The sequence below is a fragment of the Magnolia sinica genome, chromosome 18 (genome assembly GCF_029962835.1).
Source record: "Magnolia sinica isolate HGM2019 chromosome 18, MsV1, whole genome shotgun sequence".
In the NCBI taxonomy this organism is placed as follows: Eukaryota; Viridiplantae; Streptophyta; class Magnoliopsida; order Magnoliales; family Magnoliaceae; genus Magnolia; species Magnolia sinica.
In genome coordinates, this window is record NC_080590.1 from 8,463,602 (window position 1) to 8,519,100 (window position 55,499).

A 55,499-nucleotide genomic window follows, 5' to 3' on the forward strand; every position below is an offset into this window, starting at 1 on the left:
ACGACTGTGGATGTAAAAATGAAAACGAAGATGGAAACGGCGGAGAAAATGGGAACAGGAAAAATAGGATTGGGAGAGGAGAGAGCAGATGCGCGAAAATAGGGAAAGGACATCTCGCTTCTCCTTTTATAGCTGTGCCACGTGGCAGAGACATTTAAGGAGGAGTCGAATCGACGATTGTTTTTACTCCCCTGCTTGACACGTGGCGCACATCGACTGATGAAAGAACCGTACTCGCCATGCGTCTAGCGCTTACAAGCCGAAAAGGCGCTCCAACGGCTGTCCACACATGCGACATCGAGTAATGAATCGACGCCTGTTGAGACGACTCAGGAAGCATTAAATGTTCCATCAAAACATCGGTCTCCAGTTCGAGTCGACCCAAAATTTTACTCCTTAGCGTTTATGCAATCAACGTAAGGAGTAAGGGGGCTTACTGTTGAGGAAAAAATATGACAAGTCCGGAGACCCGGTTATGGAATGGACCAACTCTATTGACACTGCCCGGGATTCCGAGGTAATAAGCCCGACCGAGGCAAAAGAATTAAATGCCTCAGGGAGAGACTTAACTCGGATGGTGAGGAATGAACCTCGACCGAGACTTACAAAGTCATGAGCCTTAGGCAAAATACATAAGACGCATAAAGTTGACTCGGATAACGAGGCAGCAATGTCTGAAGGGGCCGATTAAGGTCCGAACGCTAGAAGTCTTTTGATCGACTATAAAACCGGCCCATATTAGGTCGGTTACAACGTCGGCTATCAGATTAAGAAAGGATATCGGTTATAGACCGATTCTATTTCATCCGACAGAAGGCGAGAAGCCCCATACTTGCAGCCAACTGAGACTCGTTTATCACCAGGGTCGGTTAAGGCCGAGCCGAGCGAGGAAGAGACGGTGTAAACATAAATACCGTCCCAAAATCTTGTGAAAAGGATTCCCGACCCCGAAGATCTCGGGATCGGGTAGAATCCACTACTAGATTACAATAAAATCAAATCTTTGAGATATTCGGAAGAGAATCCCTATACGACGGGACCCTCCCATTCCTATAAAAATAGGAAATCTATACGATGAAATGAATGCAAAAAACTCTCTCAAAAACCTTCTCTTGCACAATCCTAGCGCTTATTTTAGCATCGGAGGTTCCCCGGCTTGAGCTAGGGTCTCCCTCGTCTCTTTCTTGCGCAGGTGGTAAGACGTGGGAAGAGGACGCAACAGTTTTTTACATCAACAATAATAATATTCATCATCTCTCTCTCTCTCTCTCTCTCTCTCTCTCTCTCTGAGACACACACACACACACACACATAAACACATGAGTTGCTGGCTTGAAAGGCTAGGGCTTGAGCCATTAAACTTGGACCAAGGGCTAAGCTCGGGCTTGAATTCTAGGCCTATTGCTAGAGCCCGACTAGCCAAGGCTAATGATGAATAGCTCAACTCAGCTCAGGTCATTTTCCTATTATATACTACATAATACACTATATTAATAACATAGATTATAGAGTTCATACACCACCGTATATAGTAATATTGTAATATGATGGATGACCATGGGCACTTATAAACTACCAAAAGTATGAGCTATACTTTAGATGTACATATTGATAAGTTTATTTAAGTCCATGAATACCATGGATAATTGAGGCATACACTTGGTTAATAAATAACACCTGTGCCTCTAGAAGCAACTCACATGATTTTGTTCCTAGTGTGCTAGTAATCTGCTACCACACGTTAAAAGTAGTATGGTTCTAAAACTCCGTGACTTGAGTCACAGCTCAACCGAGGCAATTTGACTCCAAGAGATTTTTAACTGAATTGGCATGAAACTCAGTTGTAAACAGTGACTCGATCTTGACCTGGTGTGCCTCATTGAGTTGACTCAATGACTCGAGTGGGCATTGACTCAGCATTACCATTGAGTCAATCTGATGACTCAGATAATTTGACATAACTCCAACAAAGTCACTTGCTTCAACATTGAGACGGAGAGACATCTCTATCTAGCACACCAAAAGCTTGTAAGTTCTTCATTTTTATTTTGGTGCTTTGTTTTTTCATCTTTTTACAACTAAAGGTATCACCAATGGTCTAAATAAATTATGGCCCCCGAGAGAGCGAAATGGTGCAATGATGATGATGATGATCTCATTCAACTATATAATAATTAGACATTGAGTTGAGTCTTTGAAAAGATTTGATCACAAGTGTTTGAATCAACCCAACCCAGCTGAACATTGAGTCCGAGTCTTTAGAAAGATGTATTTTGAGCGTTTGAGTTAACCTGACCCGGTTGAACATGAGTATGCTGAACTAGGGGAAGTGGCGTAGCATGTACCGGTTCCCAAAACACATACCAATTTCGATTGGGTGCTAATTGATTTAGCAAACTAATCCACCTGGTCCAGCCAATGGGCCCCACAAGAAAATCATCAGATTGGATGTTGATAACCATCCATATTTCTGCCGAAGTGCCTTCCTTTGGATGGTGGATCCGGAATATGATATAGAGAAAATGTCCAATGGTGAGGATCATTTGATTAATATGTTTTTTGGGTTGTGGTGTATATAACATGTGGCCCATCAATTCAACATTCTACAATGTATATTGATGGCAATGCTCCCTGATTGTACGGTAGAGATGCTCTCTATACTTGAGTTGGATTAATCAAATCTTTAAGAATCTCAATCTTCTGCTCGCCACCGGCAGAAAAACAGTGGTGACAACGTCAGTGATGATGTAAACCAACTTGTTTGTGGCAAGCATAGGATCAAGATTCAATCTTTAATTGCCAATGGAAACATCCAGCAACCTTCCATAAACAGTAATTATTTTTTATTTGAAAATTGATACATTACACCCACCCTGTTTGGTTAGCACTTAGCATATCCAAAATGGACAATGGGGGTAGGCAAATCCTAACTATAGTCGGCAACAGTGGCCCCATTAAATGTGGGGCGGGGAAATCCAAACCGTTGATGTGATGTATCGCACCTTGAATGGGGTTCCCAGGAAATCATTCAGATTGGAAGGTTCCCCTTTCAATTTGGGGAATATACAAAATAGACGGCTAGGATAGAGGTATAGCAACGAACTGCATTAAATGGAGAAATGGCCAAACATCAAAAGGATTAAAATCTTCCAATCTGGGTATCTCTTTGTTATCCACCCTCCATAGTGGTTCCCCATGACTTGAATGATTTGGATCAACAAGCAATGGACCCCACATGAAAAACGAATCATAGCCGTCAAGAGGCAGGCATAACCTTTGCTGCTGATGACCAGACCTGTTTAAGGCCGGATCTTCTCCAAATCTCCCCAGAGATTTTTTTTTTTTTTATTTTTTTTATTTTTAATTTTTTTTAATTTTCACTCATTCACATGCGTGTAAACGTGATTAACATGCATGGAACTTACACACGTACGTGTAAATGTTATCCAACTGTCTGTGTGGATCAAATATTATCCAATTGTCTGTGTGGGGTCCATTGTGTTTTTTTTTATGCCATCGGACCCGTCCATCAAGTGATTCCTATCACGATGATGAGATTTCCTAAAAATTTGATATCTATAATCATCAGGTAAGCCACACCATAGAAAACAATGGACATCCACCCAAAAACTTCCAAATTCTATCAAATTGATAGTTAAATCGACCTTAATTTTCGAATGGTCCAATTTTTTGCCAGGGAGACCCTTTTGGACGGTTTAGATTCCGTATAAAAACTACAGTGAGCCCCACAAGCAGAGTTGCAGAATAAGCTTTTTCTACAAACGTTTTAGAGGATTCCGCCTCAGTCATTGACTGTAGTCATAACGGGTTTTTTGTCATTACGCAGGCTCGAATTTACACGCGCTCGTGTCTCTTGGGTCTTCGGTCAAAAGTGGCCATTTGGTTATTTCAGGCCTTTTCGTCCGTCCGACTCAGGATGACGTGGATCAAGCTCAGGTGGGCAAAACTGGAAATGATCCAGGAGGGCAAAACTGGAAACAATCCCACTGACGGTAATCAATATGTGGCGGGAAAACTAGACCTTGTGTGAATTGGCTTTTGGTTGTGGGCCCCACAATGTGGAAAATCTGGGATCGCTTCAGACAATCATCTGAACTTTCGGTGTTTGGAAATGCTATCTTCTAACCTCTATATAAGACAGCAATCCTCCTACTCTGTTCTACTACACACTTCTATCTTCCTAACAAATCCTCAGCTCATTTGAATTTCCCATTTCTTGCATCCAAATTTCAAATTATAGTAGATATTGAGTAGTTTTGTATTGCAAAAGATTCCAATTTTGGAAGTTCTAACCAGTATTTTAGGATCTCCTTTCTGTTTCTTATCCAACCATTTCAGAATTTTAGAATATTTGAATGGTTTCGGCTTTCAGGTACTGCAGAAGATTCCAATTTTGGAAGTTCTAACCAGTTTTTGGCTCTTTAACTCAGTTTGACAACTGCCCATTTCAGTTTTTTTCTGGGATTTGGATGTTTTGGGCTTTTGGGCATTGCTGGAGATCCTGATTTTCAAAGTAGTAACTAGTTTTCGGTCTTCTTATTTGGTTTCAGAACTACCCGCTTCATTTTTTATTTTTATTTTTTTAAAATTTTTTTCTGAAAATTTGAGTGGTTTTAGTTTCGGGGTGTTTCCGGAATTTTAGACTTCAAATATCTAACTTGGTCTCTTCGTCTTCTTTGGACATTGGTGTTTGGGTTGGAAGCATCCCCATTTAGGACATTTGAATTAGTAAGAATGATTCTGCTGTACAATGGTTGCGTCCTATGGAAGTTCTGGGCAGTTTTGCTGAAAGTTTCCGTCGCCAAAAGTTTCTATTTCTGGATTTTCCACATTTTCAATACCTACAGTGTAGGCACTTAGCAGAAATATTCATCAATAAGATTTTAGCTTTCAGTACTTCCCTCATTTTTTCTTTTTTTTTTTTTTCTTTTTGAAGTGGAAAGTCGCCGTTTTAACAGACTTCGATAGTTTGATGAGTGAGACAATGGGTGGGATGTATTTGCCACCTGGTTTCCGGTTCCACCCAACTGATGAGGAGTTGGTGAGTTACTATTTAAAGAGGAAAGTAGATGGACTGAAGATCGAGCTCGAAGTTATTCCAGAGATCGAGTTATACAAGTTCAACCCGTGGGATTTACCTGGTATTTACTGTTTCTCCTGCTTCACTCAAATACTGCAGTGATTTTTCCTCCCATGTGCTCATGGATTGTAGTGCATTGATGTCCAAATGGACACTGATTGTAGATTGTATTGCATTCCAGACTCACATGAAATGGGTTTTTGTTATCACATCGCACCTTAGTCAGTTCTCGTATAGATTGAAAATTGGTGTTTTTATTACTATTGAAAATGTTCTTTGGTTTTGCATTTAAATCCTGTGCTTCTGATATCTTTGCTGTTACGACTCTTTTATCACCTCTGAAATCAGACATCAGGGCTGTATGTTTGCCAGTATGGTTTGTTCTTCGGGAACTAATGGAGTGTGGATTGTATTTTGGCCTTGCAGACAAGTCATTCCTTCCAAAAAGGGACATGGAATGGTTCTTTTTCTGCCCCCGTGACAGGAAGTATCCGAATGGCTCACGTACAAACAGAGCTACAGCTGCAGGCTACTGGAAAGCCACTGGGAAAGACCGACAAGTAGTTTGTAATTCCTCTGTGATCGGGTTGAGGAAGACCCTGGTTTTCTATTGTGGAAGAGCTCCTTTAGGAGATCGGTCTGATTGGGTGATGCATGAGTATCGTCTCTGTGGAGATCCTTCCCAAGGATCTTCCAATTTTCAGGTACTTATGGAGTAATGGCTCATGGTAGTTACAGAATCCTCAGAATATCTGAAAATTTCATGAATTATTCTCAAGTTTCTCCCAAATCCGTACAGTCCATAAATCATTCATGATTCACTTGTTAAGTAATAAACGAATTATGAAGAAGTGTAAAAGAACCCAAAAAATAAAGAAAATTTGTTTCTTTCCCCAAATCTCTAGATTTTTTTTTTCCCTTTCTTGATTTGTGATTGGTTTTTTCTTCTTGAAATTTTCCCCCATCCAAAAATGGTGTTTGTTTCTTAAGTTGGGAACACATTCATTTCCTTTAATGGAATGACAATAAATAAAATTTTATTTATTAAGTTGAATTCTTTTTTTCTTCAGGGTGCTTTCGTTTTGTGCCGTGTGGTAAAGAAAAATGAGCATGGACAGAAAATCGGTGATATTTACGGGGAATCCAAATCCAAGAAGGCTATATCATCTTCCATGAATGACTTCAACCAAGGAAATTTCTCAAACAAGATCTCAAGAACCTCTGGAGAAAGTCCATCTCCAGAGAGCAACCTATTCATCAAAAGCAATGATTCAACCCCCGTCACTTCCCCATCTGAAATTAGAAGGGGGGTGGAGCCAGACCCGATGGTGATAGAGATCGACGATGACCCAAACCTTTTGGCATCTAATGATCAAGTTTCAGACATATCAAAGGTATCGAGCACATATAAGAACAAGAATTAAAGAATCAACTGCTTTTTTTTAAACCTATTTATAGCACAGTGGAATTTCTGATGCTAGAAAGAAATTGTGGGCGAGTTCTGAGGATTGGCTTCCTCTAACATGGCCATTGGCCAAACAGTTTTAAATTTAAGTGAATGGCATTCTCAGATGAATTTTATTGAACACCATTTTTTTTTTCCTGATTGCAGGTTTCTGCCTTCGAATGTTTATTCCCAAACAACATTCCTAATTCAGTAACAACATCGCAACCTCGTAATCTGATGGCCTCTCCCTCACCATCCTACTTTATGGAGGAAGTTAATCTAGCTGATGATCTCAGTCGAATGGGCTTTATGCCACCTTATACAAGACCCACAACCAGCTTGGGGATGGATGAGGATGCAATGTTTCAAAGCTTTGAATGGCCAGGTTATCCTGGAAATATGAACCCACTGAGTGATGGTATGGCATTAGAATGCATTCTGCATGGTCACGTTTGGATGCACTAATGAATTGATTGCAAAGACAATAAAGTGGGCTCAGCTCCAAATTACTACTATGTTACTTCCATTTTGGATTTAGAAAAAGTATAACTGCAATGTGTAGGCTATTTCCACATTATGAATGGCATCGTAATGACAATTTGAACAGAGCAATTCAATCGAATAGCAGATCCAAATGCATCCCAAATCAGTTGAGGGACCTTTCAATGGTGATTCATCATCATAATCAATATGACCTGTCCTAGCTATTTTGTGACTCATCATCAACTTCCACTGGTGGTTACTTTAGAAAAATCTCTAAAATTCATTGGCTTCTTTAATGCAGGGTGTGAAGCATGGAACACAATGGTATCCCCTTCAATTTGTAGGCAAACCAGTGGGGATGGAAGCTTTGGAGAGCTTACTGATTTATGGCAGCAAGATGACAACTTGGTGATTGTGATGTGAAAAGTTAGTGCCCAAATAGACACCGAGAGGCTAGATTACCTGTGGAATGTCAGGACGGTGTTGTGATCATTAGTTGAGGATTTTGCACATGTTTGATCATCTAGAGCAGGATCTCTAAGACAATGCCTTTTAATGATTGCTCTTGGAGGAGAAATAAAAAATAGTATCACCTTTTTACTTATGCAAGAATAAGATCTCTGCGTCAATCTCTATTAACGATTGCGCATGGAGAAGTGCTGTTGTGAACTGCTTTGAACTCTACGTTGCTGTATAAAAATCAAACTGGCTTCATGTATAGACCTATGTACTATTGTGTTGTATTTATATGCTTTATCTATCTTTTGTGATGCATCCCTGGCTGTGAAATGTGTAATTTGTGGGATTTTGGCTTCTTGGCCAGCAGTAAATGATAGATGCATGATTGGACCGTGCGGTTTAGAGATGCCCGTTTTGTTTTTTCTTTCTTGGGTTTGTGTGGGATTGGGAATCTGTCAGAGGACTATGACTGGTCATTTGGTAGATCAGTTTGGGACTCATGATCATTGCATTTACACTTTTAACTTATGGCCATTTGATGGAAGCTAGAAGATAACATGACTTGGAAGTCCTTGAAGTGAGATACATGCTTGTTATTTGGGAAATGAATGACTGAAATGACATTGAGAAAATTCAAATACTGAAAGCACGATTTGGATTGTTGACTAATTCATATCTCATAATCAGTTTGAACATGCTGATACTACTGTTTAATCATTCTTGAAGAAATTTTGATTTTGGGTATTATAGATGGATGAAAAGACTCATGATTTGTCACTCGGTTTATACCATTACAAAATACAAACTGAGATTTTGCCTTTGCAACTGAAAAGTGATATTCGAACAACAAAAGTATTTGACAAAACTTAAGGCTTCTGTACATGTGTTTGAATTTCGGTTTTTACCTTTCTGATTCAACAAAGCTCTGTATCACCTTGTCAGATTTAAGGAATTATATGATATGCCTTTGCACAGTATACATGAGTTTTCAATTTTGTCAACTTAGACCCATGGTACAGTAATCCAAATTCCCACCATGGATGGGTTATGCCCCAAACATTTCCCAGAGTGGAAGTCCCCAAAGACATATCTTGGGACATTTTTCAGTTGAATGCGGACCATTTTTGTATTTCTTTTCTGAACTGGCTACACACAGGCCACAAGTTGAAAGGTTTAGATTATCCCATAGAGGGGATTTTCAGGGTATAGTCAATGTGATGCAATAGATAATGGTATGGATTACTGATGGGCCCCACTTGTCAGAATTGAAAACTGGCATATATACGGTTGTAGGGTGTGTTTCGTGTGATTCCTTCTCAGATCATAAAGTTTTATTATTTATGCAGAATTAGAGGGTCCAGATGCATCAAGGAATAGTCTCCTGATCTGCCTATCAGCACAAGTGGGGCTCATGGTTTGTTTATCCAGATCAGGGACCGGTCAGACCCCACCGTGGTGGGTGATTCTCTAAAGATCTTTCAGACTAGGAGATCCAAGCAATCCAATCCTTGGGACTTCTTTCCAGAACCATTGGTGTATCTTTCCTTTAACCACATGCATCTTGGCCACTGATTGAAGGGTTAGGAATAGGATCATCCATTCTCAGATATTCTCAGTGCATCCTCCACCCATGGTGGGCCCATTAGATCAATGGACTGATCATAGAACCATGGGCCCCACTTGTACAGATAGGCGTATCAGGACTCTACAATTCCTCATTTTCCACCATTTCCCGCTTCCTATAACATTTAACAACACTAATCACTGTCTTTGAAAATCCTATGGAATGCATACTTTGGAAACACGCATGATTCGAAACTTCAATCTGTCGATAAAAGATGACACAAGAAAGGAATCAGCCAAGAAGTGCCTCATTGAAGTCTCTTAAAACTGAAGGGTAGGAGAACAAAAGGAAGCATCTGTTACTTTCCGCCGCAGCTTCCACGAAAAGAATGCTGGCTCTGTTCCTTCACCTTTTGAAGAATCTATGCTTTCATGGACCCTTTAAAAATTCTATTTAAAAGGGACTCCAACCAAAGCCCACCTTTTCGAAGCACTACCATATTCTCTCTATGTATTCTCACCTGGTTTACTCATACCATCTACGACCACCACATTGGCCTGTTGATATACTAATAAAGAAACCCAAATAAAAAATATTAAAGATCCTGTTTGGTTGCACCAATTTCATGAAGTTGTGCACCAAATTAGACTCAATATCATGAAATTCGGTGCAACCAAACGTACCTTATGCAAAGTGTCACATAAGCCAAGATCAAACACAAAAAAGTACATTACAGATTGTCTACATTTCAAGCTCATTTGTAATGTCTACAAGCAATCGACATTGCGGATTTTGTTTAAAGTTTTCACTAAACACACTTCCTAGTACATGCTCGAAACGGAAATTCGAACTTAAAACGTGCACTCGTCCGCAATTCAGAAGGCAGTATAACACCTACCAACATAAGTGGCTAGAAGAATTTCATTCTTATTACACCAAGGCTCTGATCTGAACCCACTTCTCCTAAGAGCCTTTGAAATTCTACCTTGTTCGGCTTCTCCTCTTACCACAACCTTCTTCTTGAATAGCTCGATCTCGACCGCCTTCACTCCTGAAAAGCCCATGAAATGCAAATGGAATCAAGACCTATCTCTCATTTTCTGCAAAGAAGAGATTCAAATGAAGAAAGATTGAATTGTAATGCATTTGATGTTGAAATCTGCATGCCTCTGATCCTAGACAGGCATTTCCTTAGTCTTTTTTCACTATGGAATCCTAGCATCTCTACCTTCAATTCAACTGCCTGTAACATAAGGGATAGTTAGTTTACAGAAAAAGAGGAAAAGGAAAAAAAAATTACAGTGGCATTTGGAAATTAAAATGAAAATTAAGTACCTTCATTGAAGCAAGGAATGGAAAGAGGGCAATGGGGGACGGTTGCGGACTTTGGAATTGGAGTGTCATTTGCGCTTTAATGCGTGTACACCCACTGAGTCAGGTGAGATTAATATCTAGCGCTCTGTGGCCCCACCATGATATATGTGTTTTATGTATGCCATCCATCCATTTTCCCTGCTCATTTTAAGGCACGAGCCCAAAAATGAGGTAGATCCAATCTCAGGTGGATCACACCACAGGAAACAATGGTGATTGAACGCCCACCATTAAAAACTTTTTGGGGTCCACAAAAGTTTCGGATCAAGCTGATGTTTGAGTTTTGCCTTCATTCGGGTCTGTCTGACCTAGTCAACAGGTTGGATGGCAAAAACACATTAAAGTGGGCCCTAGGAAGTTTTTAATGGTAGGCATCCAATCCCCACTGCTTCCTATTTTGTGGTCCACCTGAGATTTAGATGTGCCTCACTTTCATGTTCATGCCTTAAAATGAGCCGGTAAAATGGATGGACAGAGTGGATAAAATATATACATCATTGTGGGGCCCACAGCACCAATCAGTGCTGAGATCTGGGTAGTGGAGGGGTCACTACTGAGACCAAGTCCGGTGTTGGGGTCAGCAGCTAAACCGTGTCCGCGTTATTGCGACTTGGGACCCAAGTGGGACTACCTATGACCACGGTGGACTATTGACCCGGTTGTAGACTCACAAGAGTTTCAACACCACTCCTTTTTTGAGATTTGAAATATACAACTTACCCTTCAAATTATGAAAACACCCGCCAGTATTTAGTATCAGATAAAGATGAAGATACCCGAGGTAGTTTTTTTTTTTTTTTTTATTCCCTTGGGAGGAACAGGATTCCCTGTAAATAATTAAGAATGTTCTTATCATCCCTATAAGCACATTAGGATAGCATTAAGGTGCTTTGGTCAGAGATCAACGTGAGTGTTTTGTTGGGATAAAGATCTCTTCTCGACGCATAACAATATTAGAATAAAAAGAAAGCAAAAAAAAGATACAAACCATGGCATAAAGATTTATGTAGTTTCCTTTCAATAGGTTCATGGATTCATGCCAATCTAATCCACTATGCTTAAAGGCCGAAAAAAAAAGAAGAAAAAAAGCAGCTCTTAAATCAATCACGGCTGAACAGGGGCATGCTTCTTGACCCTGGTGAGCTTAACGTAATACTCGACCTGCAAAAGTGCTGGTTGGATAAACAACACACCTCTTATGATCAGGCTCTATGGATCCTAACATGTTTTTGCTCTCTTGTAGGAAATTTAAGAAAACAAAATCAATGAATGCAAACTTATTCATGTATGGTGTTGAAGTGATAAAGTCCCTCAATATACATTGATACACCACACTCTGACAGCTTAAGCTTTTGGAGTAAATGGTTGTTTGACATGGTATTAGAGCGGAAGGTCCTATGTTCGAATCTCGAGAGCAGCAAATATGCCTTGCTAATATATTATTCTCCCACGAGGGGTCAGGAAAATCAGGTCCGGCCCAGGGGCCGGGAAATTAAGTCCGGCCTATTTTGGTGTGAGCGTCCCTCCACCTTCGTCAATATGTTCCCGTGCGGAGTTCCCACCTCGCACGTGCAGAGGGGTGTTGAAGTGATAAAGTCCTTCAATATACATTGATACACCACACTCTGACAGCTTAAGCTTTTGGAGTAAATGGTTGTTTGACATATGGTGCTACTCTTAATTACCGCAAGGATTGGGAGTTCAATCCTCCAAAGTCGGCCTTATCAAGATAGATGCATTTCCAATTTCAGTAAACCTTGCTACACATCAAATGATTAATCTCTAGTAATCTAATCTGTGCATCTGTATTTTGTATGGAATTTCTTGTCTTTTAAAGGATTTTTTTTTATTATATACTGTTAAGATAGCAACAGTTTCAAAAGCAATTGGGGGAGATGTACCTGAATTTGATATTCTAGATAGTCACATAGAGAAAAAGGTGCATCCTAATGTGAAAAAACAGCTATGAGCTTTACATACTGCTGCTATAGATAACAGTTCCTTGAATGCCCAGGTCCTCAACTTGCAAATCTTGCCTGATTATATAACCCTGCCGGCATTTTGATGTAGTCATGTATCTTTAAATGTAATACTGTCCAAAACCTGTTAATTAATCATAAGAGAAGGATGAACAAAACCAGAATTCATCTGCCAAACCGCATTCCAGAACTGCTTTGCAGCAGGTTTCTATGTCATTTGTTACGTTGGCCCCATAATTTTAACATCTGAATCTTGGAAATAGCCTTTTAAAGACGATGCAAGGAATCATAGAAAACTTCAAACTCCTTAAGACTAAAAATCAATAACAATAAAAGACAGAATCTATGATGATTTGCTCGAAATAAGAAGTTCGAGAAATGCTAGTGCTCCCATGTGCTGTTCAGGCATGTGTCAAAATGAATCAAATGTGGGAAAGATTTGGGGCGTTCATCTGTTAGACAGACTGAAATATACCTTGTATAGCTAGCATACCTTATATAGTTGGTTTTCCATAGGTAGATGATTTTGATTTTATTTCTTTCCTTGTATAGATACTGTAATCTCTATATATTCAACCTTTTTGGGTTATCTCATATACACAAAAGCTTTCAGCTCCTCTCAGTTTACATGCTATCAGAGCCTTACTGATCCAAATCCGGCACCACCTATCAGATCCGACCACCCCTGCGTCGTCCGGCCACCCCTGCTGCGTCGTCCGATCATCCCTCTGCTCGTCCAGCGCCACCTGCTGCTTGTCCCGCGTTCCCTATTGAAGATTCGACCACCCCTGCGTCGTCCGACCGCCCTCTGTTGAAGATCCGACGACCCCTGTGTCGTCCGACCGTCCCCTGTTGAAGATCCGACCACCCTTGCGCGTCCGACCGTCCCCTATTGACGATCCGACCACCCCTGCATCGTCCGACCGTCCCCTGTTGACGAGCCGACCACCTCTGCTCGTCCAGCGTCGCCCGGTCACTCGTTCTCTTCGATTCCAGCAACCTCATCCAGATCTGTTGCTCCCATCCAGATCTGTTGATAATCTGTTGCTATTGCTCCCATCCAGATCTGTTGCTGTTGCTGCTGCGTCGCCAGATCTACATTTTTCAGATCCAGATACTGCTACCCGTTGCCATCCAGAGGTCCTATTGCTGTTGCTGTTCCTATTCCGCCAAGATTCAAATACTGCTATCCGTTGGATATCTCCTGCTGTACGGTACACCTAAAACATTCTTCTGCTGCAACTCTTTGTGTGCTTTATATTAATTCCGATCAATGGACAAGAACTCATCACGTACAGAGGCCCCAAGGTGTAGTTTTGATGGTACCAACTATTCACTATGGGCCATCCATTTTCAGAATTTCCTGAAGGGTCGTGGTTTGTGGGGACTAATTGATGGATCTGTTACTATTCCCACTTCCACGGATGCCGATAAATTGGCTGATTGGAAAATGAACAATGGACGGATTATTACCTAGATTCTCGATTCCGTCGATCGGTCCATTGATGTTGGCCTCACACCTTATCGCATGGCTAAGGCAATGTGGGACCATCTTCAGACAATTTATCAACAAAGTAATGCGGCCCGGTCATATCGTCTGGAATAGGATCTCGTTAATCTTACTCAGGGTGACGACAGTATTCAATAATTTTATTCTAAAATTGTCACAATTTGGACTGAGATAGCCTTGATAGACCCAATATTTCCTAATGACTTTAGGATTTTCCAAACTATGCGCGAGAGTGCGCAAGTTCGCCAATTTCTTATGAAACTGCGTCCGGAATTCGAGCATTGTCGAGCTGCTCTCTTGAACCGTAGCCCTACTCCTTTATTGAATTCGGTTATTAATGATCTATTGGCTGAGGAACAACGACTGAAAGTTCTATCATTTCCTTCCTCGACTCCGGGATCATCTGATATGGTGCTTGCTATGTCCACCACTATACCAACACGTGGCTCCTTTCCTTTAACCTGTCGCGACTGCAACAAAATGAGTCATGTTGTCGCTCAATGCAAAGAATGGTGCGCTTATTGTCGACGAACTGGTCATGGTATTCAAGACTGCCGTACACGTGCATATGCATCTTCTTCCGTCCGTGGACGTGGTGGTCGTGGTCGTGGCCGTGGTCGTGCTCTTTCTGCTACTGCTGCCACTATTTCTTCCGAGCCGACTGTTATTGATTCTACATCTACTGTTTCTACTGAAGGTCTTTCATCTCCGTTGACTTCTGCGATACTCCAGCAAATCGTTCAGGCCCTTTCTGCGGTCGGTATGTCAGGTATATCCCCATCTTCTACATGGTTCTTCGATTCGGGTGCTTCCAATCATATGACCGGTGCTGTATCCCATCTTCGTGACATTCGTCCCTACACCGGCAATCAGGCTATTTTTACTGCGGATGGCACTAGACTACCTATTCAGTCTGTTGGATCATTGACTTTCTCTCCTTCTGCTCATCGCCAGTTCACCCTTCGTGATGTGTTTCACGTCCCTAACCTCTCCTCCAATCTAATTTCAGTTGGTCAACTCACATCAAATAATTGCTTAGTTATATTTCTTCCTAACTATTATTTTGTGCAGGATCTGGCGACGGGGAAGGTACTTGGGAGGGGTAGGTGGCATGGTCGTCTGTACGTGCTGGATTTTGATCCATCTGTCACTCCGGTTAGTTATTTCTTTTCTCCTTCTTCATCAGATATTTCTTCGGCAAATAAATTGTGGAAACTATGACACTTTCGCTTGGGTCATCCACATTCCGATCGGTTACTTCAGTTAATTTCGTCTGGCATGTTAGGGAATATTTCTCTTAATAAAAATGATTTGGGCTATTCTTGTTCTTCCTGTTGTCTTTCAAAAAGTAAGTGTGTTCCATTTTCCCTAAGTACTACAAAATCATCTTCTATGTTTGAACTTGTGCATACGGATGTCTGGGGTCCTTCACCAATTATGTCTCTCTCTGGGTTACGATACTATGTTATATTCATTGATGATTTCACACGTTACACTTGGATTTACTTTCTGCAATCGAAGTCACAGGTTTTTGAAAAATTCAAGTTATTTCACTCTATAGTGAAGACTCAATTTCGGGTTTCAGTTCAAACTCTCCGCTCTGACTTAGGGGGGGAATATCTCTCAACTGATTTTCGTACATTTCTTCAAGGGCATGGAATTATTCATCAAACCACCTGTTCTGATACTCCACAACAGAACGGGGTGACTGAAAGAAAAAATCGTCATATTGTTGAAACTGCCAACACCCTGATGACAGCTATGAGTGTTCCTCGTTCTTTCTGGGCTGAAACAATGTTACATTCCGTCTACTTGATTAACCGGATGCCAACCAAAGTTCTGAACAGTAAATCTCCTTACTCTGTTCTCACTGGCTTACCTCCTGCATATTCCACATTTCGTGTTTTTGGTTGTATCTGTTATGTTCACTTGGCTTCACGTGAACATAACAAACTATCTCCAAAATTAGTCAAATGTATGTACTTGGGATTTAGGGAAACTTAGAAGGGTTTTCGATGTTATGATCCGGTTTCTCGTCGTGTTCGGGTTTCACGACATGTTGTTTTTCTTGAGCCCATTGCTTTTTATTCATTTCTTCCTCCTCCGCACACTCCAAACTCTCCTGGTCTAACTGTCTTTCCAGAAATTCTGTTTGCCTCAAGTACTCTCCCTCGTCCGTTGCAGGTTTACTCACGTCGACCACGTACAGATCCACCACCTATTACTCAACCCGAACCTACTGTACCCGTTGCTGATCCCGAACTTACCTCGATCCGACGTTCCGCTCGTGAACATCGAGCGCCTGATCGGTTGATATGCTCTATGTCTGCCATGAATGCTACTCTAGATACCGTTTCTATCCCTACTTCATACTCTCAGGCAGCCACTCATGATTGTTGGAAGAAGGCTATGGTAGAAGAACTTGCAGCATTGGAAGATAATCATACGTGGGACATTGTCACTCGACCTGCTGACCAACAGCTAATTGGTAGCAAATGGATTTATTCGGTCAAACTCAAGTCAGATGGATCATTGGATCGATACAAGGCTCGACTTGTCGCTCAGGGATACAAACAGGAATACGGAATTGATTATGATGAGACTTTCTCTCCCGTGGCCAAGATGAAAACTGTTCGTACCCTTCTGGCTATATCTTCTGTTCGCTCATGGCCACTCGCTCAGATGGATGTGAAAAATGCCTTTCTTCATGCAGATCTTCAAGAAACCGTGTATTTGAAACCTCCTCCTGACTCCTTAATCCCTGACAATAAGGTATGTCGCCTAAAGAAAGCCCTGTACGGCCTCAAACAGGCACTTCGGGCATGGTTCCAACGCTTTTACGATGTTGTTACGGGTGCTGGCTTTACTCAAAGTGGTCATGACCCATCCATATTTTTGGGCATCACTGCTCACGGAATTGTCATTATTATGGTCTATGTTGACGACCTCCTATTGACTGGTAGCGATACTGCTGGCATCTCAGCTTTAAAGGAAGTTCTGCAATCCTCCTTCAAGATGAAAGACCTCGGCCATCTCACATACTTTCTTGGGCTTGAAATTTCACGTTCTAAACGTGGGATCCTGGTCAGCCAACGTAAATATGCCAAGGATCTTCTCGCAGTTCAAGTTATTGACAGATCAACAAACAGTTCAGACTCCCTTAGAACTTAATATTCATTATGGCCGCGACGATGGTGATCTACTTGCACAGCCCGACTTATACCGTCGTTTGGTTGAGAGTCTGGTTTACTTAACTATGACTCGTCCTGATATTGCCTATGCTGTCCAAGTCATCAGTCAGTTTGTATCTGCTCCTCGGACTCTTCATATGACTGCGGTGCTGTGCATCTTATGGTACCTACGTGGAACTCTAGATCGATCTCTATTCTGCTCCTCTACGGCCCCTCAAGACCTTTGTGATTATTCAGATGATGATTGGGCTGGTTGCGCTCTCACACGAAGATCTACCACTGGTTACTGTGTTTTTCTCGGCACTTTTCTCATCTCTTGAAAGTGTAAGAAGCAGGCCACTGTTTCCAAATCAAGTACAGAAGCCGAGTATCGAGCGATGTCTGCTGCGTGTAGTGAGCTTGTTTGGTTACGTGAACTTCTTTCTGACTTGGGCATTCCTGTGCAGAATCCTACTCCACTCCATGTTGATAATCTCAGTGCCATTCAAATTGCCTCTAACCCGGTTTTTCATGAACGGATGAAGCATATTGAAGTTGACTGTCACTTTATCCGTGAGAAATTTCAGTCTGGGCTCATTTCTCTACACAGGTTGCATCCCATGATCAGATTGTAGACATTTTCACCAAGTCCCTAACTTCTGTACGTCACTCATTTCTCGTTGGCAAACTATTACTTGTCGATGACCCGCATTAGTTTGAGGGGGGATGTTAGACAGACTGAAATATACCTTATATAGCTAGCAAACTTATATAGTTGGTTTTCCATAGGTAGATGATTCTGATTTTATTTCTTTCCTTGTATAAATACTGTAATCTCTATATATTCAACATTTTTGGGTTGTCTCATATACACAAAAGCTTTCAGCTCCTCTCGGTTTACATCATCAGCTGCCTAGTGTTGTGTATGTTCCATGGCTTGAAAATTAGGGTAGTCAGGCCATCATGTGGACCACACTTGTACGGCAAAAAACAGAGAGCAAAAAAACCAACTGTTCACATTTGACATACATACATGGCCCATTTGATGACTCGGGCTGACCTGATTTTTGCACCACAACACACAGTCAGACCCACCTGATGAAACGGTGTTGATCCACACAAGCGTGCATAGGTTCTGAGTCCGCCTCCCCTAAGTAGGCTTTTCAGAAGGCTAGATTTCCCAGTGTAGAAAGCTTTTGTACCTTCAATGGCTTTTGCCACTGCTTCGATTTTAGTGGGTTTTGAAGATCTTCACCAGACTAGTTGGGAAGAACAAACATACTCATGATAAAGCAAAGACAGCAACCAATGGAGCTGGAGTAAATGCATTGAAGTGTCTTGTGCAATGCGCTATGCTCTCCGTTATCATATTAAAATATATGAGGAAACTATGACACCTTGATCATAGTTCCTCATGATAGAAGGGAAGAATTTCACATATGTAATTGAGGTCCCTACCAAAGATTCAAATAAATAAAAGAATCATGAAGATGTGGATAACCTATCATCAATAATAGACTGATGAAACAATACCAACACAGTAATGGCATGCATAGATGGATTACTAAATCGAATTGAATTGGAATTCTTAGCCCATCAAAGTGGAAATAAGCAAATTGTAAATGTTGGACTAGAAATAAATCCAGATGTAATTTGAGACTACTTTATTAGAATGAATACGGGAAAGAACGGATTAGATTTCTATGATAAAATATTTTCAAGATCACCATTACATACCAAGCATGATAATAAATCAGCATATATAAACACGTAGTTGATTGTCTGGTCTAGAAGAACAGCTTGGAAACTCTAGATTCATAACACGAAACTCAAATGAGCATAACTCCCAAGATCAGGAGCAATTTGAGACTGCTTCATCAGATTCAAAATTTGAGAATTCATATATAATTAAAGCGTTACATTTCCATATTTAATTGAGGAGAACTCCCGTAGGTATATGTCTTATGAGTGCAACAACAAGGAAGGAGAATTGGGGAAGTGTGAAAAATCTTAGCTCTAGGGTTGTCAACGGGCCGGGCCTGGGGTAGGTCTCATCCCAGATTTTGAACTGTTTTGAGCTTTCCGGGCCAACGCTATTCAAAATTCTGATTTTTCAGGCCCGGGCCCAGCCCATTGACACCCCTACTTAGCTCTGATACCATGTGGTAGAGGAAAGGATTTTAGGAGAATTATGTATTAGGCAGAAAATGGCTTCACTAATCTCTTTCATGAACCATAGAATGTAAAAAGTATGGCGTCCCGAGGGACCACCGAAATAAAACAGAAAATACTCATTTTCAGTGAGCCTACTTGCATGTCTTGTTGACTCGAGCCCAAGTCACAATGACGAGTAAGCTTCCCAGTGACTGTAATCTCATCGGGTCAAAAGTTGACTCGGCTGCTTTTCGAGCTGAGTCATTGAGTTTTACAACTTGAGTGGGAGTAGCTACTAAAGTTCCTAAAGATAATAAACTAGTAAGGGAGGTTTTGGATGCACAATTGAATTTGAACTGCAGTTATTAATCTAAAATGTTGTTGAAAACTTGAATTATTGTGCATCCAAACACACCGAGTTATGATTAGGTAGAGAGGCACTTTCAAAAGGATTTAAATATAAGATATGGTATCAATCAAACTAAATATTATTTGAAATTTTATATTAAGAGTAGAATTCCAACCCAAAAAAACCAAAAAAAAAACAAAAACAAAATGCCAATCAGAGGCTTTTGGAACTCTTTTTTTTTTCTTGATTTGGCATTGCTAAAAATTTGAGGTTTGGTTTTGTCTGCATTAGGATTTACAGATATCGTCCATTGGCAGGTCAATATCAGATGGCTAAGATGGCCTACTGGATGCAATTTTTGCGGCTGTGGCCCACTGAGTCAAGGGGACTGGATGAGTTGAGGTGAGTTGGTACTGTATGGTCCTGCTTTCAGTTCCAGCGAAGGAGGACCATGTTAACAGGAATCCAAGCTGTTGGAATGGTGGGCCTCAGACAAACCGCAAGATCCTAGTCATCAAAGATTCAAATATATATTTTTTTCCTTAAATGTGGACCAATTCTGTATTTTTGTTCTTCACCCTCTATTTGCTGACCAACAATTGAAGGGTTAGGATCTTCCCACACGGGAGATTTATGGTGCATCATTCAACCATGGCCCCAGCTGTACAGAATTAATGCCGAGAATAGTGCCCAAGCACCGTATCCGGGGTGAATTTATACGAGGATGTACACACTATAGTCAGGTCGTCAGTTTGTACACGTAGGGCAATGGGTTAGTGATCCAGACCATCCTTGTCTTGGGCCTCGTCACATATAGACCATATCTTGAAAATCTCCGCCCAAGGCATGGATGGTCTGGATAACTAACCCATGCCATGTGTGTATGACATCCAACCCGTCCAGTAAGTTGGCCCATCATGAAGAATACATAATGCAAAATCAACCGACAGATTCCATCATCACATGAGTCACACACAGAAAACAATGGACCCAATCCACTCATCACATGGGCCAGTCCAAACTAAACGTGTGGCCCACGTGACCAGAGGATTGATCTCATTTTCACATCACGTGTTCTTCATGATGGACCCACTTGAAACTTATAAAAGTAGACATCTATACATACAAAATGCAATGTAGATGCTTGGCAAGCAAAATCATACAAAGCCTTACTGCTCTCTTTTGTATTTATTTTTGAAATGCATTTCTTTAGTATAAGCTGGCAATCTGAGGGCTACAAAAAACCTGCACTTCCACAAGAGTGGCTCTGGACTCATCCCCAAACAAGGACTCCTTCCCATCTTCCCTCTTAGCATAGGACAACCCCAACCTCGACTTAGCTTGCCTAAGGTCACCAATGCCCGAGTTCGTGTCGGGCCCCGCGAACCCGCCCATTACCGGTGCTAATGGCGGCCCGATGAGCAGACCATCAGCCCCGAATTGGGGCCCACCCCTAGCATAATCAAAGAGAGCTGCACCACTGCCCCCTACTTTGGGAAGTATGATGGGCCCACCTACATCGTTCGGGTCTTTCCAGTAGAAAAGGAATGCATCAAAAGTTTCATAGTAGTCGTCAGTACTCCTATATCCTTCAGGATTAAATGCCCCAAATTTGAAGGATTTGGTAGTGTAGCCTATGATAACACATGGGCCTTTGAAGTCACAATAGTTGTGGAAGGAGGTTGCACTGAATCCATCAATGGAGGCCCTGTAACAGCATTTCAGCTCCCTACCTGTCAGGACCCACACCAAAAATCAGGCCTTTACCGGACATGGCACTTGCCAACATAGAAATCAATGTATGAATATCATTCACACGTGCGTTATTGGCCCACATCCAGCCAGGAGTAATAGGATAGTAGACGGTGCGGGTGTAACTTGGGCTGGATTAATTCAAACCCGAATAGCCCAACTCAACCCTCAGCTCATGTAATGGACTTGGATTTGGACATGCTTTGGCCTCGGGTTGAAAGTTGGGCGGATTCAACCCGACCGACTCATGACCGACGTGACATTGGGTTAGGCTTGGGCAGGATGTATCAGGTTTGGTCTCGGGCTTAGGCCATACAAACACCAACCCAATTAAACTTGGGTTGGGCTTGGGTTGAGGTCTCGGGTTGCCCGACTCAACTCGAACCCAATCAATATATAAGTTTTTTTATAAATTAATTATAATTGAGTGTTGATCGTCTGTGTTGAAGGCACTGAAAATTCCAATGCCGTCGGGTTTCATTGGTCTACGTCATTTCCAATGACTCAAGCTAACAAGATACGCCGGATTTCTCTCCCAAATAGATTGGTAATACACAATATGACTTTTAAAGGAATAGTTGTCCTATACTTTAACTTGTTTGTTTATAAAAAAAAAATGAACTTTTTACGATAAATAACTACATATATAATTAAAAAAATTGTAGGTACAAAAAATAAAACGTGCATTGAAAATATAATAGACTAATGTAATAATGAAAATACTAGCATATATCTACCCGACCAACCTAGCTAACTTGACCAAGCCCGCTTGGGTTGGCCTTGGGTTGAGAATTCCCAACCCGAGTTTGGGTTGGGTTGGATTGGGTTAGGGTTGAAGTATAGGAACCTTGGGTTGGGCTAGGGTTGAGCACCAACCCAACCCAACCCAACCCAACCCGCCCTGCCCTGCCCTGCCCTGCCCTACTTTCAGCCCTACTTTGGCCTATTCCAATTCTATTTTGGGAGAGTTATGAATCAAAATTGGATAGGGAGAAATGATCCAGTGCTCTTACATCAATATAAGTTACGGTGCTTCCACTTGCATTGGCTCACCTGGGTAGCCCAATCAATTGATCTGGACTGTCCATTAGGTCTGTCGCACAACTTATAGGCTACCACATACAAATGCCACCGGTTATACGATTATAACTACCTGATCAATTGTTCATAAAATGGAAGGTCCATATCAATTGTTTTTTTTTGTTTTTTTTTTAAAGGCCTAATAACAGATTTCATCCGTTCCAAAATTTGAGGACCATCATGGATTGCTTACGGTTTTGAAAAATCATTGTTGCCAGAGAATCCTTGACAGGGCATCCAGGAATTGGAAAATGGATATTGGCGATTATAAAAATGCCAACTTGCGGATAGAAAATATCATCCAATCAGAGTGATTTTCACAGCGTGGCCCATGAAACTTGTGCTGAACATAACAGACAGTCAGGATCCATTGAATTGCTCTGCAGAGCACCGAATCATTTCTCGATGTGGCACGTGTGCAGTCGTGCACCGCAGACATGCTAATTTCGGTATGGGTTCAAATCGAGCCCCTTGATGCCTAACTATCTTAACCCGATGATCTTGAAAGCTAACAGATTTATATTTTTCTTTCTTTCTATGGATAAGGGAACGATTCTAAACTATACACAATTATTTGGTGTATAGCTATCATCCAACCGTCAATTTAAAACCCCAGATAAAGAAAGGACTGCCATGGTAGACTAGATCCACTAAAAAGCTGTATAGGTCAAGATTAACTTATTATGCAATGTGTGGGGGCCCACTGTGATGTGCGTATGACATCAAATCCGTCCATCATTTGCACCCGCTCATATTCTCCCTGGCTGAATGGCTTGATTTTGAGGTGTCCATTCATACTAGCTAGTGGGACGCATGTTCTGAATGGGTGTTCCCGATATTCCCTGTGTTATGGCCCACCTGAGTTTTGGATCATCGTGATTTTTGGGTGCCAAGGAGAACATGAGGTGCACATGATGAATAGATTCGCCGGGCACATTACGTTATAGGTTGGGTTTAACCTACAAAGGTTTGCAAAGAGAGAGAGAGAGAGAGAGAGAGAGAGAACCTTGTAAGAAAGTGGTTGAAAGTAGAGATGGTGAGAAGGGAAGATCAATGTCATGGTATTTTTGAAGGGGCCTCTCCTCGCTTCTTCTGCCCTCGAGCCATTCAAACAGGTTGGACGGGCTCTTCCATCTCGGGACCACCGAATTAGCTACACACGCCATCATCATCTTCAATCAGCTGCACCAAAATAAATAATATCTTCGAAACTCGGTACCTTATCCTTCTCCTACGGAGGATGACACGTGTCAAGCTCTCATAAATAAGGTGGCAAATTATCGGATGGGCTGGCCCAATCAGCCTGCTTTGGTCTTAGTCCTAAGGCCCATGTTGTAGTTCAGGTTCGTTGAAGATCCTCTACTTGGTTTGTAGAATAAGCCTCAGTCTACAAGTACAACCGTCCATCTTGTGCCCTAGTAGGTGGCCCATCCCAACTGGTCCTATAGCATGGTGTGATATATCACGATGATTTTTGGGACACAGGAGATCTTATAGTGTTACACTGGGTGTGCACCCCACACTGTGGTTGTAGAGGATCTGGCCTTATATAACTATTAGGCTGGACATGGAGTTGCAGCAACTAGGATACGACTCCGCCGGTCGATTTTGACTGTGATCTGGTTCGGCACACTGAGTCAGCACTGATATGGGTGACTCGGCCCCCACTCAGCTGAGTCATGACTGAACGAGTCGATAATAGGGGTGACCGAAAACCCAAGGAGATCCCAACCGTATCTTGGCCGAAGGAAATGAGCCCGGATCACGTTTCCCACGAATATGACAGATTTACGAACATTGTATTCGTGTTTTCTCAATGAAAAATGAGTGTGGCAGGATCCCCTCGTGGCAGTAGAGGTTTGCTTGCCGTACACGTGTGTGCACTTTAATTAATTAAAGCTCCACAGCCGCTTATTGATACAGCTCACGCAATAGGCATTCTTCGACCATGGAACCGATTCTCTCCGCATGGGTTTTGATAGCTCCGCTGGATTGTATCCCTCCTTTGATCTGAATCATTCGTCGTATCATTACTAACATATAAAATCTTTAGTCATATACTCCAACGTGGATTGCCCGGTGACCTGCCTCTGCGGGTCTCACCATGAATGTATGTGTTTTATCAATATCCTTCATCCGTTTTGCTAACTCATTTTAAGGCATGAACACAAAATTGGTGTAGATCCAAAGCTTAGGTGGACCACACCACAAAAACAATGAGAATAATGATAAACACAGTTGGAACCTTTTTCTGAGCTACAAAAGTTTTGGATCAAGCTGTTATTTGTATTTTTCCTCCGTCCATGTCAGTAAAACACTATGGACAATTTGGATAGGAAATACACATTAGGGTGAGGTCTGGAATGGTTTCATGAGTGAGCACCATTATCCATATGATTTCTATCATGAGATGTCTTCAATCTTTACATGCAATGGGAGTTCAATCGATTGACCATATCGATCGATTAATTGAGTGAACTTTAAATTATACAAATTGGCCTATGTACAGTTTTGAACCTTCTGTTGATTGATTGAACTGTCAAGTCAATCGATCATCAGAATTCAAAAAAACCCAATTAACTTTTTGGACACTTTTGCATATTCGAAGACTGCTCGATCAATGTTAATCAATCAATGCATAGATCGATGATGTGCACAGTTCTATAAAAGTGTATATTTTTGTTTTTTATTTCGATTATAACATTATATATACAGTGAGTGTAATCGGGACTAGAGTAATCTAAGGCATCATTAGAAATTCTAAAGAAGTAAAATTAGAATTTTAGAGAAATTTGAAGGAATTCTCACTAATATAAGTGCATTCATCTCTTATATTTTTATCTTCAATGTGAATCATAATCGCTTTAGCCTGTAGTTTTTTTTTATAAAAAATTTCTACATAAAAATTGCGTGTACTTATGTTTATTTTGTTTACATTTGCTTTATAATTGTGTAATTGGTATTAAGATTTGCTTCCATGACTTTCTAACAATTTCCATTGTGGTGTGTGTAATTGGTATTAAGATTTGCTTCCATGACTTTCTAACAATTTCCATTGTGGTGTGTTCTACTTGAAATTTTGACCTGACTTAAAAATTCATACCCTAGATGAGTTAGCAAAATAGATGGAGAACTTGGGTAAAACACATACGTCATGGTGGGCCCATAATTAAGGTCCCCATGATCCCCGTCCCTCATGATCATACATCATTGATGATCCTGGCCTATGAATCTTTGATTTGAATGTGTGCTATTTAAAAGGTCACCTTTAAATGTTTCCACTCAAACTTCTTATCACACCATCAGTTTTGGGCCTTCTCTGATTCATCTTGGAGATGTAAGTGTCAGCTACCGCTCTACATCAATTAATTCTACAAGATATTTCACGGCCTACCATGCAAAAACTGCATCCAATATCGGATGATCCAATCCATCCTCGACTTGGCGCTATATTCTTTAGCCATCCCTTTTTACAAGCAGCAACGGATGGATGGTTACGATCGCCTGAGAGAGCGACTTCTTAAAATCATAAGCAATCGATGATGATACCTAACAGATAGATGGATCAAACTGTAGATTTAACCTATTTCTGGGTAAACGATCTTGACCGTCCATATTAAATACCATTTATGAAAAAGTTAAGATTTATCACTTGTGTGTGATATATTTGCAGCATAGCCCATTAAATGTATGTTGGACCTAATGAACAATCCAGATCAATGGATCGGACTCTGCTAGTGTCCCAACGCAACTACAAGCATATGTAAATTTATTTTTTTTCTCAATCATGCAAGTTGATTGATCACTAATCATATTTAAAAATCTGTAATACGCACCACCTTTCATCTACATATATATACTTCCAAAATTTATTAAGGTCCAAACAGCCGATTGTATTTGACCGTTACCATCCAACGGAAATCTTTCAGAGAATGTAGCACTGTGGCTACTAGACGTCGTTCGCGACAAGATCGTTGGAATGATTGGGCTCCATCCTCTGGCGAGTCGGTACGAACATTTCTCTGTCGGGTTGCTCCACGTACTCCTTGAAGCAAGCAACCTTCCCTAACTCTTCTACTTCTTCAATCACAAGCTCAAGCCTCACTACACTCTCTACTAGCAATGAAGCGAATGCGGCGAACGGGAGCGCTTCCGAGAATTCAAGGCTAGTGATCGCGATCTTGCTCAATTGGGGTCGTAATACCTTCCGCTCGGAGAATGATTTGTCGCCTACCCTCTTCGTCCGCCACTCGAGTAATGCTGATGAATCCGTCTTGACGGACGAAAGGGTGACTCCCGCGTCCTTATCATGTCTCCTCTCAGCAGCCGCGGCTGCGACTGCGAGCATGTTGTTGGCTTGGATGTGGTTGGAACCGAGGAAGAGCCGTGGTTGGGATTTGATCTTTGAGTTGAGGTCTTGCAAGGCCTTGTGGAGGCGGTCGGAAAGTACCTCTGGAGAGCAATGACGGCGGTTCCGCAAGCCATTTGCAAGTTGGAGGAGTACCTTCGATACTTCGTCGGCGACTCGGATGCATGGGTCCCTGAACAGGGCTCGGACGGAACGTGGTGTCTACAACATGGTCGGATATTTAAAAATTAGGGGTTGAAAATTCAAATATTTGAATGCATTGATACAGAACTTGCATGGATGTGTGAATAAAACGGCCTAAAACATGTACCATATCCACGTATCTTATGATCAGAAAAAGTGGCTGAATGCAATAATACAGGACCTGCCTGATTTTCTTATAAGACGATCATCATGGTGTGGCGCACCTTTTTTCATGGATGGGATATTCTACACATGTGACAGTTCTGATGCAGCCGCTGTCTCTGATTCTGTTTTGATAATCGAGTGGAGTAATTTATAAAAGCTATTGGTGGGAGGAGAGATTGCGGATGGTACTTGCACTGCAAGCATGTGTGTTATGATGTATCTGTCCTTGCCAAGCCGGTCTGACTGAGTCAGAGTCGAGTTGTCCCAGTCGCATCTGACACTGAGTCCGAGTTGACTCATCCAGTCGTCAATCTATGTTGATTATTCAATGGGATTCTACGATGGTTTAGGGTTTGTTGGAGTCAACTACAATTCAAGCATGGACCATTTAATTCAGACTATGAGACCAACCCAAATTGCAATTCCATGCATTTCAAGTATAACCTGAAATTATCTGAATTGCTATTTGGAGGCTAGTTCATTTCCTCCACTGAATTGAATCATTGCAATTGAGCATCCAAACACAGTAAACCATGTCGCAATAACAACAGTAATGGCAATGCATGTGAGTCTCCTGAGGTTTGAACACAGCGACAACACGACATGGATGTGGATCATGGTCACAATAAATACGTCAAGGGCATGTTTGGGTGCCATTTTATTTAACATCAATTACACATTATGAGATCATCACTTAAAAAATAATTATTGATTATATTTTAAATCCTACCAAAAAATTCTCTAATAAATAAAATGAGATGAACTCATTTTTAAGTGGCACCTAAAGAGTCCCTAGAAGAAGTGAGTACAAATGAAAAATGAAAAAATAAAAAAAAAACCTTGACAGTTACCTGAATTTCGGATTCTAGGCAGCCATGTAGAGCTATGGCGGTGTATCCAAAATGGCGTAGAGCGGCTCCCAATTTCACATATTGTTGCCATGGGTAGCGGTGGCAGTGTATCGAATGCCTTGGCTCCCAGCTAGCGAACAGTGCCTGATGAAATTATTATTGAAATCATCCGTTCAATTCAAACCAATAATCAACTTTAAATTGTAAAACATTTGATGTTTGGATGACCCAATGAAGAAAAATGAAGAAGAAGACTTACTAAAGTCTCATCGTTTGATTTGGTGTCTAGAACTGCTCTGTAAGCCTGATAGATGGGATCCTTGGACGCATTGCTTCTTACAGATTCATCCTCTGCCTCTTCGAAATAATCTTTGACGCAAGCTGTATGATTTAATGTTTATGAATTAGTAATTACATTGCACAACTGTCTGTTTGTGATGATGAATGGTTATAGTCTTGTAGGATCTGCAAATACCTCCAATGGAAATGGCTAATCCTTCAATCCTAGACACAGTCGACTTGTGGAATTCCTCGCCGGACCAATTAGGAAAAATCAAGAGACTCATGAAAAGGCAGATAGCGCAACCGATGGCAATGGTGAAAAACCGATCATGTGCGATGTGCAAAACATTGTGGACCCGGTAACTAGATACCGTTATCAGGTTGAAGGTTAGAAGAAAAATTACAACACCATAATCATATTGTTTCTTTATGAAGGGGATGAATCTCACATATGTAGATCCAGTACCTGCCAAACACAAAAAATTGGAACGTTCCATGTATCAAATTGAGAGAGAGAGAGAGAGAGAGAGACTATTTGCTTACAGATAGAATCATGGTTATTTACAAAATCAAGTTAATTAAACTAAGAAAAGAAAGAAGAATAGTGAGAACATTACCTATTATAAAAACTGCAATTCCAATGAAGACGCCACGAAAGACTCGTCCTGACTTATTAGCAACAAATTCGATCAAGAACGCCAATGAGCCCGCGCACAGTGTTCCTAATCCTCTGTTTAATCCCTTGCACAGAGTCGCACCTAATGTCAAAAATAAATTTTTTTTAAAAATAGAAAAAAGTAAGTCATGGAAGAAGATAGCCGTCACAGACCGATGCAACCATATCAAACAAACTCTCACCTGCAGTGAATTCCATCACTACAACCACAGTCATGACAGCCCAAATCGCACTCTGGCCAATCCCTTTGAACAATGGCTCCATGAGATACAACAAAGAAACCAATGTCAAGGCCGTCCCGACTTTCAGTGAATGAATGACCCGTCGTGGATCGTCCCTGCCAACTTGCCATAGCTTTTCCCATGCACGTTTCGGAAATCTCTTGAGCTTATCCAATCGAGAACACCCATTAGCCTGTACATGGCCGCGTTCGTCTGGAAATTGGTTTTCAGCCATGGGAAGGCAAGGATACTAAGGTTGGATCAAAGAAGAGATAGGAAAACAGAGAATATTAGCATAGAGCACTATGTGTAATGGAATATATAATAATAATGTTAATGAGAGGGATTTGTTGTTTAAGCGCGATGTAACAAAGAGAACATGGACTGAACATGGTTTCCCTCTTATAAGAAATTTTGAGAGGCAGTTGGGAGTCTTGGACCGTTGTCCATCCCTTTCTCAAACAGGAAGTCTACTTCAACTTTATTTTATTTTTATTTTATTTTTATTTTTATTTTTAACAGGTTCGGGTGCCACTTGTGCCACTTACATTCACATGCCCCCCGTTAAAGGGACCAGAATCCTCTATAACACCTGACCAAGCATGTGAAGCCCATCCACCAATGTTGTATGTGTGAAATCCACTCCATCCATCAGGTTTTATACTCGACCACAAGCTCTGGGGCAAAAACATAGCAAGACCCACAATTCAGGTGGGGTACAAATGGGGATTGTATTCCAACCATAGGTTTTTATGAGTGGGTCCACCATGGCGTTCTATCAGACTCGTTAATCAGGTATAACTCGTCAGGATGAAGTGAAGATACAAAAATCAGCCTGATCCAAATATCATATGGGCCACACCGTGTGAACGTAAGGTTTTGAATTGATGTGGACCATCAGACTTTTTTAATAACCTTATATTTTGTATGTACGGTTCAGATAATGATAAACACCTGACAGACGGAGTAGATTTATATATAAAGACATGGTGGGCCCCACAGAGTTTGGATGTTTTTACACAGCTGCGTAGAACAGGTGTTGTAGACCAATTCGGTCCCATTAAATATACACAGATTTTATTGAATAAGAAATCCTACGGATCAAAATTCGCACAAGCAGAGGATGAATGGGGAGATCACGCCGCACATGTGTGAGATCTGCATCATTCATCAGGTGGGGCCCGAGGTGAAAATTTTCTAGCCCAAAAATCAGCCCGGTCCGCTTATGAGATAGGCATCCCGGTGAATTGAAAACAAAATGCAGGTCATTTTCTTTATTTTCCTGTTTAACATTACTATCATACATATAGCCCAACTGTTAAGAGGACCAGCCTAATTTTAGGTCAGCACATGTTCGCATCAGGCCCCCCACTTGATGATTGACAAGGATCTCGTATACGTGTGCGCTGTTGGCATGTGTGGGGCAATTCAAGTCCTCAATCTCTGCCCCTCGTGAGTCTCCTTAATTAGCATTTCTCTGATAGAATAAGAAGGTCCTTGTGGGGACCCAAGAGAGGCTTCCATGTTGAATTTGCAGTATATAAAAATTTCCTGCAATATAGAATAAGAAATGAACTCTTTTTTTAAATTATCTTTCATTACTCTATTGCCATTTTTGCCGAACTCTCTTCAATTCATGAAAATGAAAACTTCTCCATTTAGCATTTTTCACTCAACTGGTTATTGTCACTAGGATAAACTGTAGGCACAAATATCATCATGATACAAAAGTTCTGTAGCCCACATAAAGCTTCCAATGGTGGTGTTTAATTCCCGCTGTTTCAAGTGGTGTGGCCGACCTTAGTTATTGTATCCGCCTGATTTTTGTATTTCTGACCTAATGTGATCTTGGAAAACTGATGAAACGAGTGGATTTGTCACAACCATCCCTGTAGACCCCACATAGCTTTCTAACAGGGGGCAATTCCCGTCCCTTTCGTTGGGCTTATTACCCTAGGCCATCTTTGATAAATGCCTAAACAAGAGTTCGTTTCATTTTAATTAACATTAGCAATGTATTAGAAATCTTATCAAGATCTCAGAATGAGTTCATGATAACAGCGATATATGAGGTATTAGGTGCCAAATTCTCTATCACAAAATAGCTGATTATTAAAATAAGATGAACCCATTCTCAGGCTTCTACCAAATATAGCCTCCAAACTTTCGGCTTGCCCAGTTTTGGGAGTAACCTTATCAACTTCATTTAACATTTTGGCAATGTCATTTCCACGAAGTAGGAAATGTTAAGCATATGTCAATTATCTTGAAAGCAAGGTTCAAACAGAAGTGCTCCATCCAGTCTGCAAAACACCGTAGGGCAAAAATAATTCGTTACTGAAAAAGTATGGCTTTAGTTCAACTTCAGCGCCAAGAAAACCATTAGAAGTTAGGTCAAGGAAACAAAAATGAGAAACACTAGCTCATTTGGCTCCTAAGTTGCTTAAGATAAGTTACTTATGCTATAACTTATCTTAGTTTCTACTTGTTAAGAAGATATGTACGATAAATAACCAACTTATCAGCTTCTTCTCTCTCTTCTCTCTTATCTCTTGTCAATAACTTAAGAAAAGAAGAAAAGCTAAAAAATAATAATAATAATAACCAAAGTAATTAAGTATTTTTGAAATAAAAAAGTTATAATTAATTATTGTTATGAGTAAAATAGACTGTCCAAATAGTGGGAATCTGATGAAAATAACAGGACAAAGAGCTCAGATGACAGATCAGGTGAGAACTAGGCCGAGGCCACCGAACACAACCTCTACAATTACCTCGAGCACTAATCATAAGCGATGGCCTCAGTCACTTATCTAGCATTTCACTACCGCGACAAAGCAACGACTGCAAGTACCGACCTGAGCCTAATTAGAGGCCCTAGCCTCGAAGCTCAGCCCTAACCATGAGTGACAATTAAACTCGGTTTAAGGACCTCAGCAAACACGACTCAAAGCTCGGCATCAACCGTTGACCATGACCTCCTCAAATACCGATCACTGAGAGATATCTCCTTTGTATAAGGAAAGAATTACCTCCTTGAGATTTTCGTCGAGAATTACATCGAGTATAGCCTCGTATACTTAGGAAAAGATTCCTTGTGTAATACGCACCTACATGACAGACTCATTACCATATACAAAAGAGATCTCAAAAGAATATAAATAAGAATCCTACTTACGATGAAAGGTATGCACAAAAATCCTAGTTCGATTAAACCCAGAGTGCTTATTCTAAATTAAGCATCGGAGGGTCCCGCCTACAACAAAGGCCCCTGTTGCCATATGGTTTTGCAAGTATACAACGATCTAGCATGGACGATCAGATTTCAGCATCAACATTTATAAACCAAATTTACTTATTTGAAATACGTTACTTATCTATTGTTGCAAGTAGAAAAAATAACTTATTTGATGGTATTCAAACGGTCCTTACAAGAGAGGTTATTGTTTTATTGTAATATTTGAAAAGGCAAAATGATTAGAAACTTTAGCAAATTAAAATTTTTGCTAAATGCTTGAAAATGAGTTCATCTCAATTCAGCACACAATAATTCTATATAAGAGATTTTGATCTATAATACATAATTACCATTAACATGAACTTAACATGTATTGGAGATCAAGATCTCTATTACATGATTAGTATTAATTGAAATAAGTTGAACTCATGCTCCACTGCATTCTAGAAAAAGTTTATAAAAAATAAAAATAAAAAAATAAAAAAATAAAAAAGGAAAGAAAGAAAGAATGTTAGACAAGTGTTTTTTTGTCATTTCATCCCTGAATATGAGTTCATATAATTATATGGTAAAGAGCACATTCCTTTTGGTAAGGATTAAAATAATGTTGACAACTAACAATCTAACTCGAATATTTAATTAAGAATAACTAAAATGAGATGGACTCATTTTAGGTGTCCACAAAAGTTTTAATAATTAAATCAATTATTTGAGCATTTTTAAAGCCTGCTTAGGTGCCACTTAAAATTGAGTTAATCTTATTTTAGCTAATTGAAATTATATATTTCAGGTCTGGATTGTTGGTTCTTGTGATTATCTTTAACCCTTGCCTAAAAGAAATATAGCCTCTAATACATAAATCCAGACCATTGGTATGTTGAGTCCCACCAAGCATGGAAAATCCTCAAGATATCTAAGAAATTGGACGTTGCAAGAAAAAATAATAGGACCTTTTTCAGTTGAACGGTGACCACATCTGTCTTTCTTCTTAATCATTTATGGGGAGGTCTCAAACTGGACGGTTAAGATTGTCCGATCAAGGAACATTTTCAGGCATAGTCCAAGTCCAATGGTACAGAACAGACCGATGGCCTGGATTAACGAACCATGGCCCCACTAGTCAGATCTCAAAACCGGTCTAAGTAACATGGCAACTGATGTGGATGGAACGAAGGAAAATGGTTAAGAGTCAGCGTTCGAAGAAAAAAACTGATGACGATGATTTCCGTCCGTGATATTTTCAACCGACGGCCATCTTCACGTAAGCCCCACTAGATGGATGATCTGGATGCGTGTCAGATACGCCTTCGTGATCTGATCCGAGCCGCTATCTAGAAATAATGTGAGTATTATTTCGCCTGTACGCGAATGCAGATCCAGCTTGTTTCACCGCTCACTGGGGCCCACATGATGAGATGGTGCAATGATTTTATCCGCCCGTATTCTCATCGTACAATAGATAAGCTATTTTCCCATTACAAGATTTTGGTGATGATCTTAACCTTTCATTTTCAGATTAGAGTTCAAGCCAATGGAAAAATTCTTTTAGTTGTTATTGTGATTATCACAACCATTATGTCAGCGTAATTTTACTATTATGATCCTTTCAGCACAAACTCTACATCATGGACGATTAGGATCATCCGATCACTCATCTTGTGGGGTCCATTGGGAGGAGACTCACGCTGGAATCTTAGTCGCGACTGAGGCAAAACGAACTCATTCATTAACAACCTACTTCTTAGGAGAGAAGGCTAGAGTCCGGTGGTAGCTCACCTCCAATTTAGGAATGGTGGATGAGGCACACACGTGCAGCCATCCAGACCATTCAAAATTGTGGACATTGTGGGTCGAGCATAATTCTACCATCACACCGACTAATCAATCCTAAACTACCCGAGTCTGTCAAATGGATGGTTAAAAGAAAACGTGAGCGGTCCAAATCCAACGGTAAAAATCAGATGCAGATGTATAATTAAAAGAAAACGTGAATGGTCCAAATCTAACCGTAAAAATCAGATGCAAATGGATGGTTAAAAGAAAATGTGAGCAGTCCAAATCTAATGGTAAAAATCAGATTGTTAATATCAACTTGTAACTTTTGACTTATAGGTGATTCTCCATCCATAATCAGGTAAGTGATTCTAACGTTCTGGACGTGACCCTACAGGCTCCAACTAGCCCTGTGATGGGTCATCGCCACTTTTTCAAAAGGAGTCCAGCCCATTTTAGGTGGACCATGTGTTCATTAACCGCTCCAACTAAGAAGGTTGATATTTTGGCTGGGTTTCTGCCAAAGTCACGGACCTTTTTCAGGTGAGCCCACAACCCTTTTTTGACTTGGTAGGGGCTTGTATCTGTTTGTGAAAGCAGTTAATGGTCCAGACTCAATATCACATGCATGACCATGCACGGTTGCTGCTTTTGCTATCACCTACACTTGCTGTCTTACCTCATATCATGCGTGGTCAGGGTGCTCAAACCCGTGTACTACTAACCACGCCAGATTGTGAGGCCCGTGCTTTGCCACGTGGCCGGCACTGGTATGCAATCCCAATTCAGTTTCGGGATTTTGGGATTGGTAGGTGGCCAATATAAAACGGAATGGAGTCGTGTAGAAGAAAGCTTGTGGGACCTACCATGTAATTAAAATCCACTACGTCCATCAGGTTCTATTCTTGATTTATGGGATCTACGGTCATTAGGGAAGGAGAATTTCCTGTAACACGGGGAGTCATTTGTAACCCCTTATGTTGGATGTTTTCATGTGGCGGTCGTGTGATTTCGTAGAGCCACGTAAGGATCTCCTGTAACCCCGGTTTAGGGCAATTCGTATACAATGGAAACGCGCCACGTTCGCGTGTTGGAGGGGGCTTGCATTGGAGGGTAATTTTGCCATTTCAATAGGGAATGATTAAAGTGATGCGGTGACCCCGGTAATCTCATTGGGTCATTTGAGGGGCTACCGGAGCAGGTAATTCACATGCAACTGAGGGGAGCCACACATACGGAACAAGCGTGTGGAATGCCTACCGTAGGTTTGTGCGTGGCGCCACCATGGTAATATCCCTCGTGAAACCTCTCATCATGTGTAACTCACGTGATGAAGGTTTTTTTTTTTTTTTTTTTAAACATAATTTAAATTAATGTGCCAATAAGCGTGAATATAAAGTTTTTTTTTTTTTTTTCTTAATTATTATAGAAGCAAATAGGTTAGTTTGAAAACACCTTTTTAAAAGTAATTTGTTAGCTTGAACTTGCACATGACTACGAAGAAAAAAAAAATTGCTTTTCTACTTCTGCCTTTTGTTCTCTCTCTCTCACTCTCTCTCTCTCTCTCTCTCGTTTATGGTAGTGACGGGTAGTCCATATCAAAGGTAGCCCTCATAACGGGCAGCTTACATTGAAGGTAGACACTATGATGGGCAATCAACATTAAAGGTGAAACCACGTGATGGCCAATTAACGTCGATAATGGGCATCATATGATGGATGACTCACGTTAAGATGGGCGCCACATAACGAATGGTCAACATCAAAGATTAGCCCCTAATGATAAATGATTCACATCCAAGGTGGGCCCACATAATGGACATCCCACTTTGAAGGTGGTGGGCACACAATGGATGGTGCATATCAAAGTGGGCTCTACATGATGGGCAAAAGGCATTGAAGGTAGGCCCACATTATGTCCAATTAACACCAATGGTGGGCCTCACGGAGGTGGGTCATCACATAATGGATGGTCCACATCAAAGGTCAATCCGTAATGATGAATGGTCCACGTACAAAGGGGGCCCCACATGAAGGACAACCCACTTCAAATGTGGGGCCCACACGATGGATGATCCACATTAAAGGTGGACTCCGCATGATGGATAATGGACAATGAAGGTGGCCCCAACATGATGGATAATTAACAATGATGGTGGGCCCCACATGATAGATGACCAATATCAAGATTGGCCGAACATAATGGATGGTCCATATCAAAAGGTCAGACCCTAATGATGAATGGCCCACATCTAAGGCACGCCTTGCATAATGGATGATCCATGCCTAATGTTTAACATGATGGACAGCCCACATCCAAGGTGGGCCACATGATGGATAGCCCACATCGAATGTGGGCCTCACAAGATGAATGATCCACATTGAAGATTAAGCCCATACGATGGATGGTTCACACTGAAGACATGATCAAAGTGGGCCCAACACGAACGATCCACATCAAATGTTGGCCTCACATGATGGACAATGGATATTAAAAGTAAACCCCACATAAATAAGTAAAAATTGAAAGAAATTTTAAAAATTACTTATGTGATGTTAAAAACTTAATTTTAATTTTTTAACTTTTCGGCTAATAACAATATTATTTACCATATGCTATTTAAAGCATCGGTAGTTTAAGAAAAACATGCATTTGGTTAATTGAATTTAAAAAAGTATGAAATTAATCAAGTAATGAATCCATTGTGTACCAGATTGTAGTACTGTTAAGTGTTGGAATGCTGGTTTGGTAAACTGTTTGAAAAAGTTCCCAAATATTAAAATTTAGTATTGAATTCAAAAAAAAAAAAATTTGATAGAAATGTATAAAATTTAGGAATTTTATTAAATTATCCTTAATTTGAGCCTATACCGTAATATAATTTGAAAAATAAAGGAGAATTTCTTGCAGTAGGCTCCACCTACTTGGCGTCCTCCAAAGCTAGAGTGGATTAGGTGTTACTAAGGTAACGTCGGACCATGGGGCCCAACTTGATGTATGTATTGTATATCCACATGGTCCAGCTATTTTTCGATCATTTTAGGATATGGTCACAAAAATGAAGATCTTGATCTCAAGCAGACCACACTAAGGATTGAATTCCCACCATTAAAAACTTTTTGGGACAATTAAAGTTTTGGATCAAGCTAATATTTATTTGTTCCCTTCATCCACGCCTATGCTACCTGAGATTTGGATCTGTTGCATTTTTGCTCCACACCATAAAATGATATGAAAAATACAGATGAATGGTGTGGTTGTAGAATACACACATCAAGGTGGGCCCCATTTAACTGCCCCACTGTCTTTGGTGAGGCCCGGGCTGCACCTAATCGGCTCCCCGCAATCCTCCTACGCAGATTTCCTACCAAAAGCCTTTCATAGGAGGTTTGTGCGCAAGGATGCTTGGTAGGCCCAATGCGACGTTGTGAGAAATTTACATCTCACATCCCTTTTGAGAGCTCATTTTAGCACATTTGACCAAAAATGAAGTAGATCCAAAACTCAAGTGGACCACGTGAGACGGAACAATGGAAATTAAGTGACTACCATTGAAACCTTTGTATGCCCACAAAAGTTTTTTTTTTTTCATCTGGCTAAGCGTTTAATGTTTTCACTTCATTCTAGTGGGAATTTCCTTGTAAACGGTTTAGATGACATAAATGCCAAGATGGAGTCCAAGGAAGTTTCAATGGTAGGATGGATGGATTGGATTTCATACAAACACGTTCGCAAGCCCCCACCTACCATCCCTTGCGCTGGAAGTTCCTGTGAAAGCCTTTTGGCACAATCAGGTAGCCACCTTCATATTGACGTAATAAAGTTATATCAGTCTAGCCATGATGTGTGTTAGATCCATACCGCGTAATCTCAGATCATTTTAAGTCGTGAGCGTGCAAAAGGAAAAAAAAAAAAAAAAGACATCAAAAGCTCAAGTGAACCACACAACAGAAGCAGGTTGAGATTGATTGCCTAATATCGAAAACTTCTTAAGCACCTAAAGAAGTTTTGGATCAAGCTAATATTTATGTTTCCCTCCATTCAAATCTGTGTATCTTTATGAATAGGTTGGTGGGCCCTAGGAAGGTTTCAATGGCACCTTGATCCACAACTCAAGTGGTAGCCAAAGTGAAGATACCTCGTCTCAACACTCAGGTCTTGGTATCAATTCCTTGGTGAGGGTGCCTAATAGTGGAGTATGTATCAACAGTGGGGTGTGTACTAACAAGCTAACCCAAAAAAGAAAAAAGGAAGGTTTCAACGGTGAGTGTCATTGTCCCCACAAAGTTCTATGGTTTGGTTCACCTGAGCTTCACGTTTACCTCATTTTAATTGATTCATAAAAATGAATGGACACAATAACACATACATCATGATGGGATTCAATGAGCTTTGTCACATCCAAACTCACCACTTATCACATTCAGTGCATACACTACCTTGGAATTGAATTTATTTTCATTAAGGACGGTTTTTAAGTATGTTAAACAAATACCCAAAATAGCATATTAAATGGTCGTAATCTAATTTTCAGATTTCAGAACATATCAAGTGATAAACAAATAGTCCCTTAGTGTATAAACTGATACTAAAGCTTCTTAAATTTAAAATGGCCGGTTGACACCCAAATGATGTAAAGCTGTATCATCACGCAATCCCCGTCCCTACGGGAATGCGAAGAAGTCTTTGTTTTGTGGGTGGGAACAATGCATGATACCATTTAGTACGAGAAATGTACTGTGCAAGCCACCGTACAAAAGTTCCATGCACTTCCATTGTCACGAGAGTACCCGTGGAAAGCATTCCAATTTCCAGGTGATCGGGCGTTGATCTGCGCGGATTATTAAATAGCTTGGTTATAGGCCAACAATCCAAGTAATTGGGATAACTACGACCACTCCATAGAGTACGTGTGTGAAACCAAGCAGCTCATAGATGGGCCCCCATCATGTAGGTGCACTGCCCCCCAAAATCAGGCCGGTCTACTAAGTCACAGGGTCATTCATGTACATTGAATGGTCTACCAGTCATATATGGGCCACGTGATGGATAGATCAACTAGTTTTTGGGCCATGGCATCTACAGCTGGGCCTATATGATGAGCCGTTCGGATTTCTCACATGTCGATCACATTACAATGTCACGAATCCTATTGGCAGGGTTGATCTACTCGGAGAGAGCCCAGAAATATAGGACCTCGAGATTTATTCTCCGCACACGTGAGCATGAGGCACGTGTGCACAAGAACAAGTTCATTCACCAGGCGATCTAACTTGCTATACTAATCGCTCGAAAACAATGCTGGTCAAGTCCAGGTGGGACACAGCTTGGGTTGACCAAGACCCCACCTGCCCAAGTTGGAAGTCTCACCAGGGCTGTCCACAGGCACGCCCTGGGGTTCGCTTCACCCCAGATGTTGAACTGTTCTAGTCAGGCCTAACAGGTAGGTCCTAATCAAAATTTTGATTTTCCAGTCCCAAGCCTGCCCTATTGCCACCCCTATGTCCAACTATTAAAATCTCCATTTTCAATAGATATTTCTTTTATAAGTAGTACCTAATTATTAAGAAATTTAAATCAGGGTTCATTTTTGTAAAAGCTTTCATTAAGCTATCTCATTAACTTGAGAGTAATTTTCATTAACCTTTCATTAAATTTCTCCAATTTAGTTGGATTAAGCGAAATTTTTCATAACCTCCGTACTCATGCCTCAGTGGTAGACTCTCAAAAGTTTCAACACTAGGTCATAGGTTCAAGTACCCATTGTGGTATAAAAAGACCACCATTGTGGGGTGTGTTGTATTTCAAATTATTTTAAAATAATTTGGTCTTTCAAAATATCCGTTGGGATAGACCATGGCTGTGGCCATAGGTGCGCATGTGCCCTACGGATGTGTCTTTTCACTGAAAGGTTATATCATTTCAATTTTTGTTTTGAAAAGTTGTATCTTTTGAAGCTTAAGAGTCACAGTCACAACCCATTGTAAAAGGGTGTCTTTACACTCTTAAGAGTGTTTTCACAAAGTCTATAAATAGACTTTTGATTTTAAGTTTCCAAATGGATTGGAAAATTGGTTCTCTTTAAAAATTTTGTTTAAGTATTTTTTAGTTCGGGTTAAGACTACAAGTGATTCGAGCCCGTGTACAGTGAGTGCACCGCTAGAAGCGGGTCATAATCGTTGTATTCTAGAGGTCGATTGCTTTGGAAACCTGTTGCACTTGAGACGTTGTCCAAGGGGAGCAAATTCGATTTCAAGCCAAGTAACTTACGTCACGCCTCAACTTCTACAAACCAATAAGTTTTCTATTTCTCATTTTAATTTTAATTTTAATTTATCCAAATAGTTTTCCAAACTCCATATATCCAACAATCTTAAAATCGATTTTATTTTTTTTTGTTTGGAAACTATTTGGAAATATGATAACATAGTTGAGTGCACCATGACCACACATGCTTAAGTTTAGTATAAAAATATTCACATGTTTTATGAATATAGTTGTCTTCATTCGTTGTAGTGGCCATACATGTGCTTTCACATATATGGCAAATTGAAATAGGAAGTTTCTTGGACTTTATTATGGAGACATTTCTATATCATCGCATCACGTCCTAAATCAGTTATATTTTCCAAGAGTGGATGTAATCAGCCATTCTAACTGTTGTAACGTGGTGTGTACATGAGTTATGGGTTGTTCATCCTATGCAGTTGTACCACTCTGTATTACCCGTGGCCTAAAGTTAAGACTAGTATACTCATAAGATAGGTTTAAAATAAGTGAAGAAGGTAACCTGTGGTTCCCACTGACATACACGTATGGCTCTTGATTATTGGAATAATCTAATTTATAAGCCATGACAAATACATGATGAGGCCCATGTGACAAATGTTTAATATTTCTTTCATTCTTGACCATCCATTTAGTGGACTCCTTTGTGCATTGGCTGCTTCTTGAGAATTACATGAATTCGGCAATCCTTGCCTCCCGATGAGTGAGTGACCTTCGAACCAACGTGTATAACAAGTAAATTAAATTAAGAAACTAGCTTCTTATAGATATTCATATTATTCCTCTTGAGGATTCGTACTCGCTTCAAACTAAAAATGTCGAGATCTTCTATGGTCCTCACCTAGTCATCTCCTCCCTTTTCTCTTCGCAATGGTATTATATAGTGGACCAAATACAATTATGGAATCATTCTTATTGATATGGTCGGATTGTCATTGTTGTCTGTGAGAGTGGCGTTAAGGCCAGTGAAGAAAGTCATCTATTTGCACTCCACCATGAGCGAGTGGTGGTAGTGATGACAGGAGAGGGTAAAACAATCCAGTAGAGCATGGCCATGAGATTTCGATATCATTCTTTATATACTCCGAGAAAGTTTGTTTGCTCACATTCTTGTGCATTACTTAAAACTCAATTGACAGATATGGAGAGATTATGATAAAAGGGCCTTCATTTTTATAACACCATGAGAAAGAGAGAGGCGTTGAAATAAAGTGTTGCGTTGTCAAATCAGTTAGAATTTCAAGTTAATATAGTATTTGGCAGAGCACTATGATTCATACGCAAGCGTTCTGGAATTCTATAAGTAGCAAAGTTTCTTATCAACTCCAACCATCCATCTAGTTTTTGATATATAATGAATGGATAATATCAAAAAATAATACACATATATCCTCCATTTTATCTGATAAATGGAATTGAAACCAACGGTTATAAAAAAAAAAATTATTATTATTATTATTGTTATTATAAATGGTGTTGTCCACTATTCTTAGTTTGTGGAAACTAGGTTAGAATGGTATTGTCCAATACTGGTGAGAGAATGACGCTTAGGTCAATCATATTACCTTTTTACCCTTATTATTTAGAATAAATAAGGAGAATACCCTTTAGTGGTTAAGTTGTAACAAGGCAGCATGTGACTCTTGTTACAAAAGTACTCAGAGAAACTGTTCACATACATGATACTAAATCAGATACGCAAAGCTTCACATGTGCCATCTAATCTCTCTTGTGCAAGGTTAAAATGGATCATCAAATTCTATTAGAGGTTTTACAATGAATGGAGGTTGGTATGATCCATTGAAAGTTTTCTACTAAACCTCACAAAACTTAAGTGTTCTACTACCAAATTATGTAGTTTCCATTTGTTGTTGGGATCATTGTAGGAAACCCAGTCTGTTAATTCTTATTATTCGCTCATAGTCTGCAAATTGGGTCATTAATATGGATGATCGGAACAATTCCAAATGTGGATCCCATATTGAGCGGGACATTAGAAAAGTTTGAATCTCCACAAATGATGCTAGCCATTTGATTAGCGGACAGTTACATAATATTAGGTATCATTTTTTTAGGGACCATTTATGACCTATTATTTGTAGAGCCGACCTCCTGAAATGGGTTCATTGGGTCTTTTTGAAGATTGTATGCTTTAATAGTGACTTATCACACAGCTATGTAGGTGAGCTCACTCAACATTTGATAATTAAGATTGTTCCAAGTGTACCCCATTATCAATAATGTGTGTGTCAACAATATATTTCTCATTGGACAATCTTACATGTCCATCTTGTGGATTCTAGGAAGATGACTACTGACATTGATAATGGGCGGCGAATGAGTGCATGGTTGGGCCATTCCATTGGTATAGTACATGTCATTATTTTGCTTAGTTGTATATTTTGATTTTGTCTTTACTGCACAAATATGTATGAAATGAGTAATTATGTTGATAAAGTAGATGATTAAAAATGGTTAGGAAAATACCATGATGCATTGCACGAGTGCACACTAAGGAGTCACCCAACACATGTTTTGGTCTTTTTTTTACAAAGTAGACCATATATATAGTGGTCATTAAATCATTCTAGTCTAATCATGTTGGGAAGACTTTTTAGAGTACATATGCTAGCATGATGGTGTGAGAGATCTTGACTATTTACTAAGTGGGGTTGAATAGTAGGCTTTGTCCGAAAGTTAGACAAGGATGTCCATCACATGATCACCCCCGTGTGAAAAGGATAGTCTTTATGTCATAAACACATATCAATCTATCCCATACATATTAGATCCAAATTATCTGTGATGCCATGAGTCAAAATGTCTGGTTTATTCTCTCATTAAATAGGTTGTAGTGTACAATAAATAATAATAATAATAATAATTAGTCTACATTAGTATTGTACGCATTGAAAAGTGGACTACCCAGTATAAGTTATGGACCAGTATGTTCACACACTTCAATTCTACTGGTCAGTTTTACTTCCCAAAATAAATAGTTAAGATTAATTGCATGTGTCTTGTGGCCCTTGACCCATCTTATGTGAAGCCGATAGTTGATTTGTTTGAATCTTATAGTTGACCCATTGTAATTTGAAACATCATAAAGTGAATACCTTTTGGTACATATACACTCAGAAATTGTACATGTGACATACATTAAATCAAACTAGGATACCTCACTAGACAGAAAACATCTGACAAGCATCACATTATTAGTTATAAATATTTGAAAATGTGGGGGTCAAGGACCTTATGATATATGTTACAAGTTCATGTACATATGCTACATGATATATGTAAGATATTTGAGTCTTGGAGACAAGGTGTCTGAAATCAAATTAATTATATGTTTTTATGATCTAATTGACGACCATTAAATGAATGGTTAGATAGAAAATGATCAATAGTTTAAATTTAATAGATGATTATTCGATCAATGAAATTTTCAAGCTAAACTCTATTCTTATTGGAGGTAAGTTTTATGTTTATGTGTGTAACAATAAGTTTACTTATAAATAAATGAAGTTTTATGATTAGTAGAGGATCTTAGACCTTTTTCTTCATATTCACCTTCCTAAAATTTCATTGATTGTATTGAATTCTAATCACTAATTGGTAAATTGGCCAACTTTTCATGTGTTAGGGAACATATGATAACATGATAATGTTACAATATGATTACATGAAGGCTATACTCTATTTTAGTTGTCACATGTTTATGCATGACAGATTACTCCAGCCTCTTTGTATCGCAGATACAATAAGTTCGATTGACTTTACCACTAGTTGGTTGAATGTTAGGCTAGTTAAGTTGGTTGAATAGTAAGAATACATTCGGGGCTAAGAAAGTTGGTTATATTCAGAGCCGGTGATACGATAATTATCATAAAAATAATGCTCAATATCTGTTGTTTGATGGATTCATAATTATTGACTCTATGAGGTTAGAAATGAGTTCGGTATGCTTTTTACTTGAGATGTGAATAGTCAAAGAGGTTGCAACTAACTGCCAAATACTTGACTGAGGAGCAAAAGAATGAATTCGCCTAAGTAGAGACTCGTTTCTAAGTAGCTAGTTAGCGAGGTAATAGCTTGCCATCACAATTATCTCAATCTGATCTAAAAGGATGATTGGCCACAACAGGACTAAGATATGACCAAACTCGTATGAGAGGTAATGATGGTGAATTTTTTGTAATAGGCGAAAGCCTAACGAAGCAATGACGGGTGGAGGTAAAAAGTCTACGGGTCATAGATCTTCGGACCGAATGACTATTTAAAAGATTAGTCAATGATACATCGAAGGGAATGGGGCGGAGCCTAATATATGAGCTACCAGTGTTGGTAACCGAACCTATACAAGTAGAGATCCTATTCGATAGGTTCAATGGGTAAATAACAAAACACGAGATAGACGATTGCACTTATATAAATGAGACCCTTTATATGGTGTACAGTACAAGCAGCAACGTAGAATGATAAATTTTTTTTAGAACTCTTAATGAATCCATAACTATATATTTAGTAGTGTATACAGTTGCTGCATACACTTAATGAAATTCACCTATATGGGTGTAAAGATGGAGGCCGCTTCCTATGAGAATATAGGTGAATTCTCTAGAGCATTCATAAAATCCAGGTAATGGTGTATGACCGAAACGCATTGAACCGCACAATCACTTGTAGCGAAAAAGTTGTGTGAGTGACATGTATTTGCGATCTATATCAAAAGGAATCAGGTTCAAAATTATGGTGTCACCTGATTCCTGTAGACCTGTCATGCTTACTTTAATGTCGGTTCAAGTCTATGGTAACACCGGCACCATTGCACAATTCTTCCATCTTAACCCGAAATGTCAAAAATTTTAAAACATGTTGATGTAGAGCGGGTCGCAGACAATTACATGGCCAAGATGGATCAGAAAAGGCCCGGTCGACGACAGAAGTGATCCAGACCATCGAACCTTAAATCGGGCGTATCTTGCAATCCGGAATCAGGCGTAAAATATATAACTTTGGGGTAGAACGAGCTACTTTAGCCAACCAACCCAGCTACGCTGGTTGCGCAAGCCGGATTTGCAAAATACCACTGGATTGACGGTCGTTTCCCTGTTTTAATTTCGTTTTTACTATAAATAGTAAGTTTTAGTTTGATTATAACTCTTCATCCGTCGGGCTTTAGGAGTTGCGCCCAACGTGAAAAGAGCTTAGAATAATTAGGAGAACGGTTTGGTGAAGCCAAATAGGACACTTACTATTTTTGGCCGAAAACCTTGCGCACTAGTAGACATCACGACCGTCTATAAATAGTAAGTTTACTATTTATAGTAAGTCGCAGATTCTAAGAGTTTGAGTTGTAGTTTGCTTCTAATTTCTTTCCCATTGCTTGGTAGCCCTATTTAAAGGGTTGTGAACTCGTTTTTATTCATCAATTAATCAATTTCGAATTCATTAGAATTTATTTCTATTTTCTGCTTTCTTTTCCTCGTGGATTCGAGAAGTCTCTGTGAGGAGTCCAGAGAAGCTCCGTGGATTCGGGGTAGTTATCCTCATCACGTTCATCCCTGCGTCACATGTGGGGGATTGTTGTATTTTAAATTATTTTAAAATAATTTGGTGTTTCAAAATATCCTTTGGGATAGACCATAGCTATGGTCATAGGTGTGCATGTGCCCTATGGATGTGTCTTTTCACTAAAAGGTTATATCCTTTTAATTTTTGTTTTGAAAAGTTGTTTCTTTTGAAGCCTAAGGGTCACACCACCCAATAGTTACAATCCTTTGTAAAAGGGTGTCTTTACACCCTTAAGGGTGTTTTCACAAAGTCTATAAATAGACTTTTGATTTTAAGTTTCCAAATGGATTAGAAAATTGGTTTTCTCTTTAAAAAGTCTGTTTAAGTATTTTCTAGTTTAGGTTAAGAAAAACGAGTGGTTCGAGCCCGTGTACAGTGAGTGCACTACTGGGACCGGGTCATAGTCATTGTATCCTGAAGGTCGATTGCTCTGAAAACTTGTTGCACTTGAGACGTTGTCCAAGGAGAGCAAATTCGATTTCAAGCCGAGTGACTCACGCGACGCCTTGACTTCTACAAACAGAAAAGTTTTTTATTTTCTAATTTTAATTTTAATTTTCATTTATCTAAAATAGCTTTCCAAACTCCATATATTTATGAGGGTGAAAGTGAAATATTTCATTAGGTAGCAGGGAAATGCCATTGGCTCTCCCGGCACACTACGGGCCGGACTTAAGTCTAGAGTAATAGGCTAGTGTTCAATGAGCCTTCTCTCCCTTTCGCTGGATTATCACCTATAGATCGGATTGAGTTTAAAAATCCAGGCCCAATGACTAATGTGATGGGCTCAGGTCAAAGTTATCTGTCCATTAAGGTTGTGCGTACTAAACGGCTCTGCCTCCCAAAAATGCAAGTGGGCTGGTCTTCATACCAAAGCAATTGCATTTTGATGCACATCCAAACGAGCCCTAAAATATTGTTGTGACTTAAAACCAAGTAAACCTCTTGTGAGACTTTCAAAGGAAATCTTTTAAAACCAAGCCAATCTTACTGCCGGCCCAACTGGGTCAACATGTCACGTCACCATGATGTAATAATTGAGTTAGTTAAACTTACTTCCAATAAAAATAAATAATAATAATAATAATAATAATAATAAAGGCCGACAGTTTATATCTAAACCGCCCAGCTCCAACGGTAGACCAATCAACGGTTGGACCGGAAAACCCAAGTGACATGGGCCGTCCAGATTCAGAAGCAGTCCTTAGAGAGTGGAAATCAATCATGTCTTAAGAGACTGTCTGCAAATCAGTCGATTGGGCATGGGAAGAGTTTTAGGGCCTGTTTGGGAGCGTGGATTTGGAACCCCCTGGATTCGCAACCCCCAGGATTGGAAACCCCCTGGATTGGCAATCCTCTGGGTGTGTTTGGTACCCTTGAGTGTGAATCAACTTTAATTCAAAAATACCTATACATTGTATATTCACGGGGGTTTGAATTTAATTACTAAATCAACTTTAATATCCCCAGTTAGTGAGATATATAATTTTTGACACTATGGTTGTGAGAAGCCCGCTAAAATATATGTTTTGTCTAAAAGTGATGAAATTCTAAGTCTTAGATGGACCGCAAGCACAAGATCATGTCAGAGTGACTAACCAACGATTTTTAATCGTTGATTGATATGGACAATGTTTGGACGGTGCTGGACAATATTTGGACGGTGCTGATCTACATGAACAATGTTTGGACGGTGCTGATCATCGTTAGTGGGCCATGTGCCCAGTAGATTGATAGTGTACAGTGACATACATTTATACATGCAACTATTCAAATGATTTTAGGTGTAATCCAAGCTCTCACCTTGGATTACAAACCCCCTCAAAGAGGGGATTGGAAACCCCCTGGATTGGCAATCCCCAGTTGCTTTTTGCTGCCAAACAGACGTGGGGATTTGAAACCCCCTCTAATCCTCTCCAATCCCCTCCAATCCAAGGTGCCAAACGACCCCTTAAAACATTGCTCTAAATCAACGGTTCTAATAATCTAGTTGGATTGGATAAAATCAAACCACGTGTATAAAGAAATTGTGGAGTAACTTAAGATATATTTTGTAGTGTGGGAAGGATGTTACGTCAATCAACAACTTGAATTTTGATTGTACTTGAAGTAGATACGCAGTCGGTAGGAAAGTCAATCCCAGGTCGGTGGCCATCCAACACAAAATGTTTTTACTTTCGAATGGAGGGCTGTCAATGGTTGACCCGATCTTAAGTACCCTCAATATATATGGACGGATTTAATTAGATCTGGATCCAGATAACGGACCTGATAAATATATCAAGCACGTCTCATTAGATATCAGGTTGGACCAAGCCAACCTGAAGTGATTTTTATCAGATTTGTATTTTATTTAATTATATTTATTATTTAAAAACCATACAAAACACTGGAGTCAGTTGACTCGGCCGAGTCTTATCCCAAATGAACATTTTTATTTTTCAGTACATGCTAGGCCCCATTGGTTAGAGATCTAGACCATTGATCTGTTGATAATCAAACGGTAACCGTAAGATAACCTAAAATTGGGTTGGTCCATTCTTCAAAGTTCATGTAGGGCCCCATATTAGAAAAACTGTGCCAAGTTCGGTTCATCCTTCCATGTATTTCGTAAATCGCGTCATTCCATATAAGTCGACTGGCTTCGTTTATGCGGAAATTCATATTCATAGTGGGGCCCACATTGGGGCCCACATAATTGAGCCATGATGGCACCCATGGTGGTGTGGGAAGAAGATTGAGCACTGTGACGTCCAACGTGACGTATGTGTTAATCCACGCCGTCCATCTGTTTTGCCAGCTCATTTTACGTCATGAACTGATCAAAAGCTCAAGAGAACCACACCGAAGGAAACCGTGGTGATTGAACGCCCACTATTAAAACTTCTAGGGGCCACAAAACTTTTGGATCAAGCTGATATTTTCGTTTTCCTTCATCCAGGTTTGTGTGATCTTATCAACAGGTTGGATGGAAAATAAACATTACGGTGGGCCCTTTGAAGGTTTCAACATCTGGTGTCATTATCTCCATTGTTTCTTGTGGTGTGGTCCATCTGAGCTTCCGATCTGCTTCATTTTTAGGCTCCTGCCTTAAAATGATCTGGAAAAAAGGATGGACGGCGAGGATATAAAATAGATACATCTCGGTTGGCCCCGCTGCGTGGTGTTGGGGTCACCAACCAATACGCTTCCGGTGGCGTGTACATCGCAGCTGTTTGAGAAAAACGTTAATACCCTGTAGTGCGCGACATGATTGATGGATGATACACAGGCACTTGAAATTTGCATACTTAAATAAAAATAATTTAAATTAAACCATCCAAATTATTAGTCCCAGTTTTTATGCATCATGAAGGAAAATTGATGCTTATAGATTATTATATAATAAGATGGTTGGATATTTATTGGATGGTTAAAAATTAAAAGAATACGGTTGGTCTGATTTCAACAAACAAGTATCAACCAATCAGAGGTTAGGATTGTTCAACCAATCCGATCTTTGGGACTGTAACTTAGAGACAGTTCGGTCCATAGGTAGTTGGTTCAATTTGAATTAATTTATGCCACGTGTATAATTTCTCGATGCGTGTGTATAAATCGTCATACTCTACCCAAGGTATGGAATAAGTGCGTTGCACGTATCGTCAACGGGCAAGTTTCGCGGGTCAACCGTGCCTATCAACCTATTCAACTGTATTAGTTCACCACCACTTTGGCAATAGTGTTGAATTATCTAGTCATTCTCCTAACACGTGGCACTCACATAAGGCCATCGAAGCCATTCAAAATCGGGGACGCTTTGTGGATGGAGTATCCTTACCATCCATTGACGGTCTGGAAAATAGATTAGGTATATCGGCCGATGCGGATCGATTTCAGTGGTGACCGTGATCCGATTATCTTAGTCGGGTACAGCGCGCCACGGATTGGCTGTGGAAGCGGATTGGCTGTGTACTACACACCACCAACCTAACTGATGTGGGTACGTGTCGTGCGAAGACGAGCGCTGACGCTCCGAGTTATACGACGTTCAAAGGAAATCAAAGTTTTTTTTTACTGTAATTGTTTTTTTTACGCACGCACACACACCCACACACGCACGGTGGAGCAGAATTTCACCACCTATGGGTACTCAGAACCCTTGATCCGGTGTTTAATCTCCGGAGAGTCTACCACCGGAGGAAGAATAAGGACCCTAAATCAAAGTTACATGGGCCTTACAATGATGTATTTATCATATACGCACTCCTCGTCCATTTGGGTAGATCATTTTAGATCTTGATCTTAAAAAAAAGGTCATATATAAATCTCAAGTAGACCACACCACAAATAACATTGGGACAATAAATCTCACCATTAAAACATTACTAGGCCCATTTATTTTCCATCCAATATGTTCACAAGTCATGGAAACCTAGATGAAGAGGAAAAACAGATACCAGTGCAGTGTAGTCCACTTGATATTTGGATCTGTCTTATTTTTCCGCTCAAAACTTACGACAAGCTCGCCAAGTGGACGGACGGTTTGGATATAACTAATACCTCAAAATGGGACCCATATAACTTGGTGATGTCAACACACCAGCCGGTTCAGTGATGCGTGCCACACCAGCCACTCAGCTACGGATTTGCTAGTGTAGCTATATAGCTGATGTATCCACGTTAGCATGTTTTGTGGGTCAATCATGAGGTATGTGTTATATCCAAACCGGCTATTCATTCTGCGTCTTAAGGCTTGAGAGGAAAAATAAAATTGGTTTAACTATCAAATGGACCACACTGCAAAAAGGAAAGGGAGATTGAACGTCTACTATTGAAAGCTTTTTTGGGATCACATAAGTTTTGCATCAATATGAAATTTGTTTTTCCACTTAATTAATGTCAGTTTGACCGGTTGAACTTTGGCGAGCTCGTCTACGGTCATTATCTCCGCTACTATTTGTGGTGTGGTCCAGGTGATCTTTGGATATGATTCATTTTTTGAATAATGGTCTAAAATGAACTCTAAAAGCAGATGAACAGTGTAGATATAATAAATACATCAATGTGGGGCCCATGTAACTTTGATCTCCTTTGAACCGTTCGCACAACTCGGAGCTCGAGGAGCGTCAGTGCTCGTCTTCGCACGACACGTACCTACAACAGCTATATATATTTGCTGTGTGGTACACCAGCCAATCCGCTTCCCAAGGTTGGGCCGCTTGTCAGATGTTGAAACGTATGCCATTACCTCCCTCCTATTGTAACAGATGAAACCGGCACTATCTCTCCCGTAACGGTTGAGAATGCCGGTTATACGGAACAATGCCGAAAAAGACTTCTCTGTTAGTAATGAAAGATCGCAAAACCGCTACAATACGAAACTCTATAAAAGGAAGCAGCCATGAAAGGATTTATATGCACAAACAGACACAAAAGAAAATGATCAAAAGATTACCTCTTCGGTTGAGAAATTCTTGTACAGGTGATGCTTGGCCTAATGCCGACCCAATCTCGCCGATCAACGATCTCTGCAATCTTCAATGGTATTAGATCCGATTGCAGAGATCTTCCCGAACCGCCATTGCCGAAATCAAACCAACGCAGCCGTTCGCATCTTGCGAAGCATCTGATATCGACAAAAAAAAATTACGATATAACATTTCGATTTATGACGTGAGAAATCTGATCCGATTGCAATCTTCCTGCCGTGGAATTTTCACACCCACTGACTATTTTTTTGCTTTTTGGTTTTTTTTTTTTTCATGGCGCGAGAAACGGTGCCCAAGAACTACTCCCTCTCCCAATGTTTCGGGCGTGAAAAGAGGTAAAATACCCTTCTCTCTCGTTTTTCAGTGGGGTTAAAGAGCGCAACTTGGGTGCGACACCGGAACCAGCGACATGGGTGAGACCCAGCCACCGACAGGTTGAGTAGCGAGACTTGCTAGTGAAGTGACGTCACCAAGTTATGTGGGCCCCATTATGATATATGTGTTGTATCTACGCCGTCCATCCATTTGGAGATATCATTTTAGGGCATGTGCCAAAGAATGAGGCAGATCCAAAGCCATAGTGGATCCCACCAAAAAAAAAAAAAGGTGGGGAGAGTGATGCCTACCGTTGAAACTTTCCTAAAGCCCACCGTGAAGTTTGTTTGAAATCCAACCTATTCACAAGTTAAAATATACATGAAAGAAGGGAAAAAACAAATACCAGCTTGATCTATAACTTTTGTAGACTTTAGAATTTTTTAACGGTGGGCGTCACTCTCCCCACTGTTTTCCATGGTGGGGTCCACTGGAGCTTTGGATTTAAATTATTCTTTGGATCTTGCCCTAAAATGATCTCTCCAAATGGATGTACGGCGTGGATACAAAACATACATCATGGTGGGGCCCATAGAACTTAGTGACGTCACTTCAGTAGCGAGTCTCGCTACTCAATCTGTCAGTATCTAATCCGCTAACACTAAAGTGAGCCACATGGCACAAAATAATTGGTACTAAACAACCACTTTTGAAACATTCGTTGGGCAATTGTGGCCCAGGCCCACAATACGTTTTAGTTCATCCTAATGAAAATGACATAAAGACCAATTTAGATGGGATATAAACAGTATGGTGGACTTTGGGGAGGTTTTAACGGCAAGCATTTCCCTCTCCATTGTTTCCTGTCTTTTGGTTCACTTAAGATTTGGATCTGCTTATTTTTGGGCCCACCTACTAACATAAGGTGGCAAAATGAACGGACCAGATGGATTTCTCAAAAACATTACAGCGGGCCCTAGGTAGGTTTCTACGGTGGCATCATTATTCCCACCGGTTCGCATAGTGGGGTACACTTGAACTTGGATCAGCCAGCTCATTTTGTCGTTCTTGCCTTAAAGAGCTGTCAGAGCTGATGGACGGCATTGATAAAACACATACATCAGGTGGCCCATAATTCGTGCCACACATCTTTTATGTTAACGGATGCATGGATGTAATCGCATATAGACAATGGGTATGGAAGCTCACCGCTCAAAGACTCTAGGGAACCACTAGGATGTTAGTGATAATCCACCGTGTCCACGTTTTGACGAATCATTTTAGAAGGTGGCCCAAAAAATAGAGGTGGATCCAAAACTCAAATGTATCACACATAGACAAGGGGTATGAAAGCCTACTGTTCAAAGACTCTAGGGGTCACCATGATGTTAGTGACAATCCACCATGTTAAATTAATTTATTTTTTTATTTTTTTTTAAAATGGGTATGAAAAACAATGGGTATGAAAACCCATTGCTCAAAGACTCTAGGGCCTACCATGATGTTAGTCCAATGGGTATGAAAGCCCATTCCTCAAGGACTCTAGGGCCCACCATGATGTTAGTGAGAATCCACCATGTCCACGTTTACACAAATCATTTTAGAGGGTGACCCAAAAAAGAAGAGGTGGATTCAAAACTCAAATGTATCACACTGCTTAAAACAATTGTTATTTAATGTATACGATGATTTGTATGCCTATTAGTTAGTGGTAATTATTTTATTATATTATCATTATACGTGGATGATATTCTATTAATGAGTAATGTTTTAAGAAAATAACTGAAATAAAATGACATTTTAAAACACACTTTTAAGTGAAAGATATGAGAAAAGCTTCTCATGTGTTAGGAATTCAGATGACCTGAGATAGAAACTAGGAAACTAAATTTATCTCAAGAATTATATGTTTTTTAAAGAAGTTTAAAACGAATAATTAATAATTAATATATTCGCCTATATAAAATGAGATGAAATTGTCTAAAAACAATCCATACTAATGATAAAGAAATAAATAAAATGAAAAACAAATCTTATACACAAGTTGTGAGAAGTACAGTGTATGCAATATTACTTACTAAATCATACTTAAGTTTTATAGCATGATTGGTTAGTACATATTAAAGTAATCATGGAATTGCTCATTAAATAACTGTAAAAAATATCATGAAATAAAGAAATATATTTAAGAACTAATAACTATAAATTATGTTATCAAAATGATCATTTGTCAATTACAAGTTATAATGATGTCGACTCAGTTGGATACATATAATAAAAAACTCATCACGTGATACAAACTTACCTTGAAGGTGGAGTTGTATCTTAATATAGTAAGCAACAAGATTGCGTGGCTAGATACACAATGAGAATGGAATACATTACTTGCAGCTTGACAGTTACTAATATTTTTTATATATGTAAAAGAGTTTATAGTTCATTTAAAGAAAAAACACAACACAATGAGAATGGAATACATTAGTTTGCATCCCGTGGTAGTATTTCTCCAGTGTAGAAAGTTTGTGATTTGCTTTCTCGAAAATACAATTGTTAAACGTATAGTCTCACCAACGTGCACGTGTTGATCAAAACCCAAGACCAAAAGCACCATGGCACCTTCTTTACTCATGGAGAAAAAAGCAGAATTTTCGAAAAAAAAATGAAAAGACATGTACGTCTAAACTTAAGCAGATGAAAACCTTTTTTAAAAATACAAATAAGAGATACCAAATTCCATTATAACATTACTACACATAGTACACGCCACACATACAAAGAAATTGTTCGCGTGTGGAGATATGGCAAAGGCGTGGAGACACGAAAGAAAAGTGGACCACACCCAACCGACAGAAAGATTCATCCTTTTTTTTTTTTTTTTTTTTGAAATACTCCGACACCCTTTGCTACACACGAGATTTCGATGGGACACAATTTATTCATTCATTCACTTGAAAGTCAAAATCATTAGTTTTTTTTTTTGTCCTACTGTACACCTTACCTTTAAGCCAGCAACTTCATCACGTTCGTCTAAACTTACTATACCAAACTACACCCCTTGTGTACGGGCAACTTTTCACCGGACCAAAATAGCCCCCCGCAATGGAAGTGGATTGGCTGATGAGCGAAGATGCGCGCTGACGCTCCTCGAACTCCGAGTTGTACGAACAGTTCAAAAGAGATCAAAGTTATATGTCCCCACAGTTATGTATTTATTATATCTACAGCGTTCATCCATATTTCGAGATCATTTCAGAGCATTATCAAAAAAAAAAAAAAAATCATATCCAAAGATCAAATAGCCGTGGGAAAATTAATTTTTACCGTTAAAAATTTCATAGGGCTCACCATAACATTTATTTTCCATCCAATCTATTCATAAGGTCACGAAGACCTGAGTTAAGAGGAAAAACAAATTTCATATTGATCCAAAACTTCAGTGAACCCTAAAAGGGTTTTAATAGTAGACGTTCAATCCCCCACTGCCTTTTACAGTGTAGTCCACTTGATAGTTAGATCTATCTTATTTTTCATCTCAAACCTTAATACAAGCTCGCCAAATAGATGAACGGTTTGGATATAACACATACCTTATGATGGGACCCACAAAAGCAGTGAGGGATTGCACCAGCCAAAAAAAGAAAAAAAAATATTGCACATACTGCCACGA

General features: G+C 39.9%; 3 protein-coding genes across 5 annotated transcripts; 1 reads left to right on the forward strand and 2 right to left on the reverse strand.

Annotated features, from left to right (window-relative positions):
* The first annotated feature begins 4,174 nt into the window (after positions 1-4,174).
* On the forward strand, positions 4,175-7,896 carry LOC131233545 (NAC domain-containing protein 71-like). Its single transcript, XM_058230300.1, has 5 exons — positions 4,175-5,162; positions 5,528-5,805; positions 6,172-6,495; positions 6,714-6,966; positions 7,333-7,896. The coding sequence occupies exons 1-5, from the start codon at positions 4,994-4,996 to the stop codon at positions 7,452-7,454; spliced, it is 1,146 nt and encodes a 381-aa protein (XP_058086283.1). The 5' UTR covers positions 4,175-4,993; the 3' UTR covers positions 7,455-7,896.
* Positions 7,897-9,767: 1,871 nt separating this feature from the next.
* LOC131232926 (heavy metal-associated isoprenylated plant protein 44) lies at positions 9,768-23,664 on the reverse strand. Of its 3 annotated transcripts, none has more exons than XM_058229453.1 (3): positions 23,429-23,664; positions 10,222-10,297; positions 9,768-10,105 (listed from the first exon to the last, which is right to left on the reverse strand). In XM_058229453.1, exons 1-3 carry the CDS (start codon positions 23,480-23,482, stop codon positions 9,930-9,932), a joined length of 306 nt encoding a protein of 101 aa, XP_058085436.1. In that variant the 5' UTR covers positions 23,483-23,664; the 3' UTR covers positions 9,768-9,929. The 3 variants fall into 3 exon arrangements, with proteins under 3 accessions (XP_058085436.1, XP_058085435.1, XP_058085434.1); XM_058229452.1 differs by lacking the exon at positions 23,429-23,664 and adding an exon at positions 10,390-11,718; XM_058229451.1 differs by lacking the exons at positions 9,768-10,105; positions 10,222-10,297 and adding an exon at positions 20,748-21,323 and having other exon boundaries at positions 23,429-23,648.
* A 2,609-nt stretch (positions 23,665-26,273) lies between these two features.
* On the reverse strand, positions 26,274-29,549 carry LOC131233590 (aluminum-activated malate transporter 12-like). The gene is made up of 6 exons (XM_058230364.1): positions 29,131-29,549; positions 28,890-29,030; positions 28,466-28,738; positions 28,250-28,371; positions 27,991-28,134; positions 26,274-26,992 (listed from the first exon to the last, which is right to left on the reverse strand). The coding sequence occupies exons 1-6, from the start codon at positions 29,402-29,404 to the stop codon at positions 26,372-26,374; spliced, it is 1,575 nt and encodes a 524-aa protein (XP_058086347.1). The 5' UTR covers positions 29,405-29,549; the 3' UTR covers positions 26,274-26,371.
* Between the last annotated feature and the right edge of the window lie 25,950 nt (positions 29,550-55,499).

What these genes read in the sequence shown, in the direction of transcription:
- LOC131232926 (XM_058229451.1), bottom strand. Translation starts at nt 23,594, where the DNA reads ATGATGATGGCGTGTGTAGCTAATTCGGTGGTCCCGAGATGGAAGAGC. An exon ending in TTCAACCACTTTCTTACAAG is followed by an intron (nt 21,324 to 23,428) that starts GTTCTCTCTCTC and finishes GGGTCCTGACAG; the next exon opens with GTAGGGAGCTGAAATGCTGT.
- LOC131233545 (XM_058230300.1), top strand. Translation starts at nt 4,994, where the DNA reads ATGAGTGAGACAATGGGTGGGATGTATTTGCCACCTGGTTTCCGGTTC. An exon ending in CAACCCGTGGGATTTACCTG is followed by an intron (nt 5,163 to 5,527) that starts GTATTTACTGTT and finishes TTGGCCTTGCAG; the next exon opens with ACAAGTCATTCCTTCCAAAA. An exon ending in TATGAACCCACTGAGTGATG is followed by an intron (nt 6,967 to 7,332) that starts GTATGGCATTAG and finishes TCTTTAATGCAG; the next exon opens with GGTGTGAAGCATGGAACACA.
- LOC131233590 (XM_058230364.1), bottom strand. Translation starts at nt 29,404, where the DNA reads ATGGCTGAAAACCAATTTCCAGACGAACGCGGCCATGTACAGGCTAAT. An exon ending in AGTGATGGAATTCACTGCAG is followed by an intron (nt 29,031 to 29,130) that starts GTGAGAGTTTGT and finishes TTTTGACATTAG; the next exon opens with GTGCGACTCTGTGCAAGGGA. An exon ending in ATTAGCCATTTCCATTGGAG is followed by an intron (nt 28,372 to 28,465) that starts GTATTTGCAGAT and finishes TAAATCATACAG; the next exon opens with CTTGCGTCAAAGATTATTTC.